The sequence below is a fragment of the Arachis hypogaea genome, chromosome 2 (assembly GCF_003086295.3).
Source record: "Arachis hypogaea cultivar Tifrunner chromosome 2, arahy.Tifrunner.gnm2.J5K5, whole genome shotgun sequence".
NCBI lineage: Eukaryota > Viridiplantae > Streptophyta > Magnoliopsida > Fabales > Fabaceae > Arachis > Arachis hypogaea.
In genome coordinates, this window is record NC_092037.1 from 64,963,895 (window position 1) to 65,035,983 (window position 72,089).

Genomic DNA, 72,089 nt, shown 5'->3' on the forward strand with positions numbered 1-72,089 from the left:
TTTTGATTTCATAATAAAACTATGATGTAGATAAATGATGTTAAATGAATATTTTTTTTGTTATATAAAGAAATTGATAGAAGGTAGAGTGATTATTTTCGGTTCAATTTCAATTATTTCAAACTATAACGTAAATAAGTAAAATTGAGTGAACTTCTTTTTTATTGTATTAAGAAATTCATAAAAAATGACTAAAGTAATTTCCTTTCATTTAATTCAATCTATCCTTTTAGTTTTATTTATTGTGTCTTTATAAGCATTGTAAACACTTCTTTTTCTTTTTATCATCACGTCATATGTCATTTATATTATCAACGAGATAAATATATTTGGAATCACTTATTTATACTTATATTATTTATAATATAAACGAGATACGTTTAATATTTTTTGTATTATAAAAGAATATGAAAATAAATACAAAAATATAAATTTCTCTAAAATGTAAATATTTGAAACTACGTGTTCGAAATGCATGTTGACGTCACTTGCATGAAAAGCAAAGAACGGTTTTATAATTGAGCAGTAGTATAGAAATAGAAAAGTGAAAGGAAAAAGAAAAACAAAAAAAAATACTTCTCTCAATCTTAAAAAACAATAAAAACAAAAAAATAGAAATAGAAAATACTTCTTGTGAATTGAGAAAAACAAAAAATATTTTGCATGCTGTAAAAAACAAAAAAAATATATACAAACGTTTTTCACATATTACGAAAAACTTAAAAAAAATATCTTAAAAAATCCTACATTATATTTTTAAATTTATACAAACATCACTTTGGGGATTACACTAAAATGCTTCTCATATACAAATTTTTAAGCCAAAAAAATTTTTTAATTTTTTTTTATATTTCTGGTTTAAAAAAAAAAAGAACGAAAGAAACGAACAATTCAGTAGAATTGGCAGACAAATAAGGGTCCATTAGATGGCTTGATTAATAATTGGGTGAGAGAGACACACATTTCGTACTATGCCAAATTAATTATATAAATAGAGTAATGTTAAGTAACTAATAATTTATTTAAATAATATGAATAACCGGTTTTAAAATTAGTTATTTTAATTAAAAAATATTTTATCTTAATTTAATATTATTAATTAAATTTAGAATTAATTTATTCTTTTAACTTTATTATTCACATTGTTCAACAATTTTATTGATTACCTATACTTTTTCATATAAATAAACCGAAGGCATGAGCTTTGCAAGTGCAGTGGCCACCTTATAGAATCAATTGGACTAATAATAATAACACGTTATTTATTAGTAACTCATGGAAATTGGAAATTCAAGACCAAACAGGGACAAACTCTGATCCTGCTCTTCTGTATCCCTAAGAGCTCCAACAATGGCTAATGGATAATTGTACCATTCAACAATGCCTGCAAAATGCTACTGAAAAGAGTCACATACACATGGCACCAAAAAATTATTCACTGGCTCACGAAATTGAATGGGGATTGACCAAAATTATTTATTAGACTTTGGAAAAAAATTAAGTAAAAAAGTATAAGATGAAAAAATATTATATCCAACTCAAAATTTTAAAATAATAAATTAATAAATTTTTCATCTTATAAATTTCTCATTTTTTTTAATATGTGACTAATTTTATACACTTTTCACATTTATAACATTAACAAACTCATTTAAGGTTAAAGTCCCTCCACCTAATTCTTGGATGTTGAACACGAGAGGAGTATTTTTTTTTTCAAAAATACTAATAATTGTGGAACGAGAATAAAGCATTCGACTTCATGCTTAAATGAAATATAAGAAACTTATAATTAAACTGTAAGTTCATTTATTGTTTGATCATTTTGCATAGTGAAATTTGTAAAAATATCTTTAACTTAACGTCAATAATTTCACATTTATAATATATATAACAATCATAATTAGCAAATTTTGATACTTAATATTATTGAATTTTAAATTATATTTTATTATATATTTTAAATTATCTCATATATATACCAATTGATTGAAATTTTAAATTATTTTAATATTTTTTATTTCATATTTATATGTATATTTATTTAATATTTATTAATTTTAATATGATCAACTAATCATTATATTTAAAATTTTCTTTCATAATTTATTTTTAATTCTATTTTATAATAATTTGTATGTATAAAATTATGAATTTTATAGTAAAAATTATTAAAATATCTCTAATTTAATATTCATAATTTTATATGTATAATATTTATAATTTTATAAATATAACAATCATAATTAACAAATTGAGACTGATTTATTCTTATTTATTACTCATTTTTTATTTTGTGGATCATCACAATTCAATAATTTTTAGATGTTTCTGATTTTCAATAAATTAAGATGGATTAAATTTGAGATGTTTATTAATTTAGATTTTTTATAAAATGTGCTATGGTGATTTAGAGATATCTTTTACTGATATAAGAATTTAGGATTTCATTTGGAAGAAAGATTATATAATTGTGGATATAATAATGAGAGAGAATTTTTTAAAATTTGATTCGCATGAAATTTAGAATTATTTTTGTATAGTTAAATAAAAGAAAATAATTATAGAAAAAAATTACTTGTGTCAATTAAACTAGAAAAAATAATTCACACTTTTTTATAAGTAAAAATATTATTAAATATGTAGTTTTATTTATTTTTTGTGATTTTTTTTAATTAAACCTCAAGCTTTACAATAATACATATAAGTTTATAACATCTTTGTTCATACTCAACCATAAAAGACGGCTGTTCAAACCATTTATTGCGGGGAAGTACTATGAAATTAAGAGGTGGTACGTACTCTTATTATTGCAGCAGTCAATTAAGACATATGATCTTATCTTATTAGTGTATTTATTATTTAAGCATTAATTAAGGTCCATTAGACATTGGCTATGCTTATTGTGGCTAAGCTATAATGGCTATAGTAAATAAAAATAAAGGCACATAGTAATTTGAAATTGATTTTGGCTTTTTGTTTTTAGGTTTGACGTTTTTCAATCGAAATGGTTTGAGCGCTAAAAATTTTAATTGTGCAAATGTGTTATTATGGTAAAATTTTTCCATTATTAAATGATTCATTTTAAAGGAATTAAAAAGTTTAAAATAAAAAATATTATTATAATAACAACTAATTAATAAATAATAACTTAGAAGTTATAAAAAAGAGTTTTTTTTTTTTTTATATCAGGTGAATTGGATAATTTCCAATTCTAAGTATCACCCAATATACTCACATATTTACTAGATTTTTTTTCTATTTGATTGCCATTGATAGAATTTAAATTTGAGATTTTTAAAGTGGGAAGGGAGAGATATGCCATGTGAGTTAAGATTCATTGGTTCAATATAAACTAAGTGAAGTTGGGATGTATTTAAGATTTACCTGAACACATGTTAATTTTTTAATTAACAAATTTAAAATTTTAATATATTTATTGTTCATTTATTAACGTAAAATTTAAATTTTTCTACTGATGATAATTTTAATATATGCACATATGTTAGCTAAAATCTAATATTCAATGCGTACTTAGGAACTATACAAATCGAGTGTCAACCATAGGTTATACAGCCGAACCGTAGGCCCATAGTCATCTTAGTCATCACAATATTAAGCATCATAGAACTGACCATTAATTGTAACTAAGCTTGTTTGGACCAATTGGAAGAAAAAATGTAGGGAGATATATAGAGTATTGGTTTCTCAATGTAATTAATAAGTGGAGTGAGTAATCTGAATCTTTTTACAGAAGTTGAGAACCATCAGACATAATTGTATTGATTTTAATTGAAGTAATGATATATCTTTCGAGTAAAGATTATTTATTTCATTCCTCAACTCTATAATTTTAACTCATTTCAATTTTTAAAACAATGATTTGATAGGGAATAGTTGAGGTAAGCAATATTAACCTTTTAATTTCTAATTTTTTTTAACAAAATTATTTTAAGCAATATTAACCTTTATAATAGGGAGAATATATTACTAGTTATTACTTGGATCAGTAATTTCTTGTGGTCCAAAAGCCTTAAAAACCAGTTAATTAAAAATGTGACGATTTTGATAAATAAATGTAGCTCATTATTGATGAAAGAACAAAGAACAACTAGTAGTTGTTTTAGTGCTCTGATTACGACCCAACCATGAACCATAGGTACACAAACCTTTAATTAAAAACACTACAGTTCTAAGTATTAAATGCTGGCTCAACATAATAGTGCCAGTAATAGTATTAATAAGTCTGGCCAATAACATACGTATCAACAGGTCTCTGAAAATGGTCAGAAATAATAATACCCTGTTTATTTATTACTACCTTCAAAAAATAATTAATAGCACCCTCAATGTTGTTTGCAGGGCACCTCTTTGTATGATAGAACTGATAATACTTTTAGAACGTGTTTGGAAGTGAAATTATTGAAACTGATTTTATTTTAAAATTAAATTTTCTATTTTGAATAGGTAAAAGTTAAAATTGAATTATTTGTAAATATTGTGGATTTACTTTAACACTTGTATCGAATCCTTTTAATTTAAAAAAAAAAGATTGGTTTGAATTGAAATGATTTGGTATCATAAATATGTAAAAATTAATTTTATTTTTTAAGTATTAATTTAAAAGAAAATTGATTGGAGAATCCTACAAAAAAAAAAGTAAATCTAAAATTAGTAAATAAAGACTTTGAAAATAAATTGACTGAATTTAAAATAATTTATATTGAATTTAAATAAAACAATAAAATGTCTTCGATTAGATCAAATGACTTTTGAAATAGAAAACAAAAGTATTGGAATGTAAATTGAACAAGAAGATTAAATGTTACTTGAAAAATAAACTTACATAAAAGGTAAAGTTTGCAAAAACTATAAATGAAAAGATAAAAACAATGGAAGGAACCCTACAAAAAAAGTAACTCGAATGTAGACTCAAAAAGTTGCTGGGATATGAGTGTGCTTGAGTATTTTTCTGAAACAAAGTTTCAACTCTTGTGCCTTCGAGTCTTCTTCTATTTATAAAAATTTTCAACCAATCAAATTGAAGTGTAACTCTCACATTCATTAAACCATAGGTAACCGTTCCTGCTTCTTTTGTTGGACAAGAAGTAATGTTTAAAAGCAACCCTCAAATCTTGGGACCTCCGATTCAGTCATATCGACCAACTTGTTGACTGGTCATGACAAACTCTTACTCGATCTTCCCTGTCGAAAGGCTCTCTTTTGATGTTGACTTTTCTTCGAAGACACACGCTTATTGACCCTCAAATGCTCCTTTTTTTCAAATAAATTATTTTCGACTAACAAATTGTCCCCTAGGATTAATTTGTTATTTTCGATATCATCTTAGAACACTTAATCCTAACATGCTCTTATTATATCATCATAAGGCATTAATTAATCATAAATGAAATTCACTTCCCTTCATTTTCTCGCGCCTATCCGACACGTTTCTCACTATTCTTAATTTCTCTCTCCACCACTTCGCCTTCTCTAGGAAGCTACCCAATTTCAAATTTTGAACTTCCTCATACAAAACAACAAAACACCTTTTTATTTATTGAATTGAATTTTATCATCATTCACCTTTAACCTTTTATTCTTAAACTTCGTCTTCCCCTCTTCTCTGAATTTTCTGTATGATTCTACTTTCTACAATTAACTTCACCATCATCAACTTCTTATCTTTACACACCAATGGCTTCCTCTTCGATTCACAACACTCCCACTGCCTATGATAAGGGCAAAGGTCCTGAAGCTCAGGCTCAAGAACCACCAACCTTACAAGTACTAAACCAAATTAATGATGAGATTATTGAAGATCCTCAATTTCATCCTGATGATAAGAGAATTTTCATTCCTTTTACTATTGATGACAAAACATGCTACTTTATTGGCCCCATTCAAACCCTAGAACATGCCAGCAAATGACTTGATTTCTTCCCTAACGTTGAGGGGGAAGACTTACTCATCAAACAAAACCTTCTTGTTACTCTTTTTATCGATCATAGGAAAACCTTCAGGAATAATCCCAAAATTATCCCACGAGGAGCTGACTTTCGAGCTTGGCATAGACGTCTCGAATCGGTAATGGGTGACGCTTGGAGGACTCTTGGTATTCATGACCTCCTTCGACTTTCTCATTTTTCTCCTACCACTCACCATTGGATGATTGGGGGCAATTTTGTTGTTTTGGAACAAAACAAAAAATAACTTCCACCTCCCCTGTGGGATGGTAGGGCCCTCGTTACTTGGTGTCGCTGCCATCACTGGCCTTCCGACAAATTTTCCTAAAGTAACTTATGATATGTCACCAAATCGAACCTACAAGATATCTCAAAGGAACTTTATAGTGACTTCATCAATCAACATTTGGGACATGAGAACGACCCAGTAACTGATGAAAAAAGCGTCGCATTCTTGTCTGGTTAAATGCCATCGTTTTTTGTTCGAGGAGTGTCCAAATACAAAAGTTGTTTCTTTCCTTGGCTACTCTTTTGCATGAAGGCCACAAATTCAATTTGACCAAATTGATCTTGTGGCATTTGTTTGATGAACTTGGACACCTAATTGATTGTCTTCGAGCCAACTCATCGATCAATGTGGGATGCCCCCTTTGCCTCCTCCAATTTTAGTTAAACGCTATGTTCGAAAAGTACATGCAGCAGGATGGGGGTAGCGCCCCTGAAAAATATCATATTGAGGGATTTTGATTGGCCCTTTTTCAACCCAACTTCGAAAATGCCAAATCAACTGAAGACTTGTTTTGGACTGTCTATTCTGACAAAGATTGCTCAAGAGGATGAGATTCCCATCTCGAATCCAACCACTAAAGACCAATCCACATCGAGTCTTCACACAGAACTTAACCAACACACTCTCCAACAATAAAACACCATCCTGAGGCTACTGACACATACTCCCACCGAATGGATTGATCAACCTGACTTGAATACCCTTCTGTCTGATATCCTAAGTTCTTCTCCCAAATTCTAAGTCCCTCCTCAATTTTCTTCCATAATAAAGAGGTTTACAAAGGTCTCAAATGATTTCATCGTCATTCAAGATAAGTTGCAAGAGACCAAAGAAAAAGTAGCCAAAATCAGAATTAAATCGAAAAAAATTGACACCACTCTTCAGTCGATGAGGCAATCGTGCAAAGAGTATGACTTGAGAATTGCTCAAGTCATCAACACTCGAGTCTATTTTGACAAACGAAAAGAGGAACTTGAGTAAGAACTAGCCCGAATTGGAAAAAATTTGGCTATAATTCAAGAAAGAATAGCCAAATTAGTCGAGCCATTTGCTGCAGTGCAACATAAGAAACAGGAAATCTTCAAAGAGTTTTTCCTAACAAAGACCAAACAAGAGGAGATCAACAAAAAATTTGACAAGGCCCAGGATGAAGAACAAGAACAAGTCGAGGTATACTCTACCCTGGATAGTGAAAGGGTTCAACTCTATTCTGAACTTCAGGAACTTTTAACACCTTTCCTTTCATCAATTTAAAACTTTTAATATTTGTAACTTCCTCTTTTATGTATCTAATCTTGATCTTCCATGCATCGATATTGTTTCAAGTATTTTTCATTTATTGACTTAATCACGTTTTTTGAATCTATATCCTTAATTCGGGTTTGCATTCCCAGAATACAAGTCAATCACTTGAAAAGGTCCTTTCCAATTATGGGACCGTTTGCCAAAAAATTTCAATTTCTTTTCAATTGACAATATAACCTTTAACACCAAATCTCCCATACTAAAATACTTCTTTTTTATTCGACGATAATAATTTCGAGCAATGTTATCTTTCTGACGAACCATATTCTCGAGTGCCAGAATGAGCTCTTGACTTAAATAGCTCAATTCATCATATATTGCGTTCCAATAATCTTCGATTGGCAAGTCATCTTGCCTCAATATCATTAACATATTAAGATTAATTTCCAATGGAAAAACTACATCATAACCATATACTAACTTATAAGGAGAGGTACCTGTCGAACCTCTTGGTGAATTTCGGTAACCCACAATACTTGACTCAGAGGTTCATGCAAAGTTTGAGGTTTACGACCGATTTACTTCTTAATCAAATTAATCGATATTTTATTTGCTGCATCGACTTGACCATTAGCTTGTGCATAATATGGAGTTGAAGTAACCATATTAATATTTCTCGAAACTGCAAAATTCTTAATACGTTGACCAATAAACATAGTTTCCTGATCGGTGCTTAAAGTTTGGGAAATTCCAAATTGAAGAATTATATACTCCTCAATGAAGTCTATAATTTCATTCTTACCAGCCTCTATTAAAGGAACAGCTTCAACCTATTTTGTGAAATAATCAATTGCCACTAGAATAAACTTATGATTTTTTTATGAAAGTGGATGTATTACTCCGATCAGATCCAGAGCCCAACCTCGAAAAGGCCAAGGCTTCAAAGTCGAATGTAATTCAGATGCTGGGATCTGTTGTATTACTCCATGTCGTTGACACTCTTGACATACTCTAGCATAATTGTGCAATCTTTTATCATAGAAGGCCAATAAACATGATCTCGACAAATTACCCACTTTATCTTCATTCCAACCTGATGGGCACCACATATGCCCCTATGAACTTCTCTTAAAGTAATATCTTTATTTGATTGACTTAAACATCTAGAAAGACTTCCATCTGTGCCTTTCCTATACAATTCATCAGCTATCAACACAAAATTCATTGCTTTCAATTTTACTTTCCTATCAACTCGAATACTAGGATCGTTCAGATATTCAGCAATTGATTTTCTCCAATCATCATCATCCCATTCATCTAAAGCTAGCGCCTCTCTTTCATCAATGGACACTAAAATTTGACAAACTTTTGCTAGTTATTCTAGCGTTTCAGGAAGTACCTTGTATCTCGATGAAATTTGGGCTAACTCATTAGCAATTTCATTCCGAATCCTTGGAATATGAACTAATGAGACTTTCCGAAAAGATGCCAGCAACTCCCATGCTATCGAAAGATACTTTTGTAACTTCTCATTATTGCATTTAATTTTTTTTACAGCTGTTTTAAAACCAACTAGGAATCTCCAAAGATTTGAATATCCAAAGCCTCTTTACCAACCAGAATTTTGAGACCCAACATTAAAGCCTCGTACTTAGCCACATTATTCGAACAAGGATATTTTAGTTTGAAAAGAAATTCTGACGGAATACCTTCCAATGAAATAATTAAAATTCTTACTCCAGTGCCATCTTTATGCTTCAAGCCATCAAAATATAACTTCCAAAAATCAACTAGCATATCGACTATGTTTGTCCCCTGGTCATTGGGATTATTCGAATAATCCACTAGAAAATCTACAATGACCTGGCCTTTCACAGCCTTAGCTAGCATATATTACAAATCAAACTCTATTAAAGTCAACATCTATTTTCCTAATCGACCTCTTAGCATAGGATAGGATAACATGTATTTGACTAGGTCAGTCTGAGCAATCACATTAACAGTTTTTGTATCTATATAACTCTTCAATTTTGTGCAGGCATAATAGAGAGATAAACACAATTTCTGGATGGGTTAATACCTCGCCTCAATGTCAGTCAAAACCCGACTAAGATAGTAAATAGTCCGTTCATGTCCTTCCTCATCATCCTGAGCCAATATACATCCAATAGTATTCATTGATGCTGCAATATATAATTTCAAAGGCTCATAAGGACGAATAGTTGCCATTACTGGCACTTTAGACAAATAAGCTTTAATCGACTCGAAGGCCTCCTGATGCTCTTTACGATCCATATAAATTGTATTTCATCTTTAAGTTTTACTAGGGGTGCAAATATTCGAGTTCGGCCTGAAATGTTTGATATAAACCTTTTAAGATAATTAACCTTTCCAAGAAAAGATTGCACTTCCTTTTTCGATTTAGGAGGAGGTAACTCTAAGATTACATTAGCCTTGTTTTTATCAATGGCAATCCCCTTCTTGTTAACTACAAACCCTAGGAAGTTCTGATGAGCGGATATTTTATACGCTTTTTGGGGGTAATTTCATGTAGATTTTAGTATGTTTTAGTTAGTTTTTAGTAGATTTTTATTAGTTTTTAAGCAAAAATCATATTTCTGGACTTTACTATGAGTTTGTGTGTTTTTCTGTGATTTCAGGTATTTTCTAGCTGAAATTGAGGGAGCTGAGCAAAAATCTTATTCAGGCTGAAAAAGGACTGCTGATGCTGTTGGATTCTGACCTCCCTGCACTCGGAATGGATTTTTTGGAGCTACAGGAGTCCAATTGGCGTGCTCTCAATTGGGCTGGAAAGTAGACATCCAGGGCTTTCCAGCAATATATAATAGTCCATACTTTGCGTGAAGATAGACGACGTAAACTGACATTCAACGCCAGTTCCATGTTGCAGTCTGGCGTTCAGCGCCAGAAACACGTCACGAACCAGAGTTGAACGCCAAAAACACGTTACAACTTGGCGTTCAACTCCAGAAACAGCCCAGACACGTGAGAAGCTTAAGTCTCAGCCCCAGCACACACCAAGTGGGCCCCAGATGTTGATTTCTGCATTATCCATCTTAGTTTACTCATTCTCTGTAAACCTAGGTCACTAGTTTAGTATTTAAACAACTTTTAGAGACTTATTTTGTATCTCATGACATTTTTATATCTGAAATTTGTACCTTTTGGCAGCATGAGTCTCTAAACCCCATTGTTGGGGTTGAGGAGCTCTGTAGCGTCTCGATGAATTAATGCAATTATTTCTTTTTCCCATTCAAATATGCTTGTTCCTATCTAAGATGTTCATTTGCGCTTCACTATGAAGGAGGTGATGATCCGTGACACTCATCACCTTCCTCAATCCATGAATGTGTGCCTGACAACCACCTCCGTTCTACATCAGACTGAATGAGTATCTCTTAGATTCCATAATCAGAATCTTCGTGGTATAAACTAGAATTGATGGCAGCATTCATGAGAATCCGGAAAGTCTAAACCTTGTCTGTGGTATTCCGAGTAGGATTCTGGGATTGGATGACTGTGACGAGCTTCAAACTCGCGAGTGTTGGGCGTGATGACAAACGCAAAAGAATCAATGGATTCTATTTTGACATGATCGAGAACCAACAGCTGATTAGCCGTGCTGTGACAGAGTATTTGGACCATTTTCACTGAGAGGATGGGAAGTAGCCATTGACAACGGTGACACCCTACATACAGCTTACTGATGAGCGGATAATTTGTATACTTTTTGGCATTATTTTTAGTATGTTTTCAGTAGGATTTAGTTAGTTTTTAGTATATTTTTATTAGTTTTTAGTTAGAATTCACTTTTCTGGACTTTACTATGAGTTTGTGTATTTTTCTGTGATTTCAGGTATTTTCTGGCTGAAATTGAGGGACCTGAGCAAAAATCTGATTCAGAGACCAAAAAGGACTGCAGATGCTGTTGGATTCTGACCTCCCTGCACTCGAAGTGGATTTTCTGGAGCTACAGAAGCCCAATTGGCGCGCTCTCAACGGCGTTGGAAAGTAGACATCCTGGGCTTTCCAGCAATATATGATAGTCCATACTTTGCCCAAGATTTGATGGCCCAAACCGGCGTTCAAAGTCACCTCAAGAAATCCCAGCGTTTAACGCTGGAACTGGCACCCAAATGGGAGTTAAACGCCCAAACTGGCGCTAAAGCTGGCGTTTAACTCCAAGAAGAGTCTCTGCACGAAAAATGCTTCAATGCTCAGCCCAAGCACACACCAAGTGGGCCCGGAAGAGGATTTTTATGTCATTTACTCATTTCTGTACACCTTAGGCTACTAGTTCTTATAAGTAGGACCTTTTACTATTGTATTAGAAGACTTTGGTAGCTATCTTCATTTTGTATGCTATCTTAGATCATTGGGAGGCTGGCCATTCGGCCATGCCTAGACCTCATGCTTATGTATTTTCAACGGTGGAGTTTCTACACACCATAGATTAAGGTGTGGAGCTCTGCTGTACCTCGAGTATTAATGCAATTACTATTGTTCTTCCATTCAATTCCGCTTGTTCTTTATCCAATATATCACTTGTTCTTCAACTTGATGAAGGTGATGATTGACACTCATCACCATTCTCACCCATGAACAAAGTGACTGACAACCACTCTTGTTCTACAAGCAACTAAGGCTATAGTGAATATCTCTTGGGTTCTTTAACCGGAATCCTCGTGGTATAGGCGAGAACTGATGGCAGCATTCAAGAGAATCCGGAAGGTCTAACCTTGTCTGTGGTATTCTGAGTAGGATTCAATGACTGAATGACTGTGACGTGCTTCAAACTCCTGAGGGCGGGGCGTTAGTGACAGACGCAAAAGAATCACTGGATTCTATTCCGGCCTGATTGAGAACCGACAGATGAATTCCGCTATGCTGTGACAGAGCATATGCAATCGCTTTCACTAAGAGGATGGGAGGTAGCCACTGACAACGGTGAAACCCTTGCTTAAGCTTGCCATGGAAAGGAGTAAGAAGGATTGGATGAAGACAGTAGGAAAGCAGAGAGACGGAAGGGAAGGCATCTTCATACGCTTATCTGAAGTTCCTACCAATGAATTACATAAGTATCTCTATCCTTATCTTTTATGTTATTTTCGTTCATCACCATATCATTTGAGTTTGCCTGACTAAGATTTACAAGATGACCATAGCTTGCTTCAATACTAACAATCTCCGTGGGATCGACCCTTACTCGTGTAAGGTTTATTACATGGAAGACCCAGTGCACTTGCTGGTTAGTTGTGCGAAGTTGTGTAATGCCATGGTATTGAGCTACCACGTTTTTGGAGCCTTTACCGGGGATTATGAGAGTTGTGAAAAAGTATTGTTCACAATTTCGCGCACCAAGTTTTTGGCGCCGTTGCCGGGGATTGTTCAAGTTTTGAGCAAGCTTTTGGTAACATCAGTGCCAAGATCCGGCAACAGCACCAAGTTTTTGGCGCCGTTGCTGGGGATTGTTCAAGTTTTGAGCAAGCTTTTGGTAACATCAGTGCCAAGATCCGGCAACAACACCAAGTTTTTGGCGTTATTGCCAGGGATTGTTCAGGCTGGACAACTGACGGTTCATCTTGTTGCTTAGATTAGGTATTTATTTTTTTTCGAAATTCTTGAAGATGAATTCTAGAGTTTCATGATGATTTGTTGAAATCTGGCTGGCTGAGAAGCCATGTCTAATTTCATTGGACCGAGGTTTCAACTTATCATCACAAGAGCTTGTTGATTCTTGTCAATCTTGCTTTTGGAGCAGTGATCTGCTAAGGCTTGGCTGGCCTCTGGCCATGTCTAGTGTTTTGGACCGAAGTTTTCTCTGAAAGCTTGGCTGGCTGTGAAGCCATGTCTAATTCCTGGACCGGAGTCTTAGACTAACATTGCACTGATTCCTGGAATTCTCATTAAGAATTTTGATATCTTTTTCCATTTAATTTTCGAAAAACACAAAAAAAATTTTACAAAATCATAAAAACCAAAAATATTGTTGTTTCTTATTGAGACACTAGTCTCATCTTAAGTTTGGTGTCAATCGCATGCATTCATTCATGTGTCTTAAGGATCTTCAAGTAAATACTTGATGATTTTCGTGCTCTGATCTTTGAATTCTATTGACTTGAGTGTTTTGTGTGTCTCATATGCATTTCCATTTTGTTAGTGTCAGTAGTATACAAACTGCTAAGTTTGGTGTCTTGCATGCATTGTTATTTGATTCATGTTGCATTGTGGTTTGTCCTTATTATTAAAAATCCAAAAATATTTTTAATTTGTGTCTTTTCAAGTCAATAATACAGAGAATTGAAGATTCAGAACATACAGCAGAGGAATTGCACAGAAAAAGCTGGGCGTTCAAAACGCCCAGTGAAGAAGGACAGACTGGCGTTTAAACGCCAGCCAGGGTACCTGGTTGGGCGTTTAACGCCCAAAAGGGTAGCATTTTGGGCGTTAAACGCCAGAATGGATACCATTCTGGGCGTTTAACGCCAGGATGGCTAGAAGGGAAGATTTTGTTTTCAAATCAAATTTTTTTCAAGTTTTCAAAATCTTTTCGAAATCAAATCTTTTTCAAATCAATTTTTCAATCAAATCCTTTTCAAAATCAATTTCTTTCCATTTTTTAGATACTTACTATCAATTAATGATTTGATTCAACATTTCAAGTATGTTACCTTTTCTGTTGAGAAAGGTTTAATGTTTGAATCATATCTTTTCTTGTTAGTCAAGTTTTTAATTTTCAAATCAAATCCTTTTTTTAAAATGTTTTCAAATCATATCTTCTCAATCACATTTTTTTTAAAATCAATCATATCTTCTTAACCACATCTTTTTCAAAATAGTTTTCAATCAAATCCTTTTGATTTCTAATTTCAAAATCTTTTTCAAAAATCACTTGATTTCTTTTCCATTTTTATTTTCGAAAATTAAGTAATGTTTTTCAAAATTTCTCACTTAATTTTCGAAAATTACTTCCCTCCTTCTCACATCCTTCTATTTATGGACTAACACTATCCCTTAATGCAAAATTCGAACTCCATCTCCTTTGTTAAGTTCGAATTTTCCACTTCTGTCTTCTACTCTTCTTTTCCTCTGACACCTAAAGGAATCTCTATACTGTGATATAGAGGATTCCACATTTTCTTGTTCCCTTATCTTTCTTATGAGCAGGAGCAAAGACAAAGGCATTCTTGTTGAGGCTGATCCTGAACCTGAAAGGACCTTGAAGAGAAAGCTAAGAGAAGCCAAAGCACAACTCTCTTTAGAGCACCTGAACGAACTCTTCAAAGAAGAAGAACAAATGGCAGCCGAAAACAACAACAATGCCAACAATGCAAGGAAGGTGCTGGGTGACTTCACTACACCTACTCCCGATTTCTATGGGAGAAGCATCTCTATCCCTGCCATTGGAGCAAACAACTTTGAGCTTAAGCCTTAATTAGTTTCTCTAATGCAACAGAATTGCAAGTTCCATGGACTTCCACTGGAAGATCCTCATCAGTTTTTAGCTGAGTTCTTGCAAATCTGTGACACAGTCAAGACTAATGGGGTTGACCCTGAGGTCTACAGACTTATGCTATTCCCTTTTGCTGTAAGAGACAGAGCTAGGACATGGTTGGACTCTCAACCTAAAGAAAGCCTGGACTCTTGGGAAAAGCTAGTCAATGTCTTCTTGGCAAAGTTCTTTCCACCTCAAAAATTGAGTAAGCTTAGAGTGGAAGTCCAAATCTTCAGACAGAAGGAAGGAGAATCCCTCTATGAAGCTTGGGAAAGATACAAACAATTGATCAGAAAGTGTCCCACTGATATGCTTTCTGAATGGAGCATCATAGGTATTTTCTATGATGGTCTCTCTGAACTATCCAAGATGTCTTTGGATAGCTCTTCTGGAGGATCTCTTCATCTGAAGAAGATGCCTACTGAAGCTCAAGAACTGATTGAAATGGTTGCAAATAACCAATTCATGTACACTTCTGAAAGAAATCCTGTGAACAATGGGACTAGTCAGAAGAAAGGAGTTCTTGAGATTGACACTCTGAATGCCATATTGGCTCAGAACAAAATATTGACTCAACAAGTCAATATGATTTCTCAAAGTCTGTCTGGAATGCAAAATGCACCAAGCAGTACTAAGGAAGCTTCATCTGAGGAAGAAGCTTATGACCATGAGAATCCTTCAATAGAAGAGGTGAATTACATGGGAGAACCCTATGGAAACACCTATAATCCTTCATGGAGGAATCATCCAAATCTTTCATGGAAGGATCAACAGAGACCTCAACAAGGTTTCAATAACAATAATGGTGGAAGAAACAGGTTTAGCAATAGCAAACCTTTTCCATCATCTTCTCAGCAACAGACAGAGAGCTCTAAGCAGAATACCTCTGACTTAGCAACCATGGTCTCTGATCTGATCAAAACCACTCAAAGTTTCATGACTGAAACAAGGTCCTCCATTAGGAATTTGGAAGGACAAGTGGGTCAGCTGAGCAAGAAAATTACTGAACTCCCTCCAAGTACTCTCCCAAGCAATACAGAAGAAAATCCAAAAGGAGAGTGCAAAGCCATCAACATGGCCGAATTCTAGGAGGGAGAAGAGGCAGTAAACGCCACTGAGGAAGGCCTCACTGGGCGTCCACTGGCCTCCAATGAGTTCCCCAATGAGGAACCAAGGGAATCTGAGGCTCAAACTGAGACCATAGAGATTCCATTGGACTTACTTCTGCCATTCATGAGCTCTGATGAGTATTCTTCCTCTGAAGAGGATGAGTATGTCACTGAGGAGCAAGTTGCTAAATACCTTGGAGCAATCATGAAGCTAAATGACAAGTTATTTGGAAATGAGACTTGGGAGGATGAATCCCCTTTGCTCACCAAAGAACTGAATGACTTGTCTAGGCAGAAACTACCTCAAAAGAGGCAGGATCCTGGGAAGTTTTCTATACCTTGTACCATAGGCACCATGACCTTCAAGAAGGCCTTGTGTGACTTAGGGTCAAGTGTAAACCTCATGCCCCTCTCTGTAATGGAGAAATTAGGGATCTTAGAGGTGCAAGCTGCAAAAATCTCACTAGAGATGGCAGACAACTCAAGAAAACAAGCCTATGGACTTGTAGAGGATGTTCTGGTAAAGGTTGAAAACCATTACATCCCTACTGATTTCATAGTCCTAGAGACTGGGAAGTGCATGGATGAATCCATCATCCTTGGCAGACCCTTCCTAGCCACAGCAAGGGCTGTGATTGATGTTGATAGAGGAGAGTTGATCATTCAAGTGAATGAAGAATCCTTGGTGTTTAAGGCCCAAGGATATCCCTCTGTCATCATGGAGAGGAAGCATGAAGAGCTTCTCTCAAAACAGAGCCAAACAGAGCCCCCACAGTCAAACTCTAAGTTTGGTGTTGGGAGGCCACAACCAAACTCTAAGTTTGGTGTTGAACCCCCACATTCAAACTCTAAGTTTGGTGTTGGGAAGTTCCAACACGGTTCTGAGCATTTCTGAGGCTCCATGAGAGTCCTCTGTCAACCTAGTGACAATAAAGAAGCGCTTGTTGGGAGGCAACCCAATGTTTTATACTTAATTATTTTCTTTTGTTATTTTATCTTTTTTTTGTAGGTTGATGATCATGAGAAGTCACAAAATCCATGAAAAAAGCAAAAACAGAATGAAAAACAGGAAGAAAAACAGCACACCCTGGAGGAAGATGCTGCTGGCGTTTAAACGCCAGTAAGCCTAGCAGTTGGGCGTTTAACGCCCAGTCTGGCACCATTCTGGGCGTTTAACGCCAGAAAGGGGCACCAGACTGGCGTTAAATGCCAGGAAAGGGCAAGAACCTGGCGTTAAACGCCAGGAATGGGCACCAGCCCGGCGTTTAACGCCAGAATTGGCTCAAAATGTGAATTTTGATGCCATTTGGTGCAGGGATGACTTTTCCTTGACACCATAGGATCTGTGGACCCCACAGGACCCCACCACCACTCTCTCTCTTCTTCCCCCATTCAGCAATCACCTCAACACCTCTTCCCCAAAAACCCTTCACCTATCAAATCCCATCTTTCTCTTCACCACTCACATCCATCCTTCATAAATCCCCACCAACCTCACCCTTCAAATTCAAACCACTTTCCCTCCCAAACCCACCCATAATGGCCGAACCATTACCCCCCTCTCTCCTATATATACCCTTCTTCAACCCTTCATTTTCACACAACCTAAACACCACTTCTCCCCCTCTTTGGCCGAACACACCACCATCTCCCTCTTCCTCATTTCTTCTTCTTCTTCTACTCTCTTCTTTCTTCTTTTGCTCGAGGACGAGCAAACATTTTAAGTTTGGTGTGGTAAAAGCATTGCTTTTTGTTTTTCCATAACCATTTATGGCATCCAAGGCCGGAGAAACCTCTAGAAAGAGGAAAGGGAAGGCAAAAGCTTCCACCTCCGAGTCATGGGAGATGGAGAGATTCATCTCAAGGGTGCATCAAGACCATTTCTATGAAGTTGTGGCCTTGAAGAAGGTGATCCCCGAGGTCCCTTTTTCACTCAAAAAGGGTGAATATCCGGAAATCCGACATGAGATCCGAAGAAGAGGTTGGGAAGTTCTTACCAACCCCATTCAACAAGTCGGAATCTTGATGGTTCAAGAGTTCTATGCAAATGCATGGATCACCAAGAACCATGACCAAAGTGTGAACCCGAATCCAAAGAATTATCTTACTATGGTTCGGGGGAAATACTTGGATTTTAGTCCGGAGAGTGTGAGGGTGGCGTTCAACTTGCCTATGATGCAAGGAGATGAACATCCTTACACAAGAAGGGTCAACTTTGATCAAAGGTTGGACCAAGTCCTCACAGTCATATGTGAAGAGGGCGCCCAATGGAAGCAAGATTCAAGAGGAAAGCCGGTTCAATTGAGAAGGCATGACCTCAAGCCCGTGGCTAGAGGATGGTTAGAGTTCATACAACGCTCAATCATTCCCACTAGCAACCGGTCCGAAGTTACCATAGACCGGGCTATCATGATCCATAGCATCATGATTGGAGAAGAAATAGAGGTTCATGAGGTTATAGCCCAAGAACTCTATAAGGTGGCGGACAAGACCTCCACCTTGGCAAGGTTAGCCTTTCCTCATCTCATTTGTCACCTCTGTTATTCAGTTGGAGTTGACATAGAGGGAGACACCCCCATTGAGGAGGACAAGCCCATCACTAAGAAGAGGATGGAGCACACAAGAGATCCCACTCATCATGAAATCCCTGAGATTCCTCAAGGGATGCACTTTCCTCCACAAAACTATTGGGAGCAACTAAACACCTCCCTAGGAGAATTGAGTTCCAACATGGGACAACTAAGGGTGGAGCACCAAGAACACTCCATCATCCTTCATGAGATTAGAGAAGATCAAAGAATCATGAGGGAGGAGCAACAAAGACAAGGAAGAGACATTGAAGAGCTCAAGCACTCCATAGGATCTTCAAGAGCAAGAAAGAGCCGCCATCACTAAGGTGGACCCGTTCTTTGATTTCCTTGTTCTTTATTCTTCTGTTTTTCAAATTTTATGCTTATGTTTATCCATGTTTGTGTCTTGTGATCATTAGTGTCTTAGTGTCTATGCCTTAAAGTTATGAATGTCCTATGAATCCATCACCTTTCTTAAATAAAAATGTGCTTAATTGAAAAAGGAAGAATTGCATGAATTTTGAATTTTATAACAGATTAATTATTTTGATGTGGTGGTAATATTTTTGTTCTCTGAATGTATGCTTAAACAGTGCATGTGTCTTTTGAATTTGTGGTTCATGAATGTTGGCTCTTGAAAGAATGATGAAAAAGGAGACATGTTACTGAGGATCTGAAAAATCATTAAAATGATTCTTGAAGCAAGAAAAAGCTATTCAAAAGAAAAAAAAAAGAGAGAAAAAGAAAAGAAAAACGAAAAAAAAAGAGAGAGAAAAGAAAAATAAAAGTTGTGATCCAAGGCAATAAGAGTGTGCTTAAGAACCCTGGACACCTCTAATTGGGGACTTTAGCAAAGCTGAGTCACAATCTGAAAAGGTTCACCCAATTATGTGTCTGTGGCATGTATGTATCCAGTGGTAATACTGGAAGACAGAGTGCTTTGGGCCACAGCCAAGACTCAATAAATAGCTATGTTCAAGAATCATCATACTTCACTAAGAGAATCATTAACACTATCTGGACTCTGAGTTCCTAAAGAAGCCAACCATTCTGAATTTCAAAGGATAGAGTGAGATGTCAAAACTATTCAGAGGCAAAAAGCTAAAAGCCCCGCTCATCTAATTAATACTGATCTTCATAGATGTTTTTGGAATTCATTGCATATTCTCTTCTTTTTATCTTATTTGATTTTCAGTTGCTTGAGGACAAGCAACAATTTAAGTTTGGTGTTGTGATGAGCGGATAATTTGTATACTTTTTGGCATTGTTTTTAGTATGTTTTCAGTATGATTTAGTTAGTTTTTAGTATATTTTTATTAGTTTTTAGTTAGAATTCACTTTTCTGGACTTTACTATGAGTTTGTGTGTTTTTCTGTGATTTCATGTATTTTCTGGCTGAAATTGAGGGACCTGAGCAAAAATCTGATTCAGAGACCAAAAAGGACTGCAGATGCTGTTGGATTCTGACCTCCTTGCACTCGAAGTGGATTTTATGGAGCTATAGAAGCCCAATTGGCGCGCTCTCAACGGCGTTGGAAAGTAGACATCCTGGGCTTTCCAGCAATATATGATAGTCCATACTTTGCCCAAGATTTGATGGCCCAAACCGGTGTTCAAAGTCACCTCAAGAAATCCCAGCGTTAAACGCTGGAACTGGCACCCATTGGGAGTTAAACGCCCAAACTGGCACTAAAGCTGGCGTTTAACTCCAAGAAGAGTCTCTGCACGAAAAATGCTTCAATGCTCAGCCCAAGCACACACCAAGTGGGCCCGGAAGAGGATTTTTATGTCATTTACTCATTTCTGTACACCTTAGGCTACTAGTTCTTATAAGTAGGACCTTTTACTATTGTATTAGAAGACTTTGGTAGCTATCTTCATTTTGTATGCTATCTTAGATCATTGGGAGGCTGGCCATTCGGCCATGCCTAGACCTCATGCTTATGTATTTTCAACGGTGGAGTTTCTACACACCATAGATTAAGGTGTGGAGCTCTGCTGTACCTCGAGTATTAATGCAATTACTATTGTTCTTCCATTCAATTCCGCTTGTTCTTTATCCAAGATATCACTTGTTCTTCAACTTGATGAAGGTGATGATTGACACTCATCACCATTCTCACCCATGAACAAAGTGACTGACAACCACTCTTGTTCTACAAGCAACTAAGGCTATTGTGAATATCTCTTGGGTTCTTTAACCGGAATCCTCGTGGTATAGGCGAGAACTGATGGCAGCATTCAAGAGAATCCGGAAGGTCTAACCTTGTCTGTGGTATTCTGAGTAGGATTCAATGACTGAATGACTGTGACGTGCTTCAAACTCCTGAGGGCGGGGCGTTAGTGACAGACGCAAAAGAATCACTGGATTCTATTCCGGCCTGATTGAGAACCGACAGATGAATTCCGCTATGCTGTGACAGAGCATATGCAATCGCTTTCACTGAGAGGATGGGAGGTAGCCACTGACAACGGTGAAACCCTTGCTTAAGCTTGCCATGGAAAGGAGTAAGAAGGATTGGATGAAGACAGTAGGAAAGCAGAGAGACGGAAGGGAAGGCATCTTCATACGCTTATCTGAAGTTCCTACCAATGAATTACATAAGTATCTCTATCCTTATCTTTTATGTTATTTTCATTCATCACCATATCATTTGAGTTTGCCTGACTAAGACTTACAAGATGACCATAGCTTGCTTCAATACTAACAATCTCCGTGGGATCGACCCTTACTCGCGTAAGGTTTATTACTTGGACGACCCAGTGCACTTGCTGGTTAGTTGTGCGAAGTTGTGTAATGCCATGGTATTGAGCTACCACGTTTTTGGAGCCTTTACCGGGGATTATGAGAGTTGTGAAAAAGTATTGTTCACAATTTCGCGCACCACTTACCATGGAAGGAACTTTGCACTTTTGCATGAGTGGAATATTACATTACAGGAATTCAGAAGACAAAGCATCTCCAAAACCTCAACATATTCTCCATTATTGCACAATAAGTATTTATTTCACGCTCTTTTATTTTTCGTAATTCAAACTGATAATTATAATTGATATCCTGACTAAGAATTACAAGATAACCATAGCTTGCTTCAAACCAACAAACTCCGTGGGATTCGACCCTTACTCACGTAAGGTATTACTTTGACGACCCAGTGCACTTGCTGGTTAGTTGTGCGGATTGCAAAAGTGTGATTGTAATTTCGTGCACCAAGTTCCCTGCAGACACACCAAATGCACATTTCAAAGGAATAATCTTTAATCTTTTTTTCCACATTGTTTTAAACATCTGCCTCAAATGATTGAGATATTGATTTACAGAACTTGACTTAACCATAACATCATCGATATACACCTCCACAAATTTTTCAATAAACTCATGAAAAATAGTATTCATGGCACGTTGATATGTCACACTAGCATTCTTTAAACCGAATGGCATAATCACCCATTCATATGTCCCCAATGCTCCAGGGAATCGAAAAGTAGTTTTGGACACATCATCCTCTGCAATAAAAATCTGATTATATCCTGAGTACTCATCCATAAAGCTCAGGATTTCATTACCCGCAGCAAAATTGATTAACATATCTGCTTTGGGCATAAAATATTCATCTTTTGAAGTAGCATTATTCAAATCTCGAAAATGCATACTATTAGAACCTCAAAATGAGGATGGAACTAAATGATCTTTTTCTCATCTCTCAAGTGGAACTTCAAAATGTAAAGGAAGCACTTGACAATCCTTCATGGGTCAAGGCAATGGAGGTGAAACTGGTCCAATTTCAGAAGAATGAGATTTGGACATTGGTGTCAAATCCAAATGGTAAGAAAATAACGAGTACTAAATGAATTTTTCGAAATAAATTGGGTGAGGATGGTAGTATTGCTAGAAACAAAGCTAGACTAGTAGCTCAAGGGTATGACCAAAAGGAAGGCATTAACTTTGATGAGTCTTTTGTTTCGGTTGCAAGGATGGAAGCAATAAGATTATTTATACAGCCCACAAAGGGATCAAGCTTTTTCAAATGGATGTTAAATGTGTCTTTTTAAATAGAATTATTAATAGAAAAGTACACATAGTAGAACCTTCCGATTTTAAAAACAAGAATTTCTCAAACCATGTTTTTAAACTCTCTAAAGCTCTTTATTGTTTGAGACAAATTCCAAGAGTTTGGTATGAAAGACTTAGCTCTTTTTTATTGAAAAATAGTTTTTAAAGGGGTACTATGGATACAACTCTTTTTATTAAAGAATCTAATGATAATTTCATTCTTGTTCAAATTTATGTGGATGACATTGTATTTGGGTTGGCTAATGAAGCCTTGTGTGCTGATTTTGGAAACTTAATGACTAGTGAGTTTGATATGAGTATGATGAGAGAACTCACATTCTTTTTAGGACTTCAAATCAAACAAATTCCTAGTGAAATTTTACTGCATTAGAAAACATGTGGTACAATTGACATACAATTTGTAAAATCTGAGGATCAACTTGCTGATATTTTTACTAAATCTCTGTCTGAAGACAGATTTTGCAAGTTGAGAAAAGTATTGGGCATTGTTGAGTTTGATTTCTTGAATTAAGTTGATGATGTAGCTCTCTGTGTGTTTTTATCTCTCAAGTCGATAGAAGATAAAACTGGATAGATGATGACTCCTACGTTCTTTGAATTTCAGACTAGGTGTTAGTAAAATTAATTAATTTGAATTAAAAACAGAATCTTTGGTAGACCATTATGTTTCTTTAAAATCACCATTGGACCCAAAAAAAAAAAGAAATTCTATTGTATGATGTGGTTCTCATTGTTTGTATTGATCATTTACATTAAAAAGAGTATTTGCTTTTAGGATTTCTCTTCAAATTAAATCAAATTCAAATTTTTAAATTTTTATACAAGACTTGTCTTATCAAACTACTTGCTTTCTTACTCATCTTTTTTTAAAACACCTTTTTATTTTATTTAATCAGTTTGTGTTTTCAAAATTTCCAAAGCATTTATAGCAGTTATCACTGAAAACCCATCATATCCTCTAACCTCTACTATTTCCACTACCACATTCATTGAGTTTCATAAAAATGAGAAAGAAGGTTGTAACATGAAGAGGCACATGAACATTTTGTACTCCACGAAATTTTTCTCCTAAGGGTCAAGTTCACACTCATATCTATATTCACTTTCGTTCTTCCTCACACTTATCTCCTATTCTCAAACCAATGGCAAGGAGCCAAGAACACTTCTCGTCGTCCATCTTAACGCCAACTGACACTGGATCTTATAGGGCAAAAGAAAAGAAACACATGGGTGATGAAGAGCCTAATACGTCTCCACCTCTTCATTTATCTTCTTGTCCTTAAGGACGTTTGACACCTTCTACTCGCTTTTTCAAAGGTAATCGAAGACCTTTTCTCAACTCTGTGAAAGAACCCACAAATCTTGATCATATTGATTTTAAATTTCATTTCGGTAAACATTCTCATTCTCACTATGACCCTCATCATTTTTCATCAAGTATAAACTATGAATTTCATAAAGTTGTTATTTCTAAAAGATCTATGTGTTTTACATTTGTAGCTAATTTGAATGTTCTAGCTGATAAAAGAATTGATTTTAAAAAAAATTTGTTTATTTGAACTGGGAGAAATTTTTGAAATCAAAAAATCAGGCTATCCTGATTTAGTTAGAGCCAACATGTATTATCTTAAAGAAAGTGTTCACTCTTATGTTAAAGATCATGAAATACATTTAAACAAAGAATACATCGATGATGTCCTAGATTATTACGATGTTGGTGTCAATGCCTATATCACTGAAAAATTGGATAATGATCTGAGTATATCATACAAGTATTTTGTGACAACATTTTTTTTTCATAGATGATATGACTCCTAACCACAAAGTTTTAGATTCTGTCAAAGCCTAACTTCATTGTTTTATCACCCACATTTTCATGCTTCAACAAAACTGAAATTTTATTTGCTTATTTAATGATGCCTCATATACATAATTATATTAAAAATAATAAAAATATTTTTTACCATATGACATATATATTTTTAACTTACATTTTTAAATATTTTATTGTTGATATGAACGATGATGTTTCTTAAAGATTGTGCTTCGTTTGTGCACTCCATAAATGTAACATTTACTTATTAGTTAATACTAAATAAGGAGTTTGATTGTGCTTTGTTTGTGCACTAGTGTTTCATTTATTTAAACTATAATCAGATAGTGACCACTCAGATAAAGACGCCTATTTCATCTTTTGTTAAAGATATTTTTATGTTGTGTTTTAATTAATTTTTGTATAATTTATTCGGTATTCCTCATCACATATTATTAAATTCCTTAAAAAAATTTCTTTCCAAAAATAATAAAAATCATTTAATTTGGATTAAAATTAAAAAGGTAATAAATTAACTATTAGAATTTTTTTAAATTATTTATATAAAAAAATATATCACATTCATCAAAATAATTATTTTTTAAATTTTTAAATTAATTATTTTTTTATTTGTAAAAGTTTTAAGAGCTTATTATATATATATATATATATATATATATATATATATATATATATATATACTGATGAATGTTATATATTTTTTTACATAAATAATTTTAAAAAAAGTTTAATAGTTAATTGATTACCTTTTTAGTTTTAGTCTAAATTAAATATTCTTTTATTTTTAGAAAGAAACTCTTTTGAAAAATTTAATAATATGTGATGAGAAACACTGAATAAATTATATAGAAACTAATTAAAACACAACATAAAAACATCTTTAACAGAAAATGAAATAAACGTCTTTATCTAAATTGTTATTATCTGAAATAAGCATCTTTATCTGATAACCAATTTAGATGTATTTGTTATTATTTTGTGGTATCTAAATTGTTTTCGTATTTATTTCGATACTGATATATATTTTTTTATATGTGTCTTCTATTTAATTTAATAGTTTTTTTATCCATTTTTTTCGTTTCTTTTCTTTAATGGTAATTTATGTATTATCATGTATAAAGAATATATATTATCGAAGTCGTACTTCTGTTTTTTATACGCTAATTTTTTTATCCATTTTATTTGTTTTCAAATGTTATTTCTTTCAAATGTTATATATTCTTTTGTTGATTTTTATCATTTTTCTTTATCATTTTTTTAATTTTCATTTTTTACATTTCTATACTTCCCATTTTTTTATCAAATAATTAATTCCTTTATCTTAATTTCCAATCTCTCTGATTTTGTCTTTGTTGATCTGAAATTAAATTACCAATTGTTTTATTGTCAACCTTTTAAATTGATAATTTGTTATTTGTGGTTATATATGCAAAGGTTTGAAGGAGAAAAATTATGATGATGAACTTTTGAAAGTGTACTATGACTAGTACTCTATCAATTCTTGTTTTTTATCTAAGAAATTATACTATTATATGATCTTTTATGTGTGTAATGTGTCTTATTTTATTAGTTTAATAAATATTTAATTTAAAAAAAATTAAATGATTATTTTAAAATATAACCAAATTAATGGAAATTGATTTTTATGAAAATAAAATGTAAGAAATTATATTATTATATGATATCTTATGTGTGTAATGTGTCTAATCTTATTGGATTAATAAATATTTAATTAAACAGAAGTTACATGATTATTTTAAAATGTAACCAACTTGATGGAAGTTGATTTTTATAAAAACAAATCAAAATTCAGTTCTCTCTTCTTGTTTATGAAGTCTTTCTTTTTCACTCACCATCAATAACTTAATTGAAGAAATAACTAAAAAGACAAAGAAACAGACAAAGTGAATTCTTTCTAATACTTTTATTATTATGGATCAAGGTCAGTAACTTTTCTCGTTTCTATTTATGATAATCATAAATTTTAAGATCTGTTCTGTGAATGATAATTTTATAATGTATATTAAAATTATATTAAATTTAAGATGTAAAGAGAAAACTGAATTTTGATTTGTTGACAAAACTCTGTTCAAACCTGCATAGTTGAATGGTAAAATAGTGGAGCAAACACCATATGAGAGGGATGCTCTGAAAAGAGAGAAATAGGCAGCTGAGGAGTGAAAAGCTTTCATACATTTTTCATTACAATTATCCATATATATACAAGGATATTAGACATCCTAACCCTAATAGATACACACTATCTAACCATCTATGTACACCAGAGTACCTCAAGAGTACTTAAGAAGCACCTAATTAATAAGATAAAATACTATTTAATATATAATCTTAATTACATCCCCCCTCAAGTTGGGGCACATGAAAATTGATGAGACCCAGTTTGTCATTACAAGAGAAAAAACTTTTAGATGACAGTGACTTGATTAGGATATCAGCAACTTGGTTTGTTGAAGAAACTGGAAGAAGCTTAATTAGTCCTTCCTGAACTCTATCACGAATAGTATGACAATCAATCTCTATATGCTTAGTTCTTTCGTGAAAGACTGGATTAGCAGCGACATGGAGAGCAGATTGATTGTCACAGTACATAACAATAGGACGAGAGAGAAGTATTCTAAAGTCTTTCAATAAGTAAAAGAGCCACACTCCCTCACAAGTGGCAAGAGCCATGGCTCTATATTCAGCCAAGGAGCGAGCTACGTGCTTCTTACTTCGCCAAGAAATCAATGACTTTCCAAGAAAGAAACAATCCAGATGCTGAAAGTCTGGTGTCTGGACAAGCTCCCCAATCTGAGTCAAGAGAAGACAATGAGTGTGAGATTGTTGGAGGTGGAAAATAACACTCCCTTGGCCGGAGCACCTTTAAGATATCGAAGTACATGTAGAGCGGCTTGAAAATGTTTTGTTGTGGCACAATCTAAAAACTGACTGAGCTTACCAACTGCAAAGCATATATCCGGCCGTGTATTGGTGAGGTAAATTAAACGTCCAATTAGCCGTCTATAAGGTGCAACATCATCAAGAGGAGTTCCTGAAGATTTAGATAGATGAGTTGTATAATCTATTGGCGTGGAGGCTGATTTTGCATTCGTCAATCCAAACTCATCAAGCAAGTCAAGTGTATATTTGCGTTGATACATGGCAATGCTCTGACTTCTGGCAATTTCCAAACCAAGAAAAAATTTTAATTCGCCAAGATCCTTAATTTTAAATTTGTTATCCAAGAGCTGTTTAATCTTTGCAATTTCTCTCCAATCATCTCCTGCTAAAACTAGGTCGTCCACATAAACAAGGATACATGTGAAGCCTGAATCAGATAATTTAGTGAACAAACAACTGTCTGATTTTGATTGAGTATATCCATCTGCAACGAGAACACAACATAGCTTCTGATGCCACTGTCTACTAGCCTGTTTCAAGCCATATAACGATTTTTCTAACTTACAAACTGAACCAGCTGGCACTGCCAATCCTAATGGAGGTTTCATATACACCTCTTCTGGTAAATCTCCATGCAGAAAAGCAGAATTGACGTCCAATTGGTGGACATACCATCCTTTAGTAGCAGCAATAGCCAAAAGCATTCTTAAAGTAGTGAGTTTGATGACTGGACTAAAGGTATCAAAGTAGTCAAAACCTGTCGTTTGAGTGAAGCCTCTTACAACGAGCCTTGCCTTGTAGCGTTCTACCTCACCACTGGGTTTGAACTTGATCTTGAAAATCCATTTTCAACTGATTGCCTTCTTTCCAAAAGGAAGAGAAGTCAATTTCCATGTTTTATTCTCCTCAAGAGCATTCAATTCAGCACTTATTGCCTTACGCCAACAATCATAGAGGATGGCCTCTTCATAACTTCTTGGTTCTGTGGTGGAGGATATAGCTGCTGAAAAAGTTTTATGCCTTATTGACAATGTGTTGTAAGATACATAGTCAGAGATTGGATACTTCACTTCAAAGGAAGTTGGAGATTACTGAGCCGAAGCATTGACCTACATACAATGATACTCTTTCAAATAGGATGGCTGTTTTCTTTGCCTGCATGATCTTCTAAATTCATTAGCATCAGATGTGCTGTTTGGATTAGTTAATGATATAGCAGGATTCAAATTATTTGCTTCAAAAATGGAAGGTTGACCAGAAGAAAAATCATGAGATGCAAGTTCCAGTGAGTGAGAATTAGGAGAGGATTATGCATGAGAATTAGATGCAGGTGCATGAGGTTCAGAAACGAGAATTTCTTCATTAGAATGCAAGTCTCTTGATTTTGTCAGTGAATTATTTTTGAAATTAGAAAGAGTGTCCAAATTAAGCAATTTATTTGATGTTTCATTACTGCAAAAAGGATCTGAATGAAAATTCATTTCAAGATGAGAAGCATTAGAATTTTGAGAGTACATATTTTGAGAGTACGAATTTTTAATGCCTAAAGATTGATCATTTGAGGACAAAATCTCTTTGAAAGGAAAATAGGATTCATAGAAAACAACATTTCGAGAAATAACAACTTCTTTGGTTTTAATATCAAGTAAAATATAGCCTTTTGTCCCTGATTTATATCCAAGAAAGACACACTTTCGTGCTTTATGATTCAATTTCTTTCGATGAGCATATAAACTAGAAGCAAAGGCTAAACAACCAAAAACCTTTAGAGATGTTAATTCTGGAATGTTGCCATTAAGAATCTGATATGGGCTATGTTTAAATGTAACTTGGGATACTCTATTAATTATGTAAATAGCATGAGCCACTGCATAATGCCAAAAATAATTTGGAAGATTAGAAGCAAATATGAGAGCCCTAGCTACATTTAGAATATCTTGATGCTTTCTTTCAACAATTCCATTTTGTTGTGGTGTTTCCACATAACTTCTTTGATGTAAAATTCCTTTCTTTTGATAGAAAGAAGTCATCAAAAATTCCTGGCCATTATCAGTTCTAATGGCTTTTACCATGATTCCCTTTTGTGTATAAATCATTTCAACAAAATTCTCTAAAAGAGAGCGAGTTTCAGATTTATTTTTCATAAAGAAAATCCAAGTAAACCTACTCCTATCCTCAACAATGGTTAAAAAATATCTATGGCCAGAAGTAGATAGTGTGGCAATAGGCCCCCAAATATCAGCATGAATCAAATAAAAAAAATCAGATTTACTCAAACAATTCGAAAAAGGTAATCTCTTTTGTTTTGCAAAATGACATGGATCACATGGTACATCATTGTTTGAACATGAGATGAATGGATGCATTTTTCGTAATTGTTGTAATCTACCAAAAGAAATATGGCCTAACCTATAATGCCAAAGAACACTCTGTGAAGTGTGTGAAGTGTCCTGTTCTTCTGTCATAATATTCAAAATCTTTTCTTCTAATTTGCTAAAGTTAACAGCCATCTTTGCTTGAGTATTCATTGTATACAGCCCTCGCTTTTGATCAACAATTCCAATCATCCTCAAGGTAGGCCGCTCCTGAATCTCACAATTATGAGCATTGAACATAAAACAACAAGATAAGGCATTAGTAACTTTTGAAATAGAAATGAGATTACATTTAAAACTTGGTACATATAAAACCTCAATCAAATAAAAATCAGCTGAGAAGAAAACTGTTCCACATAAGGTTGTAACAGTTTGTGAACCATTTGGCATGATAATTTTAACTGGATTAATATGTTTAATAGAATGAAAATGTTTAAGACTAAAACAAATGTGAGCAATTGCTCCTCCAATCTTGAGAATTCAATTCAAAACCGAAAAGAGAAATGAGATGAAATATACCGGCTAAAAGAGCATGAATGGTTGCCAAATTTTCATCATGAAGAGGTTCTTTATGTTACTGGAATAGTGCAATAAGTGCTTCTTTCTGTCTATCCGAGAATATCCCATCCAAACTGATCTTGCTTTCATTTTGGATAACTCTGGGGTTGCATTCTGCATTACTTACAACTACCATTGAGTTCACAGAATTAGCTGAAAGAGGTACTCCATTAGAGTGATTTGGTTGCAGATGTGGTGGAAATCCATGCTTCTGGTAACATGTATCCACCAAGTGACTTTGTTTTCCACAATAAGAGCAAAGTTTGGGAGTTCCTCTAGTAGTACCTTTTCCACCTTTACCACGCCCTCTTCCTCTTCCTCTGACATTATTGGCCCCAAATTGGCCTTTTTCACCTCCAGTATTAACAAATTTGACACTGCCTTGGCTAATCTGGTATGACTCTTTTTCACCTATAGATTTAGTGTAAACAGCATTCACTAACATTCTAGAATCTGGTTCAATGAGATGCATCATTTGTCTCTCTTGTTGAAGAAGGAGAGAAAAAACAGTATTCACATCTGGAAGGCGCTTAAGCAACACTTGCATATTGGTCATTTAAACCTCTAAGAAAATGAATCATATAAGACTGCAACCTATATTGCCTCATTATGTCTAACCCACAGCTACAATTACTCAAGCAAGCACAAGTTGGTATGGGTCTGAATTCGTCTATTTCCTCCCAGATCCCTTTCAGTTTTGTATAGTAAGAGGTGATGGATAACTCACCTTGCTTTGTGCTGAACAGATCTTCCTCAAGCTCAGCAATCCGAAATAGATCACCCTCATAAAATCGATGTTTGAGGTCCTTCCACAGTTCGTGTGCATTGTCGCACCACAGTACACTCTGCAAAATTTCTGGATTCAATGATCCATGTAGCCACGATAGCACAAACGTGTTGCAACGGTCCCAAGCATCATACGAATCATCCGTTGGAGCTGGTTTGAGTAACGTGCCATCAATGAATCTAATTTTATTCTTCGATTTTAAACAGATCCACACAGATCTGGACCAAGTGTGGTAATTCAATGTGGTAAGTGGAGTGGTTGTGAGAGCGATTCCAGGTGTCTCACTTGGGTGAAGGTAGTAACAACTTGAAGGATCTTGAAGAAGGTTGGTGTTAGATCTAGAAGTGGCTTGGGCCATCATCTTTGCAAAGTTCTGAAAATCTGCTGCAGTGAAACTTTGCGTATCTGGATTCATCACCTCTGCCTCATTCGTTGCCATTGATGAATAAATCGGACAGATCTACTTTTACGAGCTACTCTCACTACAAGTTCTCATATGTGGTGAAAGATTCACACTTTGTTGCAGGCTCCACGCTCACCGCACCATGACAAAACTCTGTTCAAACCTGCAGAGTTGAATGGTAAAATAGTGGAGCAAGCACCATATGAGAAGGAGGCTCTGAAAAGAGAAAAATAGGCAGCTGAGGAGTGAAAAGCTTTCATACATTTTTCATTACAATTATCCATATATATACAAGGATATTAGACATCCTAACCCTAATAGATATACACTATCTAACCATCTATGTACACCAGAGTACCTCAAGAGTACTTAAGAAGTACCTAACTAATAAGATAAAATACTATTTAATATATAATCTTAATTACATTTGTTTTCATAAAAACCAACTTTTATCAAATCGGTTACATTTTAAAACAATCATATAACTTCTTTTTAATTAAATATTTATTAAACTAATAAATAAGATACATCACACACATGAGACATCATATAATAATATAATTTCCTGCAAAAGGTTCTTTGGGATTTATTGGATGAATATTGGAGTAGGGATATTTATGGTAGTTATGAAACGGCTCGCAGCGCACGATGAGATCCAACGGCGAGGACTAAATGAAGAGGAGCAGGAGCGGCAGCGGCGACGGCGAGGAGAAACGGCGGTGGCCCTTAGCTTTCTCCCTTCCGATCTCTCTCTTCTCCCTTAGCTTTTTCCTCTCTTGCTCTCTATTTCCCCTTCTGATCACAGGCGGCGGTGCGGCGGTGCGACGGTACAGCGGTGCGGCAGTGCAGTGGTGCGGCCTTCCCTCCCCTCTCTCCCGAATTCCCTTTCTCTCCCCCCCGCCTTCTCTTTCTCGCTCCCCCTCCCCCGATTCTCTTTCTCCCTCTTATGCCTTTCTTTCTTTCTTTCTTTCTTTTTTATTTTATTTTATATTTTTTTAATGAAGGATAATTTGGCAATAAAAAATAAAATTGGTAAAAGCGACGATTTTAAAATAAATTGAAATTTTGGAAACCATTTTGTAGTGAAAAAAATGCCAGAGACGAAATCGATTTTTGACCTCTACGTTAGGAACCAAAATCATACTTAACCTTAAAATTTATGATCACTTAGCTCTTTTAATCTATAAAGTTTCTGCAGTATAGTCCCATAGTCCTTAGCTGTATACCGTTGGCAAAATACATAGCTACAAGTTCCCCCAAAACTTAAAAAACATGTTGCACCAATCAAAATATCAAAGTGCAATTAGAACAAATTGTAAAAGTAATTGACATTGCTATTCCATTACCATCTCTGACATGCCTTTACTTATGTTTGCCTTTGCTTATACAAGTTTTTATTATATTTTTTTTATATAAGAAGAAACTAACGGTTGAAGAGAAAAAAAAAAGAAGAGTTTTTGCACAATTTTTGAAAAGAGAAAGTCCTTCTAAAATGAGAATTTGTAATGTTCAATAATAACTTATTACATGGTAAGTTATTATAAAAATAAATAATTATATAAAATTTTAATTAATTAAATAATTAAATTATAATTAATTTATTAATAATTATAATAATTAATTATATTAAATAATTATATTTTTATTTAATTAATAATTTATATTAATTATTTATATTATAATTAATATTGAATATTATTTATATTATTATATTAAATTATAATAATTAAATTTGTAAACATAAAAAAAATAAATTTAATTTTTACATCTTACAAAATAATTTTTTGTTGGGTTGCTTATTTTTATTTATAAAATTTAAAATGCTAACTACATTTAAAAATTAGTCGTTGTAAAATTAGCCGTTGAAAATTAGCTGTTACTATGTTACAGTTATTATTAATGAATTAAATATTTTATTACTCTATATATACTACTTACATACACTTCTATTCTTACACTTTCTTTTACTCTTCTTCATCTTGTTCCAAGTTTACAAAATCAAAGTTCTGCTGATATTAGTTTTTGTTCGAAAAAATGGATCCAAACCAACTCAATTCTTTTTTCAATTATTTACAAAACTTTTCTCAAACTCTAAATACCCAACAATCTCAAACCTCAAATCTCAAATTCCAAATCAAAATTTCACACTACCAAATACATTTCAAAATCCAAATCCACAAAATCTTCCTAATTTCAATTTTCAAACTCCTTATAATAATCAATTTCCTATATTCCAACCACAATCAAAATTCACAAACACCACATTTTCTATTTTCATCCATATTTAACCTCTCCATCGTAAATGTTACTCCACATCCTTGCCATTTCTAACTCAATTCAATGCATCAAGACATAACTCATCTGGTGTTGATGGCTCTTCTAACCCATTCTCTCAAACTCTGATACAATCTAGTCCAGATTCGCAAAATTCAAATTTTTCCAACTCTCGTAGATTAGAGGCAAGATAATATTGAACACCAGCATTGGAAAGAGGATGAGATGTTGATCAGTGCATGGTTAAATATTTCAACTGACCCTATTGTTGGTACCGATCAAAAAGGTAAAATATTTTTTAGTTGAATTCACAGCTACTATGTAGAATTTTATAGCAACGTGACAAGAGGGGTAGTTGCATGTAAGAAACGATGGTATAAGATCAACAAGGCTATTGCACAATTTGCTGGTTGCTACGATCAAACTAGTCGAAAATAGGGAGTGGTTCGAACGCTGATTATATAAAGGAGTTGGCCTATAAACTTTATTCCACAAATTATGGTCAAAAATCACTTTTGAGAGGTATTAGAATATGCTTCGTTTGGAGCAAAAATGGAGAAGCCAAACTACCTACACAGAATGGAGGCTCAAAGAGAAGTAAGATTAGTGCAATTGGAGCATACTTATCATCGTCAAATTCAAAAACACCGTTTGCTGACGAAACCAGTGTGGACTCTTGCGTTCGTCCACAAGGATCAAAGAATAACAAGAGAAAAGGTAAGAAAAAACAAAAATGTCTGAAAATTTTAGCGAAAATAAATCATCGATTGTTAAAAAACTATCTCTCATAGAAGATATTAAAAATGTTAGAGAAAAGAAACTAATGGATAGGAAAAAAGAAAGAGAAGAGGAGAGGGAACATAGAACAAAGATTATGGCAATCAAAGAGAAGGAGTTACAAATGCAAGCGGCAATGAAGAACAAGAAATGGAGATAAATACAAAAGAAAGGGAAATAAAAAGAATGGCTAAGTAAAGGGAAAGAGAAATGGATATGCAAATACTTAATGTTGACACATTTACGATTAGTGAAAAATGACGAGCTCTTCACGAGATTGCATGTAAGAAAATAATCAATAAGTGGTTTACTTAATAATTCCTTGTATTCGTAGAGTTAAGTAGTATGTTTTATTTTTATTGTGTATTACTGGTCTGTCATGTAGTCTGTTTTATTCATTTCTGATGTAACTTTTTAAATTAGTCAATATTATTGTGCCGTTATTGTTTATGAAAGTGACCGTTGTAAAGCTAGCCGCTTTAAACTTAGACAAGAAAAAATTAGTCATTAAGTAGCCGTTGCAAAACTAGCCGTTTTAAACTTAGACAAGAAAAAACTAGCCGTTAAGTAGCCGTCGTAAAATTTGTCGTTGAGAAGTAGCTACTTGTTGCGGACACACTTATAAATATCACCTATCAATGATTCAACAACTCCATTTCAACTCTTATTTCTCACCTCAAAAGAATACTAAAAAATACATTTCAAGATATGGCTAGAAATTTTGATGATATACTTAATAAGACTTTGTATGGTAAAAAAAGACATTAAGTTAACACATTCATGGATAATTGGATCGATAAGTATTTATTCTAAGATTTAGAAGAAGAAGATATCGATAGAAGCTCTATCCCAACTCCTCGTAGATGGATCAATAGAGATCGAGAAGCAGGGAATGATCACCTTTTCGAATCATAAGCATTTCATTTAGTGGAAGCACTTAAAAAGTTATTGTATGTGCTTTTGATATTTCTTTACCAGGGGGAAAATTATCATAAATTGCTATTTGAAGTTGCTTTATTTAGTTTATTCATTTTTATTTTTATTTTTACTTTCTCATGATTTTAACTTTGAAAAAGTTGGAGGAAAGAAAGAAGAATTAATTTAAAATTCACATTTTAACCTATGTGTTCAATCTGAACGAAATATTGAAATCCTCTAGGAGTTTCACTCTTCAAACTAATAATAACCTTGTTCGCTGCAGATCCTGATGATCAGACTTGGCTCACTGATTTCTCCAGATGGTTCAGTCTGTCTTTCCTGGAAGGCTCTCCATTTTGATTGAGTTTGTCCAATGGCGAATCATGCTGGATGCATTCCAGCCACTTATTTACAAAGACAAGCTATTTTCCTCTTACTGCATTGTTCTTTCAGTTTTATCCGTCAAAGAGGAGTAAATGCAGGCCACTGCAATTGTCAAACTTCATGCTCGTGTTTTAAAGAAAATCAAGATTCAGAGCTAGATTCATTCTATAAAAGAAAAGGATCACTAGCACTTTACAAGTGGGTTCAAGCACATCTTCCTACTGAGATCTCTATCAACCATGAATTTTAAAACAACTTTCAGTTATGGCCATTGAGTCCTTATTTGCTACATCATATTGGATAAAGCTAGACTATATAAGACTTGATAGTGTTAAGTTTGGAATTGGTAGTTCAATTACAAGTTTTCAAATGAGAATTTCTTGTAACGAGTTTAACTTTTGGCCTTTATTTGGTGTAAAATAGATAAAGCTTTTTGTACAAGTTTCCTTCCTTCTCTCTCTAACGTCGAGGATGGTACTAATAAGACAAAAAAGTCAAAGAGACAATTCTGATTTTGACCAAAGACGTGATGGTGGAGGTAATGGTGACGATGATGATAGAGTAGCTAGTGAGTGAAAGAGGGTGTTTTATGAGGGCAAAATCGTAATGCAATTAATATTTCACATGAAAAAGATAATTTTAAAATGACTTCTAACGTTAAGGATGATATTAATAAGAAAAAAAAAAGTTAAAGATGATTTTAATTTTAACCAAAGACGTTACGGACGAAAAAAATACTTAACCCTAAAATACAATAAATCTGACCAGAACAATAATGGTACCAAGAAAACATTTAGGCTGCCTTTGTTTTTGTGGACAGGACAGAATATGATACTAAGACAATAGAGCAAAGACACTAAAAATTATTTTGTGTATTGTATTTAGATATAATATACAAGATACTAATGTCCTGTATATGTTTGGATAGACATGAACAAAACTAAAATATTATGTAACATGACTAAAATAGCCATGTGATCCCAAATTTTCTGCCCAAGTACAAACTAATTTAGCTCAAAAGTATGCACTAACATAAACAAAATTCTGCACTAACATAAACGAAATTCTGCATCAAATTTTCTGCACTAATTTGCATAAAAAGTTATGCACTAATTAAACATAACACAAATAGAATTTACATTTTTTTCAACATATTAAAATCCAAAACAATTCACAGTATCAAAACAATCCTGAATGTATGTCTTCTTATATAATTTTCAAATTGACAAATCATAAAACAATAAAAACGAAAAAAAATGAGGACAAAGAGAAACAAAATTCTGTTTAATAGAAAAATAAAAATAAAAAGCAATAAGAGGAAAGGCAGAGTAATACCTAGTTATTGATTGAGAAAGAGAATAAAGAGAGACTGACAAAGAGACATAGACAGAGAGCAAAAGGAAGATATTACTTGGGAAAGAAGTGAAAGAAGAAGAAGAGAACAAAGAAAGAGAAATCAAGAAAAGAGTACCGAAAAAAAGAGAGAAAAAAGAAGAACCAGATAGAGAAAGAACCGGGAGAAGAGAGTATCTCTCTGAAAACAACGATGCAAAGGAAAAGTTTAAATTAAGGTTTTTTCGTATGAAAATAAAGAGGGTAATAGTGGAATAATAAAAAATATCTATGAACAAAAAGAAAAACAATTTTCATTAAAAAATCCGTGTCCATCTTCCCAAATCTCGTGTCATCATTGTCCTTCATTTAAAAGTTGACACATAAAAAAACTAACCTGAAAATAGTGTGTCCATTGTCCATGTCTCTCTATCCAAACTCCTTTTAAATATTTAATGTCCATGTCTTTGTGTCCTGTCCACAAAAGCAAACGCTGCCTTAATGTCAAAAAATAATTCGAGATAAACGGTTATTGACAAAAGTCCAACACTGCAACTATCCAGTCCAATAAAAATTTGATAGATGTGTATGGAGTATGGTGGATTAGAATCTAATTTCTTGTAAAAATCCTATGTCTTTATCAAACAAGAAAGAGCACATAACATCCACTTAGTGGAGGGTTTGAGAGGACAACACAATCTACGACAAATTACAGGCAAGCATATGAAAATGCTCATACAATGTATAGGTTCACCATATGCTACAAACTTTAACTGGTGATCATCTCAAGATCTATAAGATTTCAACCCTATCTATCTTCACTTTTGATGGAATTTTTTCAGCTCAAGACCCTTTATTGCGAGATTTGCTTCGAGAAACCCCCAGCATTAATTAACCCCCCACCCCCCACCCCAAAAAAGAAAAAAAAAAAACTAATTGCCATCAGAACTGGGTTGAGCATTTCTTGGTTTAGTTGCCATCACCAACTTGCATATCATCCCCTTCATCAGAAGCAGTGGTTTTTTCTGGTGTGCTATCATCATGTGAATTTTCAGCATCCATAGCTAAATCTTTCTCCACCACATTTCCTACTGTAGCACCCTCGTCTAATGCTGTCTTACCATTATCGATGTGACCATCAGTGATGGTACCTTCCACTTTTCCGGCGTCAACCTTGGCAACAAGTGTAGCATCTGGCAGTTTTGCATTAGGGTCATCTGTTTGCTTTATATCATCAGAATCCACATCCACGTCATTTTTCTGGCTAGCGGTGGTCTGGTCTTGCACAGAGCCCGCTTCACTTTCATCACGAGACAGATCAGTTGCTATAGCAGTTTCATTTCCTTCAGCGAGAGGCGCAGCTTTAAAATTCTTTGAATCCTGTGCACCAGTTTTGTCAGCAACAGTCTCTGTTGACTCATGAGCACGGTTGTTTGCTTCGATTTCTTCTTGCTTTTGTGCTTGTACCCTGTACTGTTCCATGACATTTTGTATCCTTTCCACTTCTTCCATAAGATTCCCATACTTGTATTGCAAAGTTCTCTCAAGTTCCTTTTGCTTCTGTACTTCCTCCCATAGATTGTTTATCCTGTGGGATGCTGCTAACTTCTCCTGCTTTTGCAAAGCTTCAAAGCATTCTAATTCAGTTGCAGCTATGTCCATTTGCTTGAAAGTGGCCTCAATTTGTGGCCAAAGACTGTTTTTGGCTCTCATCTGAAAAATGCAATAGCTGAAGTATATTATTCAACATTGTGTACAGGCACAAAGGACTCTTTACAGACAGCAAAATCAAACAAAAGGAATTTTCTTTTCCATGTGTCCTTATCAATTTTGATTCATGAAGGTCACTGCTTCCAACTATTTTCAGTTACAATTTTCAATTTTAAGTAACAAATTGTGTCAATAGATGCATAGAACATAATAGAAATGCAGAAGAAATACCTCTAGGATGTGTTCTACACCAATGGGGTGCAAATATCCTTACTCCAACGAATGTATTAATACTGGCTTTATAACATTAAATTGGTGAGTATTCAAGAGACTCAACCTCTGTCCAAGCATGAATTCTATGTCCAAATTGTTTGATATAGTCCCATCACTACTCCACCTACCCTTGTATACCTCTCACCTCTCGTATAAGAGAACGCATTCCAGACTGCAGAACCCACCGTAGCCAACAATTCACTCAATCACTCCATACTCTATTTACAATTGATTAGGTGAGTAGGTTCCTATCAGTTCATCTCTAAGGCAAAAATAGCATTGTTCAATTACAAAACTAACTCAACCAAGGTGATTCTAAGTACAAATCCAGCTTTTAAGCAATAAAACATAATCAGAACTGACTGAGTTAAAGGCATTTGGAATGGAGAATGTTAGTAACATACCTCATAGCCTTGAGTGAGGAGTATTGCCTTCTTCTCAAGCTTTACAACTTTCTCCTTGCCATCGTCCAACTTTTTCCTCACATTCTCAAACTCATTCTGCAAAGCTGCCAGCTTTTCCATGTTTCCAGCAACACTTGAGAGACCATAGGCATGACGGGTTGGAAAGAACATGAGATCATTCAGGCTAGTCCTGTGTGCTTCAATGAATTCCTCAAGGGGTTCACTTTCATGTCCCAGTGCTACCCGAAGATAATGGGCCTCATCCTTTATCAACTTATCAGCCTAACCAAAAAAATATAAAAAACAATGCAAAATAAGTATCCTTAACCCGCTTACAAGAGAAAGTTTGGATGACAACATAATAAATTATAATAAGCAAGGTAATTAGCCAGCTAACTCAAAACTCAAGAGGTTAGTTATATTTTAGTGTCATTTATGATATGGACAAAAAGACATACATTGCAATATAGTCAACATTAACATTCCACTCTTTTTCTCTTTCTCTTTTTATTATATTTGTGATAGGGGGGTGGTAGAACTTGACAATCAAACAAGTAAGGAAGTGTCCTTGAGAAACATTACCAGCAAACACAACCCAACATAATTAATTAATTGCAGGATTATAACGGAAAAGTGAGACTGTCAGATCAACTAGCACAGCATGAAGTCATAATTCATAAAGAGAAAATATTTGTTGATGTCACAATACATGACCTAAAAGGAACCCTAAAAAGAGTTGCAGGGCTATTTTTATAACATTCACTGAAATAACAAAAATAAACAAAAACCTACACATCAGATTAAACGCATACCTAAAAAGAGTATATTAATAAAGGACAGATATAGAATAGGTGTATAACAAATCTCCTCAGTGGGAAGAAAACCACCAAAAATCATTTGGGAAGTGGTATCTGAGTATTAAAAGTCTAGGATAGGTATAGACAGTGTAGTCAAGCAATGTTGTCAATATAGATTGTACCCAAGATTGAGATTAGAAACATATGTACAACGTGATGGTAACATGGATCACAAGATCCTGCCTAAACTGAACACATTTAAACAAATAGTTACACGTAAAATGGCATAAACAAGCAAAACAGACATACAATCACATTTAACAAAATTAAACTTTGATTTGACATGTATGAGAAATAATATGAAATAATTAGCATTAACATAATAACAAATCAATATAAAAGGCATTAATTCTAATGACCCGTGAAATTAGGACGTTAAAAAGAAAAATACCTATCTATTGGTATGCTTTATAATCAAAGTCACAAAGAAACCCAAAAGGGCAAAAAAATAGAAGAAAAAAATAAACACAGTAAATAATCAGAGTTAAGCGAGAAATTGGGAGAGGAGCAAAGAACTCAAAGGATGGATGTGTTTTGTTTTAGTGTACAAAAGACTGGGATCCTGAACAGATAGACGGTGGCAGGCTCAGCATGTTTAGGTAGCATAATTCCTAATATCTTGCATGTTTGCCAATCAATCATAAAGCCTACTCACCAAACTGAGTACCCTTGTCTGTTTTAGCATTGACCAATGGCTAGTTTCTTATGGAATAATTTATTTAGCATCTTTGATAAATGTTGGGTGTGCCCGGCAACTCTAGATATATTTTTATTGACTAGATTTGTTGGTTTGGTAATAGAAAAGAAGCAAAAATTAAGTGGACCAGTGCAATTTTTTCACCACTATCTGGACTCTCTGGTTGGAGCGTAATGTACGCGCCTTTAGTGACAGATTCTCTGATGAACATATCTTATGGTATAAGGTTAGACGCTTAGCATCTTGGTGTAAAGCTCAAGATCTTTTTAGACGTTTTTCCCTCTCATACATGTTGAGAGATTGGGGAGCTTTACGTTTTTGATAGGCCTTTGTTTGTGTTTTGCTTTTGTATATGGGAACCCTGTTCTCCTCCCCGCTTTTTTGTATTTCTTTTTCCTAATCATAATTGAAAGACTTCAATTTTGACAACCACATTATGAACAATGATATCTTACCCAGTAAAATAATAAATGGAGGACAGATGCATACAATGTGAGGTCATAACACAACTACAATCATTATATAATAAACATGGAATTACAAGTAACATTTAACTAATTCCTATTAGAAAAACAGGAAAATCGTTTATAAAACAGAAAACATTAAAGACATTATGACATAGTAATGGTTACCTGCAAATCAAAAATACAAATCACACCAACGAACAAAGCACAATCACATTAACACAGGCCACAGAAAATCAGAGCCTACCCACTTTCAGGATGCACTACACAAGCACCTACAACTTAGATATGGAGAGCAACTGACACAAGCATCTCAGGTGCAACGCCACTGCACTTATGCGGATCAAACAACACCCCATCAACCATCCCTAAACCGCAAAAGAAAAAAAATCCTAATCCAATTCAGCCACTAGATGCAGTGGCTTAACTGGCACATTGCAGTTGTGTGATCCAACTGCTTCTAAGCAAACAAATCAACCCTAGTCCCTAGCACAATCTCATTAAATAAAACGGGTGGCTCAGTGTCAGGATCTACAAACTAAAAACCTAGCAGACTTTTAGAATTGTTCAATCTTATACGTTAGTACACAACCTTAACAATGATTAGACTTATAGTCTTCAGGTTAGTGCAAAACAAGAGGTGTATCCTCCACAACAGAAAGCAGCATTTCAGCGAAGGGCGAGAATTGATCATGCTACTTACCATCTATCAGCGCGAAAGCCACGAACATGTGATATCATCACAAAAGAAGCTAAGGGAAGAAACTAAGAAATAGATTAGTAAATACATACATCTTTCATCTCCTCTTCATGAAAGTCTTCTATAACAGGAACAACAGGCTCATTTACCACACGCTTAGCTCCTTTCTTTTTCTCCTTATTTACTTTCTCGTCAAGCGGATACTTAGCATTGTCATGCTCCAGCAAAGCAAGAAGCTCCCTTCTTATCATCTCATCAGCTTGCTCAATTGAGGTTGGTGGAACAAAGGAACTCTTGTCATCAGCTCTAACCAAAGAATTTCTTATAAGCTCCAATGATGCAGCTGGAGGCCGAGGAAGCTCCCTTTGAAGGACTTTTGATCGTTTCCTAAGTAATGCCTGTTGCCTTGCCTCTTCTTCTGCCTTTTCTCTAGCTATTCTATCTGACATATCCTCTTCAATCTTCTCCTCAGGTTCTTCAGCATCTTCTGGAATGGGCTGCATGACAATCTGGTACTCATTTTTGGGCTGTGGAAGGCTTCCTAAACCAGAGCACAGACTTCGTCTTATTTCAGCTCTTTGTAGCTCAAGTTTAGCACGCTCATGCATATCCAAATCCTCATTAATACGAAGCTCATCCCTGAGAGGAGTTCCCTTCGGTGTCATGCTAGCATAACCATCTCTTGCAGGAGTCATGCCAATTCTGGGAGTGAGACCTGCAACTCCAGGAGTTGCAGAAGGAGTCAACATTGGATTTGGGGTCTGAACCTCTTTTCTCTTAGGAGTGACCCCAGTAAAATCCGAAGGATGCAACTCTGGGTTTTCTCCCCCTAATAATGGTGTCTGGGACTCCCTCAACCTCGCCAGGTTTTCAGCTTCCATCATGACAGCGTCTCCTTTACTAGCCGGTGTTCGCTGAGGGGTTCGTAAAGGAGTCATTCCCCGGCCAGGTGTTTGTGCATAATTTGCTAGAAGAGCACGTGTTGCAGCACTACCTTCTCCAAATTCGTCACTCCCAGCTAGGTCATTGGCATAACCCATCCTTGCAATTTCATCCAGTTCCTGGTCAGAAATCTGGGGTGGCGGAAGCATCAGTTTGGTTTGTTTCCTTACTGTTTCCGGATCATTCAACTTATTGGCGTGTAGTATAGCAGATGGGGCATCTTGCCTCTCTGCAATTTTATTTTTTGCAATGTCTTGCTTTCTTAACTGTGTCTCAACATCAATCCTTCTTTTACCCTCAAGTTCTTCTATTGTAGTTGGGAAATGGGGCTGTTCCACGGGTCTGTCTTCATCAGCAGTGTCAAAAAAACCAGGAGGAGGCCTTTTCTCAAAAGGGATTTCTGCATTATAATCAATGCCTTTCCTTTTTCTCCTTCGCTGCCTGACATCAATTCCCGCAGCCTTCAGTTCTCTCTTCTTCTGTAAAGAAGCAAGTCTTCTGGCTTCCTCAAGCTGTTTCTCCCTCGCTTTCCTTTTCGCCTTCTTTCCTTTTGTGTTGGCTAACCGGGCTCGTGCTTCGGAAAGCATCTCCTTTTCATCTTCGTCCATATCAACAGGATCTGGGCGTGCAGGTTTTGACTCTGGATTTGGATCAATCTCCCCAGGACGCAACTTCCGAGGATCATCACCAGGTTCATAGTTCTCATCCTTTACACAGGCTGCGTCAAGGAGCTTCTCGTAGCGCTCAAGACACTGAGAAGGAGTACGTCCTACAATAGGAGCAATCGTTCTCCACTGGGTGGGCATAAGCTTAGCAAGATGAAGCAGCTTCTCATCCTCTTCTCTAGTCCACTCAGTCTGCACACAAAAAACAGCATTATTATAGAAGACTGATTGTAGAAAAACACTTGTCGACACAAAAAATGCCGTTAAAGGTTAAAATGCAGGCGCATCCAGACACATTAAAAAGCAAGGCATAACTATAATTAATTACTTATTAATTAAAAAATGGCATTAGGGCAGTCTTACAATTACTTACATTAAACATTATCTCAGTAAAACCTAATAATCAAGCTTTATCAAGGAGCATTACTGGCAGCACAACCATCCATTCTCACAAGAGTCATGTCAAAAAGCATAACCTTTCAATCAAACTGAAAACATCGAAACTTTTTTTGTCCTTCATATTCAAAAACCCTATTATACATAAACTTGATGCACAACCAAAAAAAAGTAAATAACATACAAAAGACAGCAAAAATAAAATAAAAAAATAGATAATAGATATAAGGTGCGTAGGATTACCTTCTTGATGGAAGGATCGAGCCATTCGTACCAGCGAGCCTTGCATTGCTTAGCGGATTTACGAACCAAAAGGGAAGAGATTCGAGCCCATTGGTTCTTGCCATATTTCATAACAGCTGCTTTCAGGATCTCATCTTCGGTGTTCTTCCAAACACCGCCCTTTATCATAATCCTCATCTTGCCACCACTTTCTCTTTATCAACCTTCGCTTCTTCAAATTGTAGGGTTTTGCTTCCCCAACTCCAACCACAAAACAAAAAACGACGAAACAACCAGAACAGAAGATATTATTTACCTTTTATGTTTCACTGTTAAGTGTTAACGCTTACAATATGTTATTGTTGAAGACGCAAAACCTTGCTAGGTGCTGCTGACTCCTGCTACTCTACTCTCGTATCGTCAGCCAAAAGAACCGTCGTTTTGTTTTTTGTCAGGAAAAAAAACCCGTCAAGTCAGGAAAAACTGCTCAGCTTCTATTGGGCCTCTTATTATGTCCCTTTAGGCTCAAATTTAAAACCAGATCCAAGCATTTTTTTTTTTTTTTTGCCAATGAGCTTTGGCTCTAATGATATATCTCCTCCTCCTCATCTCAAAGGTATATGATTCAAATTCTAAAAAATACAATTGAGAAAAAATATTATAAAACTGTGTGAGAAGTGTGTGAGTGTGTTGTGTACTTAGGTTTGGGAGTTGTTCAATCCATTGGGGTAGTTAAGATTGGGGTTGTCCAATTCACCGACCAAAAAAAATATTTTTTTCCAAAAGAATGTGAGTTTTTTTTATTAAGAAATCAATGCTAAAAGAAAATATATAATATTTGAACCTAAAAACAAAATTATAATATAAATTTTGGGATAAAGTAATTTTTGTTACTAATATTTAAAAAAAATTAAAAATATTTTTAACATTTAATTTAATTTAATTTTATATTAACATTTTTAATATGTTTCAATTTGATTTCTTTTCTTAATTTTTTGACTGTCAACAAGTAATTATTTATTTTTTAAATTTATCTCTTCTTTATACAAATCATCATCACACTCTTTACTCACCTTTTTTTCCACCCATTTAACCACATTCCACTAATATGCCATCTAGAGACCGAATGTATTCACAAGGCAATAGGACAGTCCTAGTGAAATTTCAAAAAATAGAGAGTACTTGTTAGTGAAATACTATAGCTGCCCCCACTACATAATTAAATTTGTTCCCACTCCAATTTTCTAACTCTTCGTCTTCTCTCTTTTTTCAATTTTCTTCCTCTGCTCCAGCTTCCACCCTCCAGGCTTAAGAGTTATTATTGCCACTCCACATCTCCGCCAGTGTGGCAGTGTCACTGGCTCACTGTTGCTGACGTTGCTATCCTATTCATCATTTCTCCCGCGTGGCTTCGTCAGTTTCTCCTTGCATTGTTGTCGCGCCGCGTTTGGTGGTTCTGCCTTCTTCTGCGTAACTGCATTGCTCTTCTCCGTTACTGACTGTGTTCCTCTTCTGTTCCTTTCTTCGGCAATTCAGCGTATAGTTCTGCCTTCTTCTTCAACAAATAGCAATCCTCTTCTGATTCTTTCTTATTCTACAATCCTCTTTTCTGTTCAGTGTTCAGTCTTTAGCAACTCAAGAAACCTTCGTCCTGCTACTTGCTGCTGTTGGCCGCTGCACAACTACTGGATTCTACCTCCTGGAGTTCAGTAGTTGAGTCTTGGACTCTTGGTACATTCATGATTCATCAAAACCGATATCTACTTGCTTAGTTGCTTTGTTGCTTCGTTGTTTAGCTAGTTAGTTGCTTCATTTTTTATATGCTTCATTGTTTGATCATTGATATAGTTAGTTTGGTAATTATGATTGAATTTGTTCTGATGATGTAATTGCTAATTTAGTTTCATTAATTTGTTTGTTAATTATTTTTGTGTATTTAGTTATTTTGAGTTAGGAATTTGGGATATTATTAGTTGCTGCTGTTGGAAATTAATTTAAATGGCACATGTCTATTAATTTTGTATTTATCATTTGATACTGAATTTTTTAATTTGTGTAGAATTGTAAATTAATGTTATTAATTAATTAACTTAGGTTCATAATTTTATCCTATTAGTAATGGAGAAATATTTTAAAAGAACTTCATTATTAGAGATTAGATCCTATTAGTAATCACATAATTTTATCTTATTAGTAATCATATTTTATAATACTATAGTATAATTATAAAAAATATTATTATACTATATATTTTGTCCCCTCTGATAAAATTTTCTGGATCCCTCACTAATGCCACCCCATCCCAACACCTCACCTCCTGTTGAATTCATCGCACCATCACTAACCATCACACCTTAACTCTCTCTCTCTCTCTCTCTCTCTCTCTCTCTCTCTCTCTCTCTCTCTCTCTCTCTCTCTCTCTCTCTCTCTCTCTCTCTCTCTCTCTCTCTCTCTCTCTCTCTCGTTGTCTCCATTATCTTATTCCCACCACCATTATATTTGCCTCTCTTCGATCACTTTCACAACGCATGCCTTTACCATTACACACTCTCAAATTTTACCTAAATTATCAGCATCAGCATTACCATCATGAACAACCACAACAATAATCAAGACAAATAAATTAAAGGGATTGAAGAAAGAGTAAATCAAGATTAAAAAGATAGTAATAGCAAAGATCGTGGTGTGGTGGAAAAGATATAGTTATTGTTGATATTGATGATGCTATTAATGGGATTGAAGCAGCGGGGGTTACAGTGGTAAGGTGTGACGATTGGATCAATTGTATGATACTTTAAGGCCTGTTAAAATAGCATGTGATACGCAAGATAGAGTTGTATGGAAGTTTGACAAGAAAGGCATTTTTTCAACTAACTCTTTTGTGCAGGTGTTGCAGTCATAAACGCTACCAGAGGATATCACCAGCTACGATTTCACCAGAATCATATGAAAAGGTTTGGTTCCACCATGAGTGGAGTTATTTATCTGGTTTGCTTTGATAGGAAGAGTAAATACAAAAGAAAGATTGCATAGACTGGCATTATTAGCCACGGTGATAACATGTGCGTTTTATGTAAAAAATATGTTGAACATATTCACCACTTGTTTCTTGATTGTGAGTTTACCTGGCAGACTTTCTAAATTTGGGAGGTTATGGTCTATTCCGGGTTCACTGAAAGAACACTTTGAGAGTTGGACATGTGTCATTAGCAAGAAAGAGGAGCAGAATAAGTGGCTCATAGATTTTTTTGGAGTTATATGGAATGTATGGCTTGAGAGGAACGGACGGATATTTAATAATAAGGAGGCCAGTGTACAAGAGGTGTTTCACAAATTTATGACCAAAGAGAGTGGAGTAGTGCGGATCCCTTTTGTTGTTGATAGCAATGCCAAAGATAACAATTGGGATTGTGTTTTTGTTGCTTTTGTTGTCTGAGTCCTTTGTTTTTGTCGCTCCACTTTATTGTGTTGAGCTCATTTATTCAAAAAAAGGTATGACGATTGGAGTAGTGCGACGGGGTGACAGTGATTAAGCTGCGTGGTATAGCAAAGTGGCAGTGTTGGGGTGAAGCGTAGGAGAAGTATTGCTACGGGTAGGATAGAATTGAAAAAGAGGGAGGGAGAGAGAAGATGACGACGACAATGACAACGTTGATGATTGATTATTGGATTTTTGATGGTATAGAATTTCACAAATGAATTCTCCTTGCAAGTATAGTTTCTAAACCAATCAATAATCCTTTCATACAAAAAGTTGTTTGTCACTAGTACAAACCCCTAAAATTTATAAACCGAAGTATTGAACCTCGGGTCGTTCTCCCTAGGAATTACAATAAAGTGTCTTGTTATTGGTTGTGAGTTATTTTGGGGTTTTTGAGATTTTAGACAAGAAATATAAATGGCAAAGGACATAAATTAACAACTAACAAAGCTCTTGGTAAGATATGAGTACTAGAAGTCCTATCCTAGTTATCCTCCTCAATTGTGATAACAAATTGTCCATTACTCCCACTTAGTTAACCTCTAACCATGGAGGAAAGTCAAGTGGATGAATCAAATTGATTCCTCAAGTCCTAATCAACTCCTAAAGGAAAGACTAGCTTTAGAGGCATTCAAATCAATTAGCAACTTCTAATTATCAATCAACAAAGGATTTAGATAACTCAAGAGTTTCTAATTACTCAATCTAGGCCAAGAAGAACAAAACCTACACTAAAATCCAACCAAGCATTTCATCAAACACTTGGAAGGCACAAAAGAAAAGCATAGTAAATTGACAACAAGAATGAAATCTAACAACAATTATTGAAAGGAATTAACAACAATAATTAAAAGAAACACATTTATTATGAATTACCTTGAATTGAATGGAAAGAAAATAGAAGGGATAAGAGTAGATCTACAACAAAGTATAAGAACAACATAAAGGAAATTACAACAAAAGAATAAAGGAAGATGAATGTAACAACAAGGAATTGAAAGGTAGAAGTAGAAGAAAGAATGAATGAAAACCTAGATCTAAGAACTAAACCTAATCCTAATTCTAGAGAGAAGTGAGAGCTTCTCTCTCTAGAAACTAACTCTAACTACTAAACTAAGCTAAAACTAAACTAATGATCAAAAGTATGTAAAAGTTTGTTGATTCCCCTTCAATCCTTGGCTTAAATAGCATCAGAAATGAGTTGGATTGGGGCCATAAGGCTTTAGAATTCGCTGGCCACGTATTGCTTTAAGTGGATCATATGGCAGCAACGACGCGTGCGTGTACAGTGCGCGTGCACGTCACCATAGGTGTAGCAACTATGAAAAATCTTATATCATTTCGAAGCCCCAGATGTTAGCTTTCCAACCCAACTGGAACCGCATCATTTGGACCTTTGTAGCTCAGGTTATGGTCGATTAAGTGCGAAGAGGTCGGCTTAATAGCTTTTGCGATTCCTTCATTTCTTCATGAGTTCTCCATTTTTACATGCTTTTCCTTTATTCCCTTTATCCAATCTTTGCCTCCTAAATCTAAAATCACTTAAAAAACATATCAAGACATCTAATGGAATCAAAGATAAATTAAATTTATCTATTTTAAGACCTAAAAAGCATATTTTCACTTTTAAGCACAATTAAAGGAGAAGTTATAAAACCATGTTATTTCATTGGATAAATGTAGGTAAAAGGTGATAAAATTCCCTAAATTTAACACAAGATAAACCCTACAAATGGGGTTTATCAACCTCCCCACACTTAAATCAAGCATGTCCTCATGCTTAAGCCAAGAGAGAAACAAAGGGTATCAACATTTATTCAATGTAAATTTACTAAATGCAATCTATCTATATGCAACTATCTAAATAAATGCAATTGCTTGGTCAAAATAAATCAATTCTGAAGAAGCATATATGCATAAGGCCTAGGACTAGCAAGTCTAATCCACAATTGAATTGAGTTATTAAATATTTTTACAAACTTGCATGAAAAGCGACATTTATGGATGGAAGCATGTAATTGAGCATCAAACCCTCACCGGATGTATTTGCACTCTATTCGCTCAAGTGTTTGGGGTTGATTCTCTCAACTATCTCCTAATCATGCTTTCCAAGATTTGTTTTTCATCTAACAATCAACATTTATTCCATGCATGCATACAAGTATCATGAGGTCTTTTCTTTAGGTTGTAATGGGGCTAGGGTCAAGGTAGGATGCATATTTGGTTAAGTGAGCTTGAAATTTGAATCTTTGATAAGCTTAAACTTTCCACCTAACCTATGACATCCTATACAATTTCAAAGCTAACCTAACTACTCATTCTTTACTTTTTCACATACTCATGTATTCCTTTTTATTTCACAACACATATGCATTGATTTTATTGGACCTTGCTTCACTTGGGGCATTTTGTCCCCTTTTTATTACTTTTCTTTTTCTTTTTTTCTTTATTTTTCTATTTTTTTCTTTTCCATATTGTTTTTCTTTTTCTTTTCTTTTTCTTTTGTTTTTCTCATTTTTTTCTTTCTATATACAAGAGCATCAATGCATAAGGTTTTATATTTGATCAATACATGAGTATGTACCCAATTCTCAATATTTTCAACAAAATACAAAATACACCCCTTTTTCCCAACCAATGTCCCAAGTTTTCCCACTCTTGAATGATGCTCACACACACTAGTCCAAGCTAATCAAAGATCCAAATAAGGACATTTATTGTTTTCCGCTTTAGGCTTGTAATGTGCTAAATTAAGAACAAGTGGGTTAATCGTAGGCGCAAATTGGCTAACAATGGAAGATAAAAGGTAAGGCTATTTGGGTAAGTGAGCTAAATGAAGTGATGGCCTCAATCATATAAATGCATGAATACACAAAATAATGGGCATAAAAAATCAAACAATTCAAAGATTACAATCATAGAATGAGAATAATGCACACAAGAAGGAAAAATAGGTGGTTATAAATTGTAACCACATCAATAGGCTCAAAACTCTCTTGCTTGTGTTCTTAGCTCAAAACATGCTCCACAAAATATAGAATTCAAGCAAGTTTAATGAAAAATTTTCACTCAAATCAATTGGTGTGCCCTATAGATAATTTTCTTGAAAAAATTTCATTATTTTGACTAAGCTTATTGTGTATATGTATGCAAAAAATAAGAAAATGAAACAAAAATCCTAAGAGACCTAAAAAAATATGAAATGCAAAAGTATTGGGATTAGAAATTCGTCACCCAAAATCGCCGATCGGTCGGACGACCTCCCCACACTTAAAAGTTTGCACCGTCCTCGGTGCATTCAAAGATGAGCAAGGGGGTACGGCGACTCTCCGGATTGCTACGTGTTCTTAGTCTTACTTCCGTTATTGCTTGTGGTGCATTCATCATGAAAAACAAAAATATAACACCATAAGATGAGAAAACAAAAGCAAGGAAGCATGCAATGTTGGAATGAGGTAAATCACTAGAATTGAGTGAGTGAATTAGTTGTGACATTCATAAAAGTAAGTGTGCATTCTAAGTTGCGCGGTTTAGAACACACATTAACATAAAAAGCTATGTCACAAAAGAAGCATGCACTTTACTCATTCTAGTATGCTCGAGATGCTTTGAGTGAACTTGTAAGATAAAACAAGCATTGAAGAAGCATGAAAGCATTCAAGTCAAATATATATGGATGCATAGAATCATAACACAAGGCATTAAGGTAAATACACAACATCATCCATCAAGAGGTTGCCTAATCACAGAATAAGGCTCAAACCACATGGTGGCCAAATCATGTAATTTAAGAAGAGTTACAAGCTCGAAGGCAATTCTCATCACTTGGTATTCTTAAAAGGTAGGCATGAAGAACTCAAAACCAAGTAGCAAAATATAACCTCAATCATAGAATCCAACAAAGTTTATAGACATAATGATGTTAAGATAACATCCCATTTTTAATACTCAGCAGCAATTAATGGTAAACAAGAATAACAATCCAACACTTGCGATGAAAAAGAGAAAACGAAATGAAAACTAACTAAAACTAACTAACTAATCAACTAACTAACTAACTAAAATAAATGGTTAACAATGGTGTTTGGGAGTGTTAGATGGGGGTAGAAGAAGGGAAGAAGAAAGGAGAAGGAAAGAAATGGAAAGAGGAGAAGAAAAAAATGTAGTGAAGGAAGGGCATCCGCGCGTACGCACGCATGGCGCGCGCGCGTCGATGGCTTATTTCGAGAGTTGTGCGTACGCGTCATGTGCGCGTACGCGCGAGTGGGGTTGTGCCAAAGTTACAACGTTGGCGCAGCGCAGGCACAACTCTCTGGAAAATGTATGGAATGTAGAACTTCTCAATCCACGCGTACGCGTGCATGGCGCGCGCGCGTGGATGGTCCAAAATGCTTGATGCACGCGTACGCGTGTATTACGCGCACGCGTGGATGGTGCTCTATTTTCAAAAATTTTCTATGTTTTTGCACCAATCCAAGCATTCCAAACCTTCGAACAGCTACCAAAACACCTTAAAACCTTATATAACATACTAAACTATCAACTATACTCAACTAACTAAACAAAATATGAAATCAACTAAATTCTACATTATTTACAAAAGAGAAAATGAAAAGATGTTACCATGGTGGGGTGTCTCCCACCTAGCACTTTTATTTATTGTCCTTAAGTTAGACTTATGGGGAGCTCCTCATCAAGGTGATTTGTGCTTGAAGCTATCTTTGAACATCCACCAATGCTTGAATCTCCAATAAGCTCCATTGTTCAAAATCAATATCTCCAAATTTTAATGGAGTTCTTCACAAACCATGGGCTCCCAAAATTGATCCACATCTATCCCTGGATCCCATATCTTGTTTCTACACCCATCTTTAAGTTGATCATCATTAATCCATTCAGGTGGCATAATCTTGGAATTTGTAACACCCTAATATTCAAATCCTTATGCTCGAGTCATAAGTCAATGATATTACGGTGGTACGACTCTCAGGTGGATTTTTAATATATAAATATAGGTAATTTCGAAAGGAGTATTAATCGAGAAGCCTGAAAAGAGTAGAAATAAAATCGCAAAAACGCATCACTCACGTTTCGACAACGAAAAGTTAAACTGTGAAGTCGAAAGCGATATACGGACAAGGCATAAAGGAGATTAAGAGATAGATAATGGATAGATATATATATAACATAAGTAATAGCCACTAGTCGCGACCCGCGAAGTTTAGGCCGGCTAGGGTATAGTATGAAAGTAGTTGACAACAGAATATTCTAATCTCTCCCAAAGGAAACATAAGAGCCTCTATAGGCAAGTTCCAAAAGAGTTCAATACATAATATAATCTTTTCAAAACAAAGGTGGAGAGATTCTAAGCAAAACACAAAGTAGGGAAAAAAATAAATATCTTCGCCGTCTCTCGGACGAACCGCAGCTCACTTCTGAGCACCTGAACCTGTATCTGAAAAACAAGAGATATATACGGAATGAGAACCCCGGGCCCATGGGTTCCCAGTACGGTAAAAGTGCCAAATAAATACAATGCACTGCAATAAAAACTCACTAAGCATCCTAAACTCCTTTTCACCAAGTATCCAGCCTAGATTCTCACTAATCCATAAATAGGCCTCTGTCATAAGGGGATACTAAATCTAGTTCATGTTACACATGTTTCCCGACTCGCTGATTCTTCCACGAATCAGACTCAGAATCATAAGCAAAACCATCGCCAGTTGTTCTGCCTCAGCAACTCTATATCAATACATCGTACCCTCGCCTGGAGCTAGTGAAATCACATCACTGCGTCTACCCAGGGGGCTCAAATGATCCCATTCAAAAATCATTATCATCATGCAATCGCATCATCAATTCATCTCATCAAGAACAGTCCTCAACATCCACGACGCCAACATAAGGGATCTCTCAGTGGTACAAACACAAACAATACAGACAAGTAATACACAATTAAGGTACAAGTAGAACAAGTAGCACATAATCAGGTAACATAGCATATATGATGTAGAAATCCAAAACAAATAGGCAAACCCAAACAATTCAAACATATGCAAATGATGTATGCCTGCCCTATGGCTGATGATATCATCTGTCGGTTATCAAGCCAACCCGACGTGTCCGGTAGCTAACCCGGGCACAGTCTCTCTGTTGCGTATTAATATCATTAGAGGGAAAATGTGCCCTGTCACCATTAGAGGGTATCTGCGCCCTGTCGCCATTAGAGGGTATCGGTGCCCTGTCACCCTTACAACCAGAGAGAAAACACAAGCATGCTTACATTCAACATTTTTCATCATTATTCATTTATCATATATGCCTTTATACTCAGCCATAATCCATAATGGCTTTGCCGTAACTCGGCAATAACTCAGCCATTCGGCTCACAGTTCAATCCAGAACTAGGCAATTTATCAACATGGCTCCGCCGTATCCGGCAATAACTCAGCCATCCGGCTCGTGGTTCATTCAAGAACCAACCATTTATCAATAATTGTAGCCCTTCGGCTCATGGCATACGCGGTACTTCTACCGCCATCCTCCATATCTCATATAATCATCATTGATCACAACTTTTCCCCTTGCTTCATTCGCAAGTTACCACATCCCCTAGCTCTTTCCTCTTTGCTAGGCATATCATAATGATTCAATACATAAGGGGTGAGATCGGAGGCTTAAAAGTATGAGATTTGGCTTTTGAAACTCAAAAATCAACTTTGGGATGAAAACAGGGCCACGCGTACGCGCACGCGTGGATGGCCTCGAAAACTCATCGACGCGCAAGCGTCATGCACGCTAACGCGTGGAATAAAAATTTTCCAATCGACGCGCACGCGTCAACCACGTGTACGCGTGGATACTCCCGTGCCCCAGGCACAAGGCTGGCACAGTTCTGGCACAACTCTCTGGAAAATGACTGGGCATTGGGTGCAGCACAATCGGCTCGCCCGCGCACATCACGCGCACGCGTGGATGGTGCTTTCTGGAAGATCGGCGCGTACGCGCCAAGTCCGCCCACGCGCAAGGGGTTATTCTGCTAAAAATTTTTCTAAGTTAAAAGCTGCAGAATTCACAGATTCAACACCCAATCTTCCGATGGACATAACTTTCTCATTTTAAATCGTTTTTCGCCCGTCCTTCGAACGGCATGGACATCCCGGATCCAATTTCACTTCTAAACGAGTTTGGCACAAAATGGAGATCCAGAGTCCAAGTTATGTCCCATCAAAGTATGCCCAAAAACCATGTTTTCATACAAAACCACAAGGTGCCCTTTTCAAAACAAGCCATTTTCAACCCTTTTTAAAATCAACCAAAACATGCTAGTTTCAACCCTTTTTGAAATCAATCAAAATATGCCAAAATCAACATTAAGCCTCCTAAATTCATACATTAACAATTTGCCACGATTCACAAAACCGCCATATAACCATTTTTACCCATTTCAAACAAATGGCTAAATTACAAACACATTAACATGTCATACATCTTTCCTCATCCCAATTTCCAACAATACTATTTCCAATCAATCATCATTACACATAATCAATATCATCCTCACTATCACGTGGTTTCACCCACAAATCAACCTTAATCATTCCTCAAGCATATATCATAATATATATACCACTCATGCATCATCATACCATCAAGACATCAATAACCATAGTCACATATATGACCACATAATATTTCTCAACCAAAACCAAACATATCTCATCTACATAATTTTCACCCAAAATTACCAAATTCCACACTTCAACTCCTCAAACATTATTATTCAATAATCAACCCAAGCATTCGCATATTCATTATCTGAAATTCATCCAATCACTTGTGTCATCATACAATGCACACATCAACTTACCTTCCTTACCTCTTTCCGGCCTCCGGCCCAAAATTTACGGCCTCCGGCCCAATTCACAATTTAAATGCATAAACCACAAATCAATACTCATTACCCAATACATAAATTCTCAACCCAATCATTGATTCACATTACATACCAACTATGCATATAAGCACCAACCATTTGCACAATCCAAACTTAATCCTAGGGCATCTAGCCTAGGAATTCTCATCACACCACATGGTACTTAAATGAAACTTAAACCGTACCTCTTGTAGCCAAATCAATTGAGCCTCTTCTTTAGAAGTCTCTACCAATCTTAGTCCCAAGCCTCACCAAAGCTCCTCAAGCAACACCAATCTTCCAATTGTGCATCAAGGTCATCAAATACACTAACATAACCAATATCACATACATACATCAACCTATGGCTCATAAAAATGACAAATCACAAGAGTTTGAGCACTTCTTACCTCAGCCCATATGAAGTAGGGATAGAACCCACTTTGAATCCATGTTGGAGTATCCCTAAACACCCAAAATCACAAGATTTCAACACTAACTACCCAAAAACGTGTAACAGTGGAGAATTTCGAAAACTGGGCAGAGATGAATGGAATACTCACCACAAAACTTAGATAGAATTGTAGAGGATGAGAAGAGCGACGCGTGGCCGTAAACGGCTCGTCAATCGGAGCTCCGTAGCTCAAGTTATGGTGGTTTGAAGATCAAAGAGAGTTAGGTTTTCTCTCTTCTCTTCTCTCTTCTCAATTTCAGCGCCCAACACCCCTTCTTTAGGGCAAAATGAGCTGAAATGCTCATAACTAATGTTTATATATGTTGGGTCTTGGGCCCACTTAGGCCCGGTTCACTTATTTTTGTCCGTTGGCCCAATTTTAGACCAAAACCCTTAAGATTAGCGCTCTAAATCGCACTTCAAATATTTCTACCTCTCCTAATTATAATTCCTCATTTCTTAATCTTATTTACCCATAATCAATTTTCTCAGCTGTAGTACCAGACAAATCTCAGCTGGTACTTCCGGTCAAAATTCCACTGTGCGCGTTTACGCAGAAAACTATGTTTTCCGACTCGGAAAAATTCACTGAATCCAAATATCATATTTAAATCATCAAATTCCAATTGCAAAATCTTCCAACCATATTCGCTCCTACTTAACTTATTATTTAATCAATTTCGGTTAGACCGGGTATTACATTCTACCCCCTAACAGAAATTTTCGTCCTCGAAAATTCCACCCATCACTACGAGTACGCGAGCATAATCTGCCTTTATATCAAACGCATAACAGTTCCAAGGTCCTTTTTACTCTGTGCGCTTCCGTTGCCGCACTCTGATTTCTCTATCCCTGAGGGTCTCGGTCGTTCGTTCAACACCGACCAATAGCCTCGTCCCTTACTTTTACCGGCTCATCAACTCACACCTTATTAAATCTCAAATCATGTTATCAATAAGATTGCCATCATCGTTAATCATAGCCATTATCCCACATCACTATAATCAATCAATGATCATCACCACACCTTAATCATACTCCATCACTATCCTCTCTCTCTCTCTGCCAAGCCAATTCCTCTAATCACAGTTCAACTCCAAGCATAATCTCCAAACTTACTTTCTTATTCTCAAACCCTCAAATTTCTTCATGACTTGCTGATATAAAGCCTCTGGCTTATCAATCAAAAACCCCTTTCATTTCTAGAAACCAAATGAGTTCAGAATAGCGAGTTAACAAAATCATAAGAGTTCGCATTTCCTTTAATAATCTATAAAAGCATTTGAAACGCATCTCTTTTGTTAAAATTACTCATATCCAAAATCATCTTCAAAACCAAAACCAACACTTCTTTCAAATTCTTGGGGAAAATTTTTCAACAGTACCTCTCCAAAAATTGGGGTTTACCACCTGTCACGGGTTCCCTCAAACCAATTTCAATACCGCATCGACATTTCGATTTAATGGTTTTCACATTCGTCCTTCAAAACCAACCATTATAAATCTCAAACTAAAACCAAGGTCACTATGACCAAACATCACAGTACTCATCTCTCAACACCACAACTTGCACTCTCTCATCATCTAAATCTAATTGTGCATTAATGATAATTTCCTCATCCGCTTTAGAACCATCAAAGCTCGCAGCCGCAATCATTTCCAACTATTTGGGGATCATTACTTGCAGTAACCCTCCTAACCCTTCTAGTATTCAAACATAAGATACTATATTAAACTTTTACAACTCTTATTCGTAGCTATCCTGTGTTACTGCTTCCACAAGTTTCCGTTGCTTTATTCTGACCTCTCGTCTAGTACGAGCTTTATCACTTACTTCCTCAAGTACTCAACCACAACTTAGCATGACTGGCATTCACTAGATTTCTATCTATGATAGCCAAAACCACATACCAACTTAATCGTACCTTTAGCACGTTGTTACCAATCTTTCGCTTACCAATTCCCAAACTGTCGGATCTAACGGTATCCCCCGTTGTTGTAGTGAACACACGACCTTGTTGTTGGCTCTTGGTAGTATTCCGGTTGACCTTCTTAGGACATTTCTAGGACACATGTCCAACTCCTCTACAACCATGGCAAAGTCCCAATCTACCTCGACACGGAGTTCCCGAATGATGGCTTTGACATCACCCACCAGTCATTCCATTCTGAGGTTGCTTTCCGTTAAAGGCCTACCTAATCATTTATGCTCACCAAACCTTCTATTAAGATAACTTAGGGTTATCTAGAACAGATCATAATTTTTCATTCGACCATGTATTATAAGTGAATACCAGCCTTCAGCATTATGTAAAGTGGTAAAGAATTAAGTTATCAGTTTTCTTATTACCTCAGGTATGAAAATCGGACCTGGCAGTCTCCCGATCCTTCCGGTGTGGGCAATCTCTGACCAAATGTCCTAGCTTTCCGCAATTGTAACACAAACCCGAACCATAACGACACGGTCTATTTGGGTGATGACCTCCACATCTCTGACAGCTCAAAACATCCGAAGCAGCCACTATTTGTTTTTCCTACCCTTTCCTTGTGAATTCTTATTTGTCGCAAGGTCATTTCGCCTTTGGGGAAAACGTTGTGGGTATCCTCTTCTCTTAAACTCTTGACCCCTTGTTGGGTACTTTTGATTGTGCTCCCTGCGGTGGGACTCCCGACGGTCATTCTTTGCCTCAACAACCTTCCTCACACATTCTTCAGCAATACGGCTCTTGTTCACAAGTTCAGAGAAGACCCTAATCACCATCGGTCCAACGGAGCTCAGGATTTCACTTCGAAGTCCTCCTTCATACTTAATACACTTCCATTCCTCAGAGTCTCCCGGGGTTCCTTGACACATACGAGAAAATCTGAACAGCTCCTCAAACTTGTCAGTATACTCTGATATGGACATAGTACCCTGCTTCAACTGTAACAATTCAAGTTCCTTAGCCGTCCTAGCAGAAGTCGGAAAGTACTTCTTATAAAATTCCACTTGGAAGGCACCCCAGGTGATAGGATCATTCCCCTGCTGCAGGAGACGTCGAGCCCCTTGCCACCAATGCGATGCTTCCCCCGTGAGCAGATAGGTAGCAAATTCAACACACTGCTCTTCAGGCACCAACTGCGCTTGCAGTGCTCGCTCCATGGCCTGAAACCAAGTGTCAGCTTCAGTCGGATTAGTGGTTCCCTTGAACTTAGGTGGATTAACCTTTAAGAAAGTTTCCAGTGTCATCGGGCCTTGAGCTCCTCTTCCACCATTGCCATTATTGTTTATCTGTTGCCCAAGAGCCTCTGCAGTGGCCTGCATAGCAGCAGCCATATTCTCCAAAGCCGCCATAAGGCTTACCGGGTTATTCGGGTTGATTTCCAGTTCCTGAGTACTAGTACGATCTCTCTCACGTCCCCGACCAGGTCCACGAGGCGCCATCTGGTTCCTATACACATCAAACAATCGATATCAAGTTGATCAGTCTCAATATCGGAAGTATAGTGCTTCAAAGTACCAAAGGTACACTCATGGACTTCATGCTAGATGTATCAGTTAGATACCCTAACTAGCACAGGCACAGACTCAGAGTATGCATTGAAGTATAAGCAGTTCCATCCCTCAGGCTCACGAGGACGAACTGCTCTGATACCATAATGTAACACCCTAATATTCAAATCCTTATGCTCGAGTCATAAGTCAATGATATTATGGTGGTACGACTCTCAGGTGGATTTTTAATATATAAATATAGGTAATTTCGAAAGGAGTATTAATCGAGAAGCCTGAAAAGAGTAGAAATAAAATCGCAAAAACGCATCACTCACGTTTCGACAACGAAAAGTTAAACTGTGAAGTCGAAAGCGATATACGGACAAGGCATAAAGGAGATTAAGAGATAGATAATGGATAGATATATATATATAACATAAGTAATAGCCACTAGTCGCGACCCGCGAAGTTTAGGCCGGCTAGGGTACAGTATGAAAGCAGTTGACAACAGAATATTCTAATCTCTCCCAAAGGAAACATAAGAGCCTCTATAGGCAAGTTCCAAAAGAGTTCAATACATAATATAATCTTTTCAAAACAAAGGTGGAGAGATTCTAAGCAAAACACAAAGTAGGGAAAAAAATAAATATCTTCGCCGTCTCTCGGACGAACCGCAGCTCACTTCTGAGCACCTGAACCTGTATCTGAAAAACAAGAGATATATACGGAATGAGAACCCCGGGCCCATGGGTTCCCAGTACGGTAAAAGTGCCAAATAAATACAATGCACTGCAATAAAAACTCACTAAGCATCCTAAACTCCTTTTCACCAAGTATCCAGCCTAGATTCTCACTAATTCATAAATAGGCCTCTGTCATAAGGGAATACTAAATCTAGTTCATGTTACACATGTTTCCCGACTCGCTGATTCTTCCACGAATCAGACTCAGAATCATAAGCAAAACCATCGCCAGTTGTTCTGCCTCAGCAACTCTATATCAATACATCGTACCCTCGCCTGGAGCTAGTGAAATCACATCACTGCGTCTACCCAGGGGGCTCAAATGATCCCATTCAAAAATCATTATCATCATGCAATCGCATCATCAATTCATCTCATCAAGAACAGTCCTCAACATCCACGACGCCAACATAAGGGATCTCTCAGTGGTACAAACACAAACAATACAGACAAGTAATACACAATTAAGGTACAAGTAGAACAAGTAGCACATAATCAGGTAACATAGCATATATGATGTAGAAATCCAAAACAAATAGGCAAACCCAAACAATTCAAACATATGCAAATGATGTATGCCTGCCCTATGGCTGATGATATCATCTGTCGGTTATCAAGCCAACCCGACGTGTCCGGTAGCTAACCCGGGCACAGTCTCTCTGTTGCGTATTAATATCATTAGAGGGAAAATGTGCCCTGTCACCATTAGAGGGTATCTGCGCCCTGTCGCCATTAGAGGGTATCGGTGCCCTGTCACCCTTACAACCAGAGAGAAAACACAAGCATGCTTACATTCAACATTTTTCATCATTATTCATTTATCATATATGCCTTTATACTCAGCCATAATCCATAATGGCTTTGCCGTAACTCGGCAATAACTCAGCCATTCGGCTCACAGTTCAATCCAGAACTAGGCAATTTATCAACATGGCTCCGCCGTATCCGGCAATAACTCAGCCATCCGGCTCGTGGTTCATTCAAGAACCAACCATTTATCAATAATTGTAGCCCTTCGGCTCATGGCATACGCGGTACTTCTACCGCCATCCTCCATATCTCATATAATCATCATTGATCACAGCTTTTCCCCTTGCTGCATTCGCAAGTTACCACATCCCCTAGCTCTTTCCTCTTTGCTAGGCATATCATAATGATTCAATACATAAGGGGTGAGATCGGAGGCTTAAAAGTATGAGATTTGTCTTTTGAAACTCAAAAATCAACTTTGGGATGAAAACAGGGCCACGCGTACGCGCACGCGTGGATGGCCTCGAAAACTCATCGACGCGCAAGCGTCATGCACGCTAACGCGTGGAATAAAAATTTTCCAATCGACGCGCACGCGTCAACCATGCGTACGCGTGGATACTCCCGTGCCCCAGGCACAAGGCTGGCACAGTTCTGGCACAACTCTCTGGAAAATGACTGGGCATTGGGTGCAGCACAATCGGCGCGCCCGCGCACATCACGCGCACGCGTGGATGGTGCTTTCTGGAAGATCGGCGCGTACGTGCCAAGTCCGCCCACGCGCAAGGGGTTATTCTGCTAAAAAATTTTCTAAGTTAAAAGCTGCAGAATTCACAAATTCAACCCCCAATCTTCCGATGGACATAACTTTCTCATTTTAAATCGTTTTTCGCCCATCCTTCGAACGGCATGGACATCCCGGATCCAATTTCACTTCTAAACAAGTTTGGCACAAAACGGAGATCCAGAGTCCAAGTTATGTCCCATCAAAGTATGCCCAAAAACCATGTTTTCATACAAAACCACAAGGTGCCCTTTTCAAAACAAGCCATTTTCAACCCTTTTTAAAATCAACCAAAACATGCTAGTTTCAACCCTTTTTGAAATCAATCAAAATATGCCAAAATCAACATTAAGCCTCCTAAATTCATACATTAACAATTTGCCACGATTCACAAAACCGCCATATAACAATTTTTACCCATTTCAAACAAATGGCTAAATTACAAACACATTAACATGTCATACATCTTTCCTCATCCCAATTTCCAACAATACTATTTCCAATCAATCATCATTACACATAATCAATATCATCCTCACTATCACATGGTTTCACCCATAAATCAACCTTAATCATTCCTCAAGCATATATCATAATATATATACCACTCATGCATCATCATACCATCAAGACATCAATAACCATAGTCACATATATGACCACATAATATTTCTCAACCAAAACCAAACATATCTCATCTACATAATTTTTACCCAAAATTACCAAATTCCACACTTCAACTCCTCAAACATTATTATTCAATAATCAACCCAAGCATTCGCATATTCATTATTTGAAATTCATCCAATCACTTGTGTCATCATACAATGCACACATCAACTTACCTTCCTTACCTCTTTCCGGCCTCCGGCCCAAAATTTACGGCCTCCGGCCCAATTCACAATTTAAATGCATAAACCACAAATCAATACTCATTACCCAATACATAAATTCTCAACCCAATCATTGATTCACATTACATACCAACTATGCATATAAGCACCAACCATTTGCACAATCCAAACTTAATCCTAGGGCATCTAGCCTAGGAATTCTCATCACACCACACGGTACTTAAATGAAACTTAAACCGTACCTCTTGTAGCCAAATCAATTGAGCCTCTTTTTTAGAAGTCTCTACCAATCTTAGTCCCAAGCCTCACCAAAGCTCCTCAAGCAACACCAATCTTCCAATTGTGCACCAAGGTCATCAAATACACTAACATAACCAATATCACATACATACATCAACCTAGGGCTCATAAAAATGACAAATCACAAGGGTTTGAGCACTTCTTACCTCAGCCCATATGAAGTAGGGATAGAACCCACTTAGAATCCATGTTGGAGTATCCCTAAACACCCAAAATCACAAGATTTCAACACTAACTACCCAAAAACGTGTAACAGTGGAGAATTTCGAAAACTGGGCAGAGATGAATGGAATACTCACCACAAAACTTAGATAGAATTGTAGAGGATGAGAAGAGCGACGCATGGCCGCAAACGGCTCGTCAATCGGAGCTCCGTAGCTCAAGTTATGGTGGTTTGAAGATCAAAGAGAGTTAGGTTTTCTCTCTTCTCTTCTCTCTTCTCAATTTCAGCGCCCAACACCCCTTCTTTAGGGCAAAATGAGCTGAAATGCTCATAACTAATGTTTATATATGTTGGGTCTTGGGCCCACTTAGGCCCGGTTCACTTATTTTTGTCCGTTGGCCCAATTTTGGACCAAAACCCTTAAGATTAGCGCTCTAAATCGCACTTCAAATATTTCTACCTCTCCTAATTATAATTCCTCATTTCTTAATCTTATTTACCCATAATCAATTTTCTCAGCTGTAGTACCAGACAAATCTCAGCTGGTACTTCCGGTCAAAATTCCACTGCGCGCTTTTACGCAGAAAACTATGTTTTCCGACTCGGAAAAATTCACTGAATCCAAATATCATATTTAAATCATCAAATTCCAATTGCAAAATCTTCCAACCATATTCGCTCCTACTTAACTTATTATTTAATCAATTTCGGTTAGACCGGGTATTACAGAATTCTCATTTAAGCAACCAAACAACATCCTAGACCCAAGCAATCTAGCTCTATACCAAACCTTGCAATTAAGCTTTGAGCATACAACCATAATGAACCTAGAATAATGTTTCCAACCACTAACCATTTCCCTTTTACTCTTAAAGCCACAAATATGTCTAAGTTGACCATCCGTCTCAAGTAAACCATATTCAAGGGGAATAATAAAGCTTAAGTATAAGGAATTTACCCACTTGAATGAGAGAATGGATGGTGGTGGCTTGGGGAGAGGTATCTCCAATGTGCTTGCAAGCTCTACTCCCTTGTTTGCTTCCTTGTCAATCTCCACCTCTTCATAAACTTCTTCATTCTCAATCCTTTGTTCATCAACTTCATCTAACTCTTCTCCCTCACTCAAGTCATAAATGGGAGGTTAAGAGAAATCTACCTCCACATCACTTTCAAATTTATTGGGAGAAGGTTCTTCAAATTCAAAGGATTCTTCACCAAGAGGATTGGATGCATGATCTTCATCACCAAGGGAACTCAATTTTTGCTTCATTCTCTCCAAGTCTTCATATAGAATATGCCTCGAAGGTTGTGCACATTCCTCCTCAACATCAAATTTACTCTTCTTGGAGGGATTTTCTTTGATTTTAGCTTCCCATGGAGGTTCCACATCTCCTAAGTCTTCAACCACTTTTTCCTTTTCTTCAATAATCATAGGCTTCTCCAATTGTTCTAATACAAAGTGGCATTCCTCATTTTCCACCGGAGTTTCCAATCTCTCCTTCATGCTATGCTCTTTAATTAATTCTCCACATGTGACCATGGGAGTGCTTTGAGTGCTCAAGCATTGGGAGGCTAAAATGCTTACTACCTTGGTCAAGGTAGCCACAAATTCTAGTGTCTCCCTTTGCATTTCTCCTTGCCCTTGAAGTATAAGGCTAAGGATTTCATCCATTGAGGATTGGAGTGGATAAGAGGGTTCATTATCTTGGAGAAAGGGTTCATTATAGGAATATGGTCCTTCTTGGTAAGGTGGTGGTGTGTATTGAGGTGGTTCTTGGGAGTAGTAATCTTGGAATTGTGGTTCCATGTATGGCTCATATGGTTCAAAAGGTGGTTGGTGTGGTGGATAAGGATTAGAGTCATATGGAGGTATTTGGTGAAAAGAGGCTTGTGAGTATAGTTGATGATCATGTTGAGGATATGATTCATAGGTGATGAGCGGATAATTTGTACGCTTTTTGGCATTGTTTTTAGTATGTTTTTAGTATGATCTAGTTAGTTTTTAGTATATTTTTATTAGTTTTTAGTTAAAATTCACTTTTCTGGACTTTACTACGAGTTTGTGTGTTTTTCTGTGATTTCAGGTATTTTCTGGCTGAAATTGAGGGACCTGAGCAAAAATCTGATTCAGAGACTAAAAAGGACTGCAGATGCTGTTGGATTCTGACCTCCCTGCACTCGAAGTGGATTTTCTGGAGCTACAGAAGCTCAATTGGCGCGCTCTCAACGGCGTTGGAAAGTAGACATCCTGGGCTTTCCAGAAATATATGATAGTCCATACTTTGCCCAAGATGTGATGGCCCAAACCGGCGTTCAAAGTCACCCTCAGAAATCCCAGCGTTAAACGCCGGAACTGGCACCAAAATGGGAGTTAAACGCCCAAACTGGCATAAAAGCTGGCGTTTAACTCCAGGAAGAGTCTCTACACGAAAATGCTTCATTGCTCAGCCCAAGCACACACCAAGTGGGCCCGGAAGTGGATTTTTATGTCATTTACTCATCTCTGTAAACCCTAGGCTACTAGTTTTCTATAAGTAGGACCTTTTACTATTGTATTTTCATCTTTTGATCACTTGAGATCTCTAGATCATCTTTGGACGTCTAGTTCTTAGATCATTGGGAGGCTGGCCTCACGGCCATGCCTAGACCTTGTTCTTATGTATTTTCAACGGTGGAGTTTCTACACACCATAGATTAAGGTGTGGAGCTCTGCTGTACCTCGAGTATTAATGCAATTACTATTGTTCTTCTATTCAATTCCGCTTGTTCTTGTTCTAAGATATCACTTGTTCTTCAACTTGATGAATGTGATGATCCGTGACACTCATCATCATTCTCACCTATGAACGTGTGACTGACAACCACCTCCGTTCTACATTCGATTGGGTGAATATCTCTTGGATTCCTGATTGCACGATGCATGGTTGATCGCCTGACAACCGAGTGCTCGCCTGACAACCGAGCCAACTATTCCGTGAGATCAGAGTCTTCGTGGTATAGGCTAAAACTGATGGCGGCATTCAAGAGAATCTGGAAGGTCTAACCTTGTCTGTGGTATTCTGAGTAGGATTCAATGATTGAATGACTGTGACGTGCTTCAAACGCCTAGTAGGCGGGGCGTTAGTGACAGACGCAAAAGAATCGCTGGATTCTATTCCGGCCTGACCGAGAACCGACAGATGATTAGCCATGCTGTGACAGAGCATAGGAACATTTTCACTGAGAGGATGGGAGGTAGCCACTGACAACGGTGAAACCCTTGCATAAGCTTGCCATGGAAAGGAGTAAGAAGGATTGGATGAAGACAGTAGGAAAGCAGAGAGACGGAAGGGAAGGCATCTTCATACGCTTATCTGAAGTTCCTACCAATGAATTACATAAGTATCTCTATCTTTATCTTTATGTTTTTATGCGTTCATCACCATATCCATTTGAGTTTGCCTGACTAAGATTTACAAGATGACCATAGCTTGCTTCATACTAACAATCTCCGTGGGATCGACCCTTACTCGCGTAAGGTTTATTACTTGGACGACCCAGTGCACTTGCTGGTTAGTTGTGCGAAGTTGTGTTAATGCCATGGTATTGAACACCAAGTTTTTGGGGTTCATGACCGGGGATTATGAGAGTTGTGAAAAGTATTGTTCACAATTTCGCGAACCAATAGGCATATGGTGGTGGTTCTTGAAAGTCACAAGGAGATTCACCATAGCCATTTGATTGGTATACATCATAGAATGGCTCTTCTTCATAGTGCATTGGTGGAGGTTGTTGCCAAGAAGATTGATCATATGCATATGGCTCCTCCCACCTTTGGTTGTCCCATCCTTGATACACATCTTCATTATAGTCCTCATTTCCTACAACATGTTGATAACCAAACTCATAGCCAAGGTGAGAATTCATGATAGCAAGAGGAAAATGAAAACAAAATCAAATAAGAAGCAAGAAAATTAAATCCTAAAACTAGCAAGAGCTATCAAAAGCAAACATATTCACACTATTCACATATATACAATAACCAATAACATAACACCATTGCAATTCCCCGGTAATGGCGCCATTTTGATTATTGGATTTTTGATGGTATAAAATTTCACAAATGAATTCTCGTTGCAAGTATAGTTTCTAAACCAATCAATAATCCTTTCATACAAAAAGTTGTTTGTCACTAGTACAAACCCCTAAAATTTATAAATCGAAGTATTGAACCTCGGGTCGTTCTCCCTAGGATTACAATAAAGTGTCTTGTTATTGGTTGTGAGTTATTTTGGGATTTTTGAGATTTTAGACAAGAAATATAAATGGCAAAGGAAATAAACTAACAACTAACAAAGCTCTTGGCAAGATATGAGTACTAGAAGTCCTATCCTAGTTATCCTCCTCAATTATGATAACAAATTGTCCATTACTCCCACTTAGTTAACCTCTAACCATGGAGGAAAGTCAAGTGGATGAATCAATTTGATTCCTCAAGTCCTAATCAACTCCTAAAGGAAAGACTAGCTTTAGAGGCATTCAAATCAATTAGCAACTTCTAATTATCAATCAACAAAGGAATTAGATAACTCAAGAGTCACTAATTACTCTACCTAGGCCAAGAGGAACAAAACCTACACTAAAATCCAACCAAGCATTTCATCAAACACTTGGAAGGCACAAAAGAAAAGCATAGTAAATTGACAATGAGAATGAAATCTAACAACAATATTGAAAGAAATTAGCAACAACAATTAAAAGAAACACATTTATTATGAATTACCTTGAATTGAATGGAAAGAAAATAGAAGGGATAAGAGTAGATCTACAACAAAGTATAAGAACAACATAAAGGAAATTACAACAAAAGAATAAAGGAAGATGAATGTAACAACAAGGAATTGAAAGGTAGAAGTAGAAGAAAGAATGAATGAAAACCTAGATCTAAGAACTAAACCTAATCCTAATTCTAGAGAGAAGTGAGAGCTTCTCTCTCTAGAAACTAACTCTAACTATTAAACTAAGCTAAAACTAAACTAATGATCAAAAGTATGTAAAAGTATATTGATTTCCCTTCAATCCTTGGCTTAAATAGCATCAGAAATGAGTTGGATTGGGTCCACAAGGTTTTAGAATTCGCTGGCCACGTATTGCTTTAAGTGGATCATATGGCAGCAACGATGCGTGCGTATACAGTGCGTGTGCACATCACTATACGTATAGCAACTATAGCAAATCTTATATCATTTCGAAACCCCGGATGTTAGCTTTTCAACCCAACTGGAACCGTATCATTTGGACCTCTGTAGCTCAAGTTATGGCCGATTAAGTGCGAAGAGGTCGACTTGACAGCTTTTGCGATTCCTTCATTTCTTCATAAGTTCTCCATTTTTACATGCCTTTCCTTTATTCCCTTTATCCCATCTTTGCCTTCTAAATCTGAAATCACTTAACAAACATATCAAGGCATCTAATGGAATCAAAGGTAAATTAAATTTAGCTATTTTAAGACCTAAAAAGCATGTTTTCACTCTTAAGTACAATTCAAGGAGAAGTTATAAAACCATGCTATTTCATTGGATAAATGTGGGTAAAAGGTGATAAAATCTCCTAAATTTAACACAAGATAAACCCTACAATTGGGGTTTATCAATGATGATATAAGTGGAGTAAAAATAAAAGAAAAGAAAAGTTAACCACACAAAAAAAACTTAAAAATAAGGATAGAATTAAAGTATTGAAAATGTTAAAAATAATATTGAAGCAAATTAACGTTTGGATATTTTTAAAATTTTTAAAAATGATAAGAACAAAAAATAGATTTTACTCTAAATTTTAATTGGTTTGTAATTTTGTCTTTTGTTTTTTTTAATTCTTTTTTATTTGTGTGATTTTGTTGAGAAAAAAAAGTAAAATAATAAAATTCTTAACAAAATGTTAAAAATAGAAAATATTTGTTTTATTTATTTTTCTGTGTTCTTGTCAAAATTGCTTTGATGATTAATCTTTGTTTTATTTTATATTCAGGGTCCAATACATAGGAGCAAAATAAGTTCTCTCATGGATACTAATTAAAGAAACTGCATGAAAAAAAAAAGAGTAGTCAAAATAATCAAAGGTTTATGATTAAGTTATTGTGTAATTAAATATCTCAATATTATCAATTGAGTTACAAAATGAACATCTCGATACTATCTATAATAATCATCCGAGTACTAGGGATAATAAACATCTTCTCAAAAACTTATACTGATTTTAGGGTTCACCAAGGATCGAACTCATGATACCACTCATCCCAAAAGTTTCAGCTGATAGAAAAAGGTAACACTAATGGTTATATCTCTAATACTCCATAAACCTCCATTGTACACATTGTACAAATATTCCATTGGCTCCTCATACTTTCCCTTATCAATTCATTATGGAAACAATGTGTATATCATTATATCAATTATTATTATTATTATTATTATTATTATTATTATTATTATTATTGTTATTATTATTATTATTATTATTATTTCATGAATAAAATGTTGTTTACACTTTATAAAATTTTTACAATTTATTCAATAATCTTTAAACAAAAAATCAAAGAATTAAGGTACAAGGAAAGATATATGAATTGTAATTCACTTGGAATAAAAATATAATCATACTGTTTTATTGATTTTTAGCAAATCGAAATTAGTTCGATATTTAGTGATATAAGAGTGAAACTTACTCCTCTTATGAGTACCAATTTTCAAAAATGTATCAAATGATCTTTTGATTGGACAAAATAGTAAAAAAAATATGAAAGAAAATAAAAATAAACTTAAAAATAAATTGAATGGAATTAAAATGAATTGCATTGAAATTAAACAAAAGCAGTAAACTGCCTTTGATGAGATCGAAGGACTTTTGAAATCGAAAGCAAAGTACTGAATCTTAAAAGTAAACTGAAAGATAAATTGCTTGAAAAAGTAAATTTGCAAAAAAGATAAAGATTGCAAGAAATTTAAAAGACAGTAGAAGGAACCTACAGAAAAGAAAGCTCTTAGCAGACTCAAAAATTTACTAGGGATGTGAGTATGCGAGAGTATTTTCTGATAAAAAATTTCAACCCTTGTTTCTTCAAACTTGCACCTATTTATTGAAATTTTCAACCAATCAGATTCAGGTGTAACTCCCTCGTGCGTTAATCTTTGAGAAATCGTTCTCGCTCTTGTTGTATAATGTGGGCAACTCCCAACAAATAACTTCAAAAATTCCTTTCCCTCGATTAAGCCTATTGTTCATCTTCCACTCCTTCTCGTCCACGAATTCTTTTCGATCAGGATGTCATTCCTCGAGAAAAAAATTTATTATACTTTGACCTAGGTTTTTGAAATTACATTTTTTCGATCACAAATTGCTTCCTGAAGATTAACGAGTTCTTTTGTTATCATCTGAAGATGAAACGCTTAATCCTATTTCACCTGACTTTATAGTTGTAATCAACAAATTCATTCTCAATGAAATTTATTAACCATCACTTATTCAACACCCACTATAGCACGTTCTTCATTACTTACCGTCTTTCTCTCTCTTCCACTTTGCCCTCTCAAGGAAGCTTTCTATTTTAAATTTTGAAATAATGAAAAACAAAACAGCAACGTCATTAACCTCTTTTATTTTTACTTAACAAAGACACTCACCGTTACACAACGTTAACTTTTTGTTTCCCAACTTTCATTCCTCTTCTCAAATTCGTCCCCTTTAAGTAGCTTCACCAATCCTTCGTCGAATTTCTTGAGCAAACTCTTTCTTCCAAAAAAGAAAACAATCATCAAGCATTTCTTTTTCTGCACACGACAATGGCTTCTCCCTTAGTTGCAAAAGCTTCAACTACCCAGATAAAGGTAAATACATTATGACTAAGACCTCCGAACAATCTGCCTTGAAGATTTTATCTCGATTCAATGACACTGTCATTGAAGACCTTGAGAGCGTGCCAGATCACAAAAGGATCCTTGTTCCTTTTACTATCGAGGATGATACTTGTTTCTTTGTTAGCCCCATACAAACCTTAGAACAAGCCAAGAAGAATGCTCATTTCTTCCCAAGTGCCGAAGGAGAAGATTTGTTAATTAAGCAAAATCTGTTCATCAATCTTTTATCGACAACAAAAAACCCTTCAGAAATAATCCCAAAATCACCTTTAAAACTGGAGGTGATTTCCTTGCTTGGTACCAACGGCTTGAGCTAGAAAAGGACAAAGTTTGGAAAACACTGGGTATTCATGAACTTCTTCGCCTTTCACACTTCACACCAACTGCTCACCATTGGATGATTGGCGCTGCACTTTGTTTCGGGAATTGAACCACTAACAACTTTCATCTACCTTGTGGAATGGTTGGCCGCACCCTTTTCGACGTGGCTGCTGATGAGCGGATAATTTATACGCTTTTGGCATTACTTTTAGGTAGTTTTTAGTAGGATCTAGCTACTTTTAGGGATGTTTTTATTAGTTTTTATGCAAAATTCACATTTCTGGACTTTACTATGAGTTTGTGTGTTTTTCTTT

At 35.9% G+C, this 72,089-nt stretch overlaps 1 protein-coding gene and 1 non-coding gene across 2 annotated transcripts; both read right to left on the bottom strand.

The window, feature by feature from the left end:
- Positions 1-15,220: 15,220 nt before the first annotated feature.
- Positions 15,221-15,328, bottom strand: LOC112763135 (small nucleolar RNA R71). The gene has a single exon (XR_003182827.1). It is a non-coding gene; the product is annotated as a small nucleolar RNA R71 (small nucleolar RNA).
- A 22,596-nt stretch (positions 15,329-37,924) lies between these two features.
- On the bottom strand, positions 37,925-45,200 carry LOC112746333 (cell division cycle 5-like protein). The gene is made up of 4 exons (XM_025794937.3): positions 44,662-45,200; positions 42,508-44,214; positions 39,698-39,979; positions 37,925-39,023 (listed from the first exon to the last, which is right to left on the bottom strand). Exons 1-4 carry the CDS (start codon positions 44,836-44,838, stop codon positions 38,280-38,282), a joined length of 2,910 nt encoding a protein of 969 aa, XP_025650722.1. The 5' UTR covers positions 44,839-45,200; the 3' UTR covers positions 37,925-38,279.
- Positions 45,201-72,089: the final 26,889 nt, after the last annotated feature.

Bases quoted from the DNA above. Each gene is read 5' to 3' on its own strand.
- LOC112746333 (XM_025794937.3), bottom strand. From the start codon at position 44,838: ATGAGGATTATGATAAAGGGCGGTGTTTGGAAGAACACCGAAGATGAG. The intron at 44,215-44,661 runs GTAATCCTACGC...TTTTGTGTGCAG, and splicing joins TCGATCCTTCCATCAAGAAG to ACTGAGTGGACTAGAGAAGA. The intron at 39,024-39,697 runs GTATGTTACTAA...TGCATTTTTCAG, and splicing joins TCCTCACTCAAGGCTATGAG to ATGAGAGCCAAAAACAGTCT.